Source organism: Eschrichtius robustus, chromosome 1 (assembly GCF_028021215.1).
Source record: "Eschrichtius robustus isolate mEscRob2 chromosome 1, mEscRob2.pri, whole genome shotgun sequence".
NCBI classification, from domain to species: Eukaryota; Metazoa; Chordata; class Mammalia; order Artiodactyla; family Eschrichtiidae; genus Eschrichtius; species Eschrichtius robustus.
In genome coordinates, this window is record NC_090824.1 from 180,424,448 (window position 1) to 180,487,481 (window position 63,034).

General features: G+C 44.5%; 1 protein-coding gene across 1 annotated transcript; it reads left to right on the forward strand.

Annotated features, from left to right (window-relative positions):
• The first annotated feature begins 12,014 nt into the window (after positions 1-12,014).
• Positions 12,015-51,774, forward strand: PROSER2 (proline and serine rich 2). The gene is made up of 4 exons (XM_068538405.1): positions 12,015-12,080; positions 30,171-30,390; positions 47,973-48,225; positions 49,939-51,774. The coding sequence occupies exons 2-4, from the start codon at positions 30,253-30,255 to the stop codon at positions 50,910-50,912; spliced, it is 1,365 nt and encodes a 454-aa protein (XP_068394506.1). The 5' UTR covers positions 12,015-12,080; positions 30,171-30,252; the 3' UTR covers positions 50,913-51,774.
• Positions 51,775-63,034: the final 11,260 nt, after the last annotated feature.

The following is a 63,034-nucleotide window of genomic DNA, read 5'->3' on the forward strand; positions in this document are numbered from 1 at the left end:
AGCAGACAGTGCCCAGGAGATAGTGATCAGACCCCAGGGCGGTGGTCAGCCCACAGCTGGCACTGACATGCCACACAGCCTTGGCACCCGCAGATGCTACAGTTCCAGTTACTAGATACTTTTTCACTTATTTAAAGATGTCCGGCCAATGCCACCCTACAGGTATGTCTTCGCTGGGCCAGAGGACAAAGGCTATATATTTTAAAAATATATTTAAATAGCTTTTTATTTCCCTAATCCAATGTTTATGGCTTTCTTCAATTGTCTGAAAACTATTTCGCCAAAAATTACAGTGTGTTATTCTATTACCACTTTATTGTAATAATACCCTCCTTTTATAACCACTCCACCTGTTGGGCAGTGTCCCTGAATTTGCAAAGGCCTTTTCCTGAAGAAGGCCACAGATGGGGGAGCGAGAACTATGTCCTTCTGCAGGTTCTCTTAGGGCCTCAGTTTCTCCTCCTGAAAATGGGATATATAATGTCATCTAGTTAATGAATTAGTATCTGAAAAATATTTTGAGATTGAGGTGTGAAAACTGTTATAGGACCAGAGCTATAGATGTAGCTTTTAAGCCACAGAAGTGGTCTTGTGTGTAATCTGAATATTCTTAACGCACAAAAGGAGCTTACAATTTAAAGATATCTTTTAGTAAATCCATTTATGAAATGAAAAATTGTGTAGCCCTCTTAGAAATGTCTCAAACATTTGGAATTTCTTAATACAACAATTTTAAGGCAATGTTAAGTCAGAGTGGCTTGTTATTTGTTCTGCCCTCTGCTGATTAGATCAGATGAATTTAGCTCTAGAGTCAGACCTCAGTGGCTTCAACTATTCAATTTATGAATCTAAGCAGGCCTGTTCCTCTTCAGTGCTCATAAGCACTTCTTCCCAGGAAAGGAAGGGGAAGGGAAAGCCAATGAAAATTAATTAATTTTGCTATTTTTAGTAAATGTGGGAAATGGGCTGATGGGAGAGAAAACTCAAAACCTATTATGGAGCTGTTTGGATATCAATTACCCCTGTTCCCCTCAAATAGATGCTGGAAAATGGGCATATTTAGATACCCTGTTGGGCATAATTATTCTCCCACCATAATACAGGTTTGGCAGGGATGGGCCATCTGTCCTGCCCGGGAGAGTCAGCGTGAAGCAGACTGCGTCCCTTCCCCGGCCAGCTCTGCCCCTTACCTGCAGGGTCTTGAATCTATTTTTGTCACCTCTGTCAGCCTGGCTAAGGGCTTCCAAATAAAACCGAAGGAAGACGTGAAGATGGCAAAAAAAAATGAAGTCTGGACAGCATGAGCCTGTAGCCTTACCTTTTTGTAGCTTCTGTGGTCTTGCCTGAATGAAGGGCTTTACTCTGTGCTGGAGGAGGTGATGCCTTAGGTAGGTTAGCCTTACTCGTGGAATTATTGTTTTGGATTTCTTTGGTACATGGAAGCACAGAATCTTTTCACAAGTTTATAATAGTACTTTGTATTTGGCATTCAGTAATTCTTTATGGAACACTTCGGGAAAATGTTGTGGCGCGTTCCATCGAAATAATGGATTTTTATGTCGTTCTCAACCTTTAGCTGAGACACAGCTTCTATTTTGTTGTCGTCCCTGTAGCCTTCCCTCTCAGTGTCTCCTCAGCTGACTCCACTCAGATGAATATTTTATAAGACAAGATTTCCACATTTCTCATGTTTATGACTATTCCTAAAACTCTCGTAAAGTTTGTACTTTCCCCCAATACTAATTCAATAAACTTGAAAATAGTCAACAGTATGAGCACAAATTCCTTAATTGGCTTTACAGAGAGAAAATGCATGAAATAGTACTGCTACACCCGGTCAACACAGACTCAGGAACGGCAGCTCTGGTGAAAAGCAGAGAGCAGTGGATTAGAACAGCCACTTTGTCACTTACTACACAAGTGAGATTGAGCAAAGTCACTGAACCCTTCTGAGCCTCAGTTTCATCTGTAAAATGGGAATAATCACTGTCAAGAGGATCAAATGTGTGTGAATATGTTTTGTCAACCATGAAATGGGATAAAGATGTAAGGGTTCTTATTATTTATACCCCTGAAATGTGAGCAAGAGGGGCTCCAGGCCTTTTTTTTTTTTTGGCCGTGCCATGCAGCTTGCGGGATCTTAGTTCCCCGGGCCCCTGGCAGTGGAAGCACAGAGTCTTAACCACTGGAAATTCCCTCCAGGCCTTGAAAAGAGCTTAAGAAAGAAGGTCGGGATCTGAGAGAGAAGATTATGAGCCCAAAAGATGAGGGCCAAACACATAGCGTGAAAAACACACGTCACTGGTCCCATAAGGATGCTAACATGTATGAAGAACAGGCACCTCGTGCCCCAGGTCAAGTGTTGTTTGTGAAGATTCTATAATCCAGGCAACTCCCTGGCCTCCAACTTCCTGAGGTCACTCTTTCACTTAATATCAAAATGAAATGCAGTTGGGGCTTTCCTGGTGGCACAGTGGCTGAGAATCTGCCTGCCAATGCAGGGGACACGGGTTCGAGCCCTGGTCTGGGAAGATCCCACATGCCGCGGAGCAACTGGGCCTGTGAGCCACAATTACTGAGCCTGCGCGTCTGGAGCCTGTGCTCCGCAACAAGAGAGGCCACGATAGTGAGAGGCCCGCGCACCGCGATGAAGAGTGGCCCCCACTTGCCGCAACTAGAGAAAGCCCTCGCACAGAAACGAAGACCCAACACAGCCATAAATAAATAAATAAATAAAAATGAAATGCAGTCATTAACAGCTGAAACTAGAATACTCTCATCTATTTCTCTAACATATCCAAGAGCACATGGGTTTGCCTTCTCACCCACACTGTCACCGATTTCCCTGCTTTCCTCTGACTCCAAACCATTAACTCCCAGCCCCGCTTTAACCGTCCTTTCATTCCTGAAATCATGGGATATGACCCTTTCCGTTCCCCCAAAGCACTGCCGGCGTTACATGGTTTGGGAGCAGCAGAGAGAATTACCACACGGTGTGCAAACACTTCAAATCCAATGTCAGACATCGCTGCGCTCTCCAAGTCCCATCACTTTCGACATAATGTTTTATATCCACATCTCTCCACAGGCCCTGGTTTTCTTCCATGTTTCTAGCTAGCCCTCCCCACCCCCATTCCTCTAGACTCTTCCATTTCCTTCTTCAGGATCCCGACCCCCTTCTTGAGATACCAGTGGATTACTCCTATTTCTGTATCAGGCAGAATGATTTAACTTTTTTGTGTGTGTGTCTATACTTCTCCCAACTCAAGCATCCTAAGCAGAGAGCCTCACCTTTCACAACACAATAGGGATGATGGATGGATGAATGAATTTAAATTTAATGAGATGCCCAGCAGACAATTCCAAACAAGGTTCCTGACCACAGTGAGAGGAGGCACTCAGTTTGTTAAATGAAATAAATAATGCCCAGAGGTGAAGATTGTTCAGGTCATGGTCATAGAAGCCATATTTGAGACCAGGGTGATGAATGTCTTTGCCCAAGGAGAGCAGAGTGAACTCTGCTAAAGACTCAACTTTGGGAACTAAATACTTCTATTTAATGGACAGTCCAAGCTCCTAGATGCCTGTAAGCTGGGACGAGAACTCAGAGAAGACAGCTTCAGAACAGTCGTGGGAATAGAACCCGGACAGCCAGGGTTTAGGAAGTGAATGGAGGTGGAATGAAGAAGGCAGTAAATGTATTTAGGCTGCTGCACTCTTACGTGAATCATTTTCAAAGCTAGTAAGCATTTTAAGAAAAAGAACTCTATTCCTGTAACTGGTTTACAGAGGATTTTCACCTTGTTGGGGACGTAAGCACGGAATGGTTTCATTGCTGTCAGCAGCTGCTCTCTGCTGAATCCCCATTTCCCACCAGCGATCAGACTGGCCAGATTTAATAATCTGCCTAAGATTTCGGGTTATTAGACCAGTCTCACTTTTGTATTTAAGATTCAATTCTAATTATTAAACGACGACGACAAAGAAAATAGCAAGTGTTGATGAAGATGTGGAGAAATTGGAACCCACATACAGGCGTTGCAGGTGGGGTGCAGCCACTGTGGAAAGCAGTATGGTGGGTCCTCAAAAAGGTAAACATGGAATCACCATACGATTCAGCAATTCTACTTCTGGGTATGCACCCAAAATCACTGAAAGCAGGGACTTGAACAGATTTTTGTGCACCCACATTCACTGCAGCATTATTCACAATAGCCAAAACATGGAAACAACATAAGGGTCCAGCCACAGAAGAATGGATTTAAAAAGCATGGTCTATACATAAAAAGGATTATTACTGAACTATAAAAATGAAGGAAATTCTACTACATATTATGACGTGGATGAACCTGAAAACATACTAAGTGAAAGACGTCGTCACAAAAGGACAGACACTGTGTGATTCCATTTATATGAGGTCCATAGAGTCGTCGAAATCGTAGAGACAGAAAGTAGAACGGTGGTGCCAGGGGTGTGGGCTGGGGGATGGGAGTGAGGATTTAATGGGGACAGAGGTTCAGTTTGGGATAATGGAAAAGTACTGCAGATGGATAATGCCGATGGTTGTACAACATTGTGAGTGCACTTAATAGCACTGAACCGTACACTTAAAAATGGTTAAAATGGTAAATTTTATGCTATGTATATTTTACCACAATTTAAAAAAACTTTTTTTAAAGGTTCAGTCCTAGGCATTCCATCTCAAACTCAGTCACCTGGCCCATCGGCCCCCCAGCAGCTTCCTGGTTCTGCCCTTGGGGTAATGTATGTTCCCGCACATAGAGCCCCAAGAACTGGAGGGTCCCCTTCCACACGCTTGGATGGACTTGGAGAGTGGGGTGGGTGGAGCTGCCCCATCTTCCCTCCAGGCTCACTGAGCTTGCAGCCCTTCAAGCCCGAGGGAAGGGACCGCTCTGAAATCTCCAGCCTGGCAGGTCACAAGCCTTTCAAGTCTGTCCCCAAACCTCAGTGGGAAGGACACACGGTGCCATGCTCCTTGGCTCCCAGAATTCTCACTGTGACCTTCTTACCCCGCTCAGCTCCTCGTGGCCTGGGGGTAACTACGAGGTCACCCAAGCAAGAGTCTAATTCCCCGTTTTGCTGAACCCCAATCTTTATGAGTGATTGTCTTAGGACTCTCACCCTGACTTGGCTGTGGGGATTAAAGGAACCCCTTCCCCTCTGTGGCAGGCAGAATTCTAAGCTGGCCCCCAAGATTCCAGCCTCCTAAGCGTGAGTGGAGCCTGCAGATATGATGGGATGTCACCTCTGTGATTATGTCACATTATGTGGCAAAAGGGATTCTGTGGATGTAAAGTCCCTAATCAGGGACTTACCCGATGGTCCAGCGGTTAAGACTCTGCGCTCCCAATGCAGGGGGCCCGGGCTTCGATCCCTGGTCAGGGAACTAGATCCCACGTGCCACAAGGAAGATCCCGCGTGCCGCAACTAAGACACGGTGCAGCCAAAATAAATAAATAAATATTTTTGAACAATAAAATAAAGTCCCTAATCAGTTGACTTGGAGATGGTTAGAAAGGAGATTGTCCTGGGTGGATAGAAAGGGAACACAGCCCCGCTCCAGTCTCCTGTTACAGCCTCCCACCGTGAATACTAACTGCATCTCCACAAAGCTTAGGACCTGCAAGCCTCTTAGTTTGGAAATGGGGCTGGGGGTGTAGCTGGCAGTAGGGCCAGCTCAGAAGTGTTGACCGTCAGGAAGTCCTGAGAAGCTGGTTAGTTCCTGGTGACTTCCTGAATGGGGAATGTAAGAGGTAGGTATTTTGGTCCTCAGGGCAATTTTAGGACAAGAGGGAAAAAAATCCCACATTTTATTACCCCCAGTGAACGGTAGCATTCGGTGTGATTTCCCTTTTCTTTTCCTATTGTGATTCTCTGTAGGAAGAGGGTTTTTTTTTTTCTTTAATCCTATTTAACAATCGAGAAATTGAAATAAAACATTTTAAGCTTATGAAAGAATTGCCGGTTTGATTTTCCCCATCCTTTCCTCCACCAGTATTGCAACTTGGAAATACAATTGAGACCCACTGTCTGAGCACCTGGTGGCATCCAGGTGGCACTGAACAGAGTTATTGAATCTGTAAGCTGGGGACAGACCTGGGCTCCACGGTCCCACTAAGTGGTTAACGACCCTGCTCAGAGATTCCTCCGTCGCTCTGACTGAAACACTAGGCACATTTTGCTCCCTCAAAATCAGGGAATTAACATCCTTAAGTTCAGGGTCACCTCAAAGAAGAAGTTATGTCTTGGGTCACAACAGAATTGTATAAAAAAAAAAAGTCAGCCCTCAAACGTAGAAATCTGGCGTAATGAAATCTTTTAACTGAAATGGGTTTAGAAGAATTCAACTTAGCAGAAGGTAACACAAACTACAAACGTTAAGTATTCCAACGCACTGTACTCATCTCTCCTTCCAAACGTCTGTGACACAAACAGGACTGGTTCTCACTGGGTCCCGGCTCTTACCTAAGACCCACCTGAGGCCAGTTTCAGCCCATATTCAAATCTCCTGAGAATAAGGTTCACTCCAAAAGCACTCGTGAGGAGTGGAGGCCTTAGTGAAGTTTGTGGGAAGACGGACAGGGTTAAAATACACTTGCACAGAAAACTTCCCAAGGCTCTCCTGTCCCCCGGCTCCCCAGACGCCGCAGGTGCCTGGAGCCATTTCCAAGACCCTGTCAGCTTTGCATACTCCATCTGTAAACCGAGAGCTAGCCAGAGATCAGCGAAAGCGAAGCCAGTTATCCTCAGCCAAATTTCAACCACCCCTGAGTCCTCAGGCTTATCTCTGGGGGGGATACGGTTCACTTACCGTTGTTTTATTTACAGAATCACTTCTGTTTCATCTGGGGATTAACAGATGGTTGGTGACTAACCAGTTTATCATTTGAGTCTTGTCTGCATCCTGCCAAGCCCTCCTGGACCATAGATTCCCTGTAGACAGGGAACTTATCCATACTGTTCACTGTTGCATCTCCTGGATTTTACCCCTAGTAACACCTGGCACAGAAGAAACCACAAGTAATTTCTGGATGAAAACTGAATGGGCTCCATACGTTCTCTCTTCCTGTTTGGACCTCAGTCACTTGGCAGGTCCTAAAGCGTGAATGAACAGCACTTCTTCACCAGGGATCTTTCTAGAACCTAGCTTCTCTTTCAGACTCTTACCATTGAGTTCAGATAAAATTATTTACCATTTTCCTCCACATTTGTTTCTTCCACATGTATTTCTCCTTCAGAATATCGACCTGGAATACAGACAAGGTAGCATGTTATCTACTTGCTTTCAGGAAGTATGGAACCACTGTATTATCTTTTAAAGTTTTTCTTGAAGTTTGTCACCAAAAAACCTCCAGGTTGTAATTTCCTCATTTGTAGAATAATTATTTCTTTTTTAAAATCAATAAATTTCACTAGCAAGTCATCCTTGAAGTCCATCAATCTCCTTCTCTTCCCTCCTTCTATTATCTACCAAATATTTATTGAATGTTTGACATAAGCCAGACTCTATGCTCTGCACATTGGCATTTATTGTCTCAAAAAATTTGTAGTAGTCTGTATTGATTTATAACAGTAAATATAGAACCACAACAGAAAATTTGGGACATATACAATACTATAAATAAGAATCACATAATCACAGCCAGAAAGAGTAACTGTCATCCTTTTGATATATTTCCTTCTAGTTTTTGAATATATACATGCATTTTTCCAGAGCTGAAACAATAGTTTACACACAATTTTGTAATGTTCTTTTCTCCCCTTTAACAATATATTTAGGTATTTTCTTATGTTCATGAAAAATACCTCATTTTTAAGAGCTGCATAGTAGTTCACTTAAACTTCCCCCTAATTTTGGATTTTTTGGTTGTTTCTAATTTTCTGACATTACAAAAAAAGAGACAGTGCACAAATCTTTGTGCTCATTTCTGATTATTTCTGTAGAATCCCTAGATATGGAATTATAGGCCAAAGTATATAAACATTTTTAAGGGTCTTGAAATATTTCACAAAATCACTTTCTGGTAAAATTATATCAACTTCTGCTCCCACTATAATATATAAAATTGCCCATTTCATTGCACTCCTGCCAGTACTGAATGTTAGAATTTTTAAATCTTTTTCTAATTTAATAGATGCAAATATTGCTTACTATTTTAATTTTTTCAATTACTGGGTAATCCAAACACTTTAAAATATAATTACATATACACACTAATTGTTTTTATTTTTTCTTTGAGGAAATTTTGTCATTGAGTTATTAGAGTTTTCTTATCAATGTGTGTGTACTCTTGTATTGAGGATAAAATGAACTGTCAGGGCTTCCCTGGTGGCGCAGTGGTTAAGAATCCGCCTGCCAATGCAGGGGACATGGGTTCAAGTCCTGGTGCGGGAAGATCCCACATGCCGCGGAGCAACTAAGCCCGTGCACCACAACTACTGAGCCTGCGCTCTAGAGCCCGCGAGCCACAACTACTGAGTCCACGTGCCACAACTACTGAAGCCCGCGTGCCTAGAGCCCGTGGTCCGCAATGAGAAGCCCACGCACCAACGAAGAGTAGCTCCCGCTCGCCGCAACTAGAGAAAGCCCGCACACAGCAACGAAGACCCAAGGCAGCCAAAAATGAATAAATAAATAAATAAAATTAAAAAAAAAAAAGAACTGTCAGATTTGTTCTGTTTTCTATTTTCACAATATTTTTGGTTGTCACAATTTTAAAATTCTTATGTAATCTAGTCTACTGGTGATTTCCTTTATGATTTTTCTATTTCTTTTCTTCCTCCATCTTGAGATTACATAAATATTTGCCTAAATTTTCTCCTAGTTTTGAAGTTCTTTAATGTAGCTGAAATTTCTTTTAGCACATAATGAAATGTATGAGCTCAACATGATTTTTTTTTCAAATTACTAGCTTTCTCAAGTCCATTTATTGAGAATCTGTCCCTTTTTCATTTATTTTAGATGACTCCATCACATATTAAAATCTACAGTATATCAACACTGGCTTTTTCTGGCTTATCTATTCTTTTTTACTACCTATATCATTCAATATCTACTAATATTCTATTTTGATACTTTAAATTATTATTTTATACTGTTTAACAAACAGGGAAATTTCCCATCTGTTTCTTCATTTTCATAATCTTCTTAACCCTTCTCATCTGCTACTTGTTCAAGTAAACTTTAAAATAATTTTGTCTTAGCCTCCCAAGGTAGGTGTTAATAGCTTCATTGTACAGTTGAGGAACTGAGTCTCAAAAAGTATAAATAGCTCAAGGTTACACATATTCTAAGTGGAAGAGGCATAAAGCAAAATCATGTCTTTTGACATCTCCTCTTTCAGCTCTAAAATGCTGTAATTTTTAGTAAACTCAGGAAGCTTACTCGCTAACTATTCTTTCTCCTTTCCTGTCTACCTCCCTCTAGTGGTCATTATAAATATTGCAGTTTCTCAAGCCAATTTTACACAGTAATTATTTTTATACAATAATAATTATACGTTTAGCTTAAATATTTAAAGTTTACTTTAAAAATTTTAACTTAAACAAAGTAAATAAGAATAATTGTCTAATATTCTGAGCCATGTATCACCGGCATTTTCTTAGCAAAGACCAGCCTCAGAAGAATTTAGTAACAAGTCGAGTGAATAGAAAGTAAAATTTTGTCAATTTCATGGATTTTTAAAGTAGTAACAACAGCAGGTCCAAAGACCCTCCAGATGTTTCTTCGTTCTTTTCTCCATTGACGTTATCGAAGTACTTTTAGGAATAACAATCTTTAAATTCCCCCTCTAAGCCGTTTCTTGTTTTCTTACCTCACTTTATGTCCCTTCTCACCTTCTAGTGCCTTTGGGTAGGTTCAGTTGGCACAGAGTAGGGCAGGGGTGCAGGAGGTACTGGAAGGCAGCCTGAGCTCAGGTACTCACGCTGCGCCCTGGCCAGGTCTGCACCGGCCCCACGGAAGGGCCACCTGTTCGCAATTCCCACAAAGATCGGGTACGAGCTAGCAGGGCTGGCCTCCTCCCCCTACCGCCTTGGTTGAAACCTCAGTCTCATTTTCTTCCCTGTTCATTTCCTGTCCGCCACACACCCCCACCCTTTTTTTCTTTTTGTGCCTTTTTCTTTTCCCTTTCTTCCTTCCTAATCCCATCATCCTTCAATTTCTTCCTCCCTATCTCTTCACCTGGAAGAAAAGATACCGTGTAAAATTTAATTTGTACACACAAGATAATGTGTACATTAAAAATTTTAAAGCTAAAGAACTAAGCTACACATATGTTTATACATCATAAAAACTTAACCAAGCGAAAAGAACACTACTAAAAAGGAAAAGTAATTCTGGGAAGCACTTATAATGTCTTTTTTTCTTTATCTGAATTTGTGAAAAACAGGGGCTGCCTATATTACCTCTCACCTGTGGCTATTTAATACTATTTAACTTTTACTAAGCCAATTCATGATACATGCATTAGTGTTTAGCTATATGCAACAAAATTTAAGAGAAAAAAGAACATGAACAGAAAGCTTAGGTCCATTATTCAATGAGGATTAAGGACTGACAGAATTGATTCTCTCCTGGATTTGGTTCAGAAAGAGGGGGATAATAATGCTTGCCTAATTAACTAGTAAGTGCGGTAGATTAAAGTGCTTTGTAAACAATAATTAAAGATGCAGGGAGGGGCTTCCCTGGTGGCGCAGTGGTTGCGAGTCCGCCTGCCAATGCAGGGCACACGGGTTCGAGCCCTGGTCTGGGAAGATCCCACATGCCGCGGAGCAACTAGGCCCGTGAGCCACAATTACTGAGCCTGCGCATCTGGAGCCTGTGCTCCGCAACGAGACCACGACAGTGAGAGGCCCGCGCACCGCGATGAAGAGTGGCCCCCGCTTGCCACAACTGGAGAAAGCCCTCGCACAGAAACGAAGACCCAACACAGCCAAAAATAAAATAAATAAATAAATAATTTAAAAATATTTAAAAAAAAATACACATACCTTTTAAAAAAAAAAAGATGCAGGGAGTTAGATGAGGCCAATGTGTTATTAGTGAAAAAGTTTTCTTCCCTTTAATCAGGTATCTCCTCCTGGGAGAGCAAAAAAATGATATAAGGACTAAAGAACTGGGGCTCAGCCCCGAGTGCCACCAGTGACTCAGTCATCCTGTGCCACCAACCACTTCCTTAGTTTTCTGTAAAATGGGGATAAGCACAAACAGCACTTTGCAATACGGGTTTTATAATGTCTGCCATCTGAGTATATATCAAACACTATAATTAACAAAACCCTATAACTCTTGTTTTCTCCTTTCCTACAGAGTTGTCCCACCCCATGGAAACACCGGTAACATTAACTTCCACCAACTTACAGAAGCCTTCCACAACCAGCTATTAACCTCAGTGGATATTTCCACGGTGATAAAGAAGAAATGGCACCAAGGAATGGGGTCAAAACCTCTTGGACGAGTTTCTTCTCCTTTCTGAACCTCAGTTTTCCTCCTCTGTAAAATGGGGATAAGAAATTGGGCGTTGTTCTAAGGACTGAATGAAATAATGTGTGTGTTAAAATGCCTTGTCCAAGGGTAATAAGAATTCGATACGTGGTAGTCATGATTGTCATTAAATGTAAAATAACCTCTCAAAACGGACTAAGGAGGGGAAAAAAATGTCCCGTCTTATTCAGAGCTTCAAAAGCAAATCCCTGTTTTTCCTCCGAGTGTTTAACTCAGAGATGGGGCTGGAGTTTCCTCAGATCGTCCGCAATTCAAACCTCGCACCGACACCGAGAGGCGGCTGCGGGGCGGCGCCGGTGCGGGGGCCTGTCCCTTTAAATGCCCCGGGCGCGCGCCGCGTGAGTTTGGGGAGGGAGCAGCCGAGACCCCGTCGGGCGCGCGCACGGGCGCGCGCGGCGGGGCGGCGCAGAGCGCGGGGGCGCGCGTGAGCGAGCGCGCGGTGGGGCGGCCCGGGAAGGTCTGCGAGGCGCGCGCGGGCGGACAGGCGAACGGGCGGCGCTAGGGCTCGGCTCCCGCTTGCGGTCCGGGTGGGCGCTTGCTGGGCTCCTGCGAGGTGAGTGCGGGCTTCTCGATCCCGGACAGGGTCGGAGGGCGGGAGGGCGTCCTGGCAGCCGATCCCCTCGTCCAGCACGTCGATGAGCCGGGCGACGTTTGCAGCCGGTCGGAGGAGATCGGGGCTCTGGTGGGGTCCAGGGCGGGAAGGGCGATCCCCTTTCCTAGCGAGCCGGCTGCCTGCGCTTCCCGCGCGTCCCTGCGGGTGCCCTCCCGGCGGGGATCTCTTCTGCGCGCTCTCCCGCTCCTCCGCATCGCGTCCCTTGGAAGTTAGGAAGGGCTCTGGCGCCGTCTGAGGGGCCGTCGTCGACCCGGTGGCCTCCCACCCGGGAAACCCGGGGCCTCATTCGGGATCACGGGGGTCCGCGTGCGTCCGGCTCGGGGGCGGTGGGGAGGACGCGAGGCTTTCCGACTCCGAGGCTGTCCTGCCGGCGGGCGAAGGTGGTCCGTGGCACGGTTCTTGCTTTACGCGCAGAGAGGTCCGGGTTGTCCCAACACCCCTGCCCTGTCCCCACCGCTCTCCCCGGAGCCCCACTTGCCGCCGCAGCCGTCGAACTCCCAGGGCGCTGTGTCCTTTCCCCCGCGGAGAGGAGGGCGGGAGCCTCATATTGGCAGCAGGTGGCCGAAGCCACCTGTTAAACTTGGGTCCTGCGCAAAGTGACCAGTAGATTTTCGTCCCCACCCCCGCTCCCCAACCCCTGACCCCCAACAGGTAACTGAATCACGCGGGAACATGTAGGATTAGCCGGTGAGCAGGGGCGGGAGGGATTAAAAAAAGAGAAGGCCATGTGGCCGATGTGATGCAAATAAAACAAACTCCAGAATTTCTCCAAAGCTTTGAAAGTTTCCCAGTATTGTTTTACGGAGTCTAAATTTAAGCACCTAGCCTTTTATTTTTTATTTTTTTCTTAAACCGCAGGAACTAACATCAGAAAACATTCAACTCTTTGCCAGGACCTACTTGGTGCAAAGCGAAAACTTAGAGTAAAGGAAAATGATTTTTGTGTCTTTTCCCCCTAAACACAGTAGAACATTGAGGTCTGTTGCTGGAGACTATAGAAAGAAGGTTCCTCTGGCTCCAATTTTCATGCAGAACAATTTTTAAAAAATCTATATTTCTGAAAGATATAGAAACACCAAATCAGATATAAGTGTAAACGTGAGGAAAATGCTCAGAGGAGAGCCTAAGTTTATTAAAGATGCTTTTCTACTTTTTTTTTTAAGCACTACATTCTTACTGCTCTAGCATGCACTGAAAAGTCTGCCCTCAAAGCTCAGTGTCTGAATGTTACAGATTGTTTTTCTAGGTGGAGGAGGTATTTTGGTTCATGAGGCCAATGTGGAAATACAAACAAATGCCCTGTTTACTTGGGATTGGGCGGGAAGGGTGGAAGTTGTCTAAAATCTCTCTTGCCAAACTTGACAGCGTATGTATGGAATCTTGTGTATTTTCTTGCTCAGACCAGTAATAGCCATTTTTAAGGAACTGGGTATATGCCTTGGTAACAGCACTTCAGAGCTTTTTTTACATTTGGCGGGGGGGGGAGTTTTGGATACTGATAATTTAAAAGTAACACATTTTCTCCATTACTAGAAATCAGAAAGCCAAAATCAGATAATTTAGAGAAGGCTGGAAAGAGGAAAGATGCTTTTAAGAAAACGTGCGGGTGTCTGACACCACGATGGCTCCCTTTGTGGCGGAGGGCGGGATTTGCTTGTTTTCGGGCAGGCCCTGCGTGTTCATTAATTCATTCAGCAGTATTTTCAGGCCTGTGTGACCACCTACAATGTGCTGAGTGCTGAACTAGTCAAGGGACATACAGACACATCTAGATAACAGCCACACGGCCCAAACAGATTAAAACCAGATCGAGTAAGCCTTCATCAGGAGCTGAAGATACACCTGGCCCTGGTTCCAAAGTTCTCAGACACCTTAGGAGCCTGTGGTTGGCACCCTGTGTTGATTGTCAAGATCATCTCAAGTAACTACAGGAGACAGAGCTGAGCCTTGAAGCCTGGGGGGAGAGAGGGGAAAGGCTTGGATGGAGCAGAACTGAGAACAGGGCATCCTCTGGAACAAGAGTTCAAGTGCGTCTTATCCGCTTGGTTGTGGATGGCCGCCAGTAGTGCCGTGGCATCCTAGAAGCATCCCAGAACCTGAGCCGCTGCCATCACTGGTGGAAGGCGGCTTTTCGTTTCAGTTTCCACTGCCCTCTCTGGTGGCAGTGTTGTTGGCTTCCCTACTGCCTGTGTGTTCTCAGGAGGATGGGCTGGGCAGCTCTACCCCTGGGACGCTGCAGCCTTCCCCTCTTGAATCTGAGTGGGTCCAGCTTCTGTTCACATTGACACAGTGGCGTCAGTACAGTGCAGTCACTGTAGCCACCTCTGTAGAGAACCACCCTGAAGCTGCACTTCTCAGTAACTCCGTTGTCCCACTCCCAGACCCGCAGCATTAATCTTGAATCCTGTTTTGAGAAAGTAGGTGCTGGGTTTAAAATCCGTGCAGTCAGGATCGGTAGCAGAGGAATGTGTAGGGCAGAACATTCCGCCTTATTGGTTAGGGATGTGATTGCTCCTTATGAACTCGTATCTTCAGACTGGATATTTCCAAAGACCCTACCACTGGAAACACTTGGTTCTCTCTCTTTTTTTTTTTTTTTTGGTAGTAAAATACATATAACATTGAATTTATCATTTTAGAGTGTACAAATCAGTGGCATTAAGTATATTCACATTATATGTGTTTGAGAAGAATGTGTTTCGTTCATTTTGTTCTGTAGAGGTCTACAGATATCCGTTAAATGAACCTTATTAATTGCATCATTCCTCACTAACTTTGTGTCTGCTTAACATGTCAGTAATTGAGAGAGGTATATGAAAGATCCCACTAGAATGGGATCTTTGTCGATATCTCCTTGTACTTGAGTTAAAAAATATTCTGAGACTATTTGTATAAACAGCTTTCTATTTTAATATCTAACAGTATGCATTTGTAAATTTATATTGTTAGACATGCAGTGTCTAATAGGAATTGAATTTTTATCATAACATAGTTACTTTTATCACTAGTGAGGATTTTTGCCCTAAAGTCTATTTTGTCTGATGTAGTATAGCCAGAAGTGATCTTTTAATTGTTGCTGTTGTTAATATTTGCTTGATGTGTCTTTTCCCATTTTTAAAAATTTTCTTTCAAATATCTTTACTAAGGTATAATTGACATTCAGTAAACTGCACATATTTGAAGTGTAAAAAGGTACATTCACAATGTTTTGCAACCATCACTACTATCCAGTTCCAGAGCTTTTTCATCACCCCAAAAGGAAACTCCATACCCATTAAACAGTCACTCCCTATTTCCCCCCTGCTCCAGCCTTGGCAACCACTAATCTGCTTTCTGTCTCTATGGATTTGCCTTTCTGGATATTTCATGTTAATAGAATCATACAGCATATGTCTGGCTTCTTTCACTTATGATGCTCTCAGGATTTATCCATGTTGTAGCATGAATCAGTACTTCATTCCTTTTCATGGCTGAGTAATATTCCATTGTAGGAATGTATCACAGTTTGCTTATTCATTCATCAGCTCATGGACATTGGGTCATTTCCACCTTTTGGTTATTGTGAGTAGTGAAGTTATGAGGAACCACCAAACTGTTTTCCACGGTAGCTGCACCATTTAACGTTCCCACTAGCAATGTTGGAGGTTTCCAGTTTCTCCACATCCTCAGCAACACTTATTATTTTCCATGTTTTTGTTTTTATTGCCACCCAAGTGGGCATGAAGTGGTGTCGATTTGCATTTCCCTAATGACTAATAATGATGAGCATCTCTTCATGAGCTTGTTGGCCACTTCCAGATTTTCTCTGGAGACAGGTCTATTCAAGGACTTGATTCTCTTTTGTATTAGCTTTTATATCACCAGCATCTTGCATGTAAGTAGAGTTATTTTTATAGGACTTGGTTTGTATAGTATGTACCTTCTCAAACCCTCATTCTATTGTTTTGGTTTTGATTCTTTCTCTGCTTTCTCTTTCCAGCTTCTGCTGCTCCTTCCAGGAGACCAGTTGTCTGACTAGTGCTTTTTTAATATTTAATATTCTACCTATTTTAGTTATTGGTCCGAAGGCCTGGGCCATTCGTCTCTTCATTCAGCAGTAGTTGTAGGCTGTTGGGCCACCTACCATGTGCTGATCACTGAGTCGTCATTGGAGATATAAACCTACTACTCCTCATACGCTTCTCTTTTGGATGTTTGCAGATTACATTTTATTTTTTAAAATAACTGATTCATAGAGCCTGGCATAGGGAAAAAGAGCAGTACTTAACTCTCTCCACCAGAAGTTTCAATACCAAATAGCCGTGTAACCATCGGGTTCACCACTTTACCTTTGTGGACCTCGGTTTCCTGGTCTGTAAAACTGGGGGCAGGACTAAATGACTTCTCAGGCCCTCTCAGACCTTGAAACTGAAGATTATACATTCACGATTCACCACAGCTCTCCCTTACAAATGAGTGTATGTAAAATAGTTTATTTTGTAAAACTTAAAGGAATTATCTTGTGTGGGGAAAAAAAAAGATGCCTGTGCTCCTTTATACTAGACAGGTGAGTTTGGTCAGTTGCTGTTTTCCAGAATGGCACATTTGACATTTTTTGTGAAGATTCAGAGGGTCTGAAGAGCTTTTGTGAACATTTAAGTTCCTTCCATGCTGGGCACAACTGGGAACATAGAGGTCAATGAGTGTGGTCCCCGCCTTCGAGAATCTTGTGATCTAGTAACAGAGATATAGGTGTCAAGTGGGAGTCTATCTCAGAGGCCCACAGGTCTTCAGGGAGCGGAGGACAGAGGTACCCTTTCTTTCAGGAGGATGTAACGGAACCGGGCCCAGAAGGGCAGGATAGTGGGATGTCAGAATGGTAGAACCGTGGCTTTGCTCATCATGCCAAGAAGTTTAGCCTTGAGTTTGGGGGCATGAACCGCTGATGGCGTCGCGAGTGGCCTGTGTTCTGCTGTGGACGAGACGTTTGTCCACTGAGGCAATAATTTGAGTTGAGCTGGGGGTTGAGGGTTGAGGAAGGGAGGATAGAATGATGAAGGAGATAAGACAGTACAGACAAGGGGATGGCGCTGAAAATGTCCGATGTTGAATAGAAGTTCTGGTGCAGAAAAAGTCCGAAAAAGCATTCTTCTGGAGTGGAAACCTAAAGCCTAAATCCAACTCTTTCTGACCTCAGTTTCCTCACGTAACTTGTCCTCCACACGTATTAGAGAACCAATGAATTTGTGGTCTGAGCTCCTGCTGATACAGGCAGCTTCACTTCATCAGTCAAATTGTCTGTAAAGTGTGTGTGAGGTGAACCTGTTGTGTATTTTTCCCCCATTCATTCCTTTGTGATTTCAGAGGTATCATCTGAGGAAAAGCATTTTAGTATCAATGTGTAATAAAGCCATACTGCAACCAAAATTGCATTTCAAGGAATACTTCGCTCTTTTACAATGTTAATTATCAATTCAGTTCCAAAACTGTTAGGTTAACCATAGAAATCTACCTATATTCAACTATTTTTGACCTACGCCAATGGCAGCTTCATACAATTCAATTTACTAACTGCGGGCCAGGGGTCTGACCCTTCCCTTCTCAACCGCTAGAAGAATGTTGCCGGGAACTTGAAAATTCACATAAAAATACAGTGTGTTAAATACTGTATTTCCTACCGGATTCTCATGTCAGTCTTGTTTTTGTTTTCCAAAGTGGTGAGGAGCCGGACAGCTTCAATAGCCAAGAGGTCTTTGTCAAATTTTGAGTAATTTGAGTAATGATCAAATTCCACTGTTGATTCATTTAAGGTGCTGAGCTTTCAGAGAGGCTGATAGGGGGGCCTTGAAATGCTGACATCAGTATCATCTTAACTGTTGGTTAGAGTCATCCAGTTTTTTCAACAAACATTCGGTTGTCCACATTTCTTTTCTTTTTTTTTCCAGTTTTTTAAATTGAAATATAGTTGATTTACAAAGTTGTGTTAGTTTCAGGTGTACAGCAAAGTGATTCAGATATATATATATATATATATATTTTTTTTTAAGATTCTTTTCCTTTATAGGTTATTATATAATACTGAGTAGAGATCCCTGTGCTATACAGCAGGTGCTTGCTGATTATCTGTTTTATACTGGTTGTCCCCATTTTTTTTTTTTTCTGGCCACGCCCCACACTTGTGGGATCTTAGTTCCCTGACCTGCATCCCCTGCATTGGAAGCACGGAGTCTTAACCACTGGACCGCCAGGGAAGTCCCCCATTTCTTGAAAAAGTTCTGAAAGGCCCTTGTCTCTTCCCCTCTATTAAAACTGGGTAGGAGTTTGCACCCAAGGGCCTGGATTTGCAGGGAGGGAGTTGAGTGCTTTGTTCCTGGGTTGCAGGAGGTGTCCAGGAAGAGGGAGGAGAGAGTCTCTGGAGATGCACACACAGGGCTGGCAAAGAGATTGGGGAAGAGGGGGTTCAAAGTCTGACGCAGTGGACTGACCCAGCAGGAGGTCTTGCGGGAGGTTTGCCCCCCTCGGGTTTGGATTTAAATCTGTTCAGCCTGAGATAAGAAATGTAAATCAGATTTTGGCTTCCAGTCTAACCAGGTGTTGTAAATACCAGTGCAGGATGAACATGCTCTCGGTCAGCTTTATTTTTGCTGTGAGGAGGAATGAAAAACTCAGCTAAGAATTTTTTTGAGCTTCTCAGAAGAAAGAAAAAGCATTATAAAACAATAAGGTATAATTGTTATGACAAGTAAGAAGGTCTACATTTTAGCTCCCCGGAGCAGGGCATAGTGCGTGCTCTGGTGATGTTTGCTGAATAAATAAAGAGAAAGCACACAAGCTTGTTTAACGAAACAAGAGCAACTTAAGCTGGGATTTTTCCTTTGATTTTTTTTTTAATTTGTTAAACAATCCAGAAATGCAGTAGGTATATAGAATGTAAATTTTTTTAAATGAGCCAAAAATCAAAATTTGAAGTGTCTACCTTTGCAAACATTTCATCAGATGTAACTAGATTTTCCTCCTGTTGATGCTTTTCTGTTTGCTTCTTCCTGGGTCATTACTTTTTGTTATTAGTAACAAAACTCAAATCTGGTCAAGGTTTTTTCAGGTGAGGATTTATGTTGGGAAAATCTGATTTCCGAATCTTCTGTTCAGTGGTAGTACACTGGTGGTGGGAGGCTTCTTCCCTTGGGGCCTGTTAACCAGCCTACCTGGCTGAGGCCTCTGCTGTGAAAGTGTTTGCTTACCAGTAGGCGAATCAGTTACTTTCATGTGGCATATGGCCTTAAGTAAATTAATTACTGCTTCCTATTAATAGTTGAAACTATTCACAATTGAGAAGATCTGAAACCAACCTTGTTTTTTACATTGTTCAGTAAGAGCTTTTCCAAAAATAACCTCTAAATGAAAGCATGCTAATTCTTCTGGAGAAGTAGAACTACCAGCCTTTGAAGTGTTTGTCTTTAATACCCTTGAGTGCCAGTTAAGAGTTTAAGGTCCTAAGTTCTTACAGCAGACATTTTCAGAAGTAAGGGAAAAAACCATTCAGAGAAAAAAGCGAAGGAAAAGGAATGCTAAACCATTGACCATGTCAACCGTTTAAAACGCCAGACAAAATTAAGCCTCCGCCCCCAGCTCTCCCAGCAACAACCAGCCTCTACCTGAAAAAGATTTCCCTTTGATGTTCTGTGCTGGGATCCAGTTCTAGTTTGCTAGTTTGCTGACTGAGTAGTTTTTGGAAGCATTCTTTTCTTTCCAAGGCTTTTGTTTTCTGGACACGGAGAAAGAGCCCATACTAAAGAATAGTTACTACTTATTTATTTTACTTCAGCTGTTTATTTGTGTAGAGGCCCATTTTAGAAGTTAATGTTGGTCATGGTTACACCTGTCCATGTACACGTGTGTGCATTCATCCTGATACTTATCACATGTTAATATCGGGAAGCATTACTGGCTTAGTGTGTCCGATGTTATTGGTGCCAAGTTTGTAACAGATCATTATTCGTGTTTAAAGTTACTCCCCTCCTGCTCCACATTTGCCCTTGATTGGAATATAAAGGTTGACTGAGAGTAATTTCTCATAAATTTCAAGGCTTTGGTCTCTGAATATGATAGAAGGATAAAGGACAGTTACTGCAACACGGTTAACATGTCTGAAACGACTCCTACGTGTTCAAACTTTTCTTCTACATCAAAGGTCTGTTTTAAGGATACTCTCATGGTTTTAGAGTTTTAAAATATAAATTTTGTGTTCATAGCAGCACTATTTACAATAGCCAAGACATGGAAGCAACCCAAGTGCCCATCAACAGATGACTGGATTAAAAAAATATGGTATATATGCAATGGAATATTACCCAGCCATAAGAAAGAATGAAATACTGCCATTTGACGCAGTGTGGATGGACATAGAGAGCATTTGCTTAGTGAAATAAGACAGAGAAAAACTAATACTATATGATATCACTTATACATGGAATCTAAAAAATAATACCAATGCATGTATATACAAAACAGAAACAGACTCACAGACATAGAAAACAAACATGATTACCAAAGGGGAGAGGGGGGAAGGCAGGGACAAATTAGAGGTATGGGATAAACAGATACAAACTACTATACATAAAATAGATAAGCAACTAGGATATACTGTATAGCACAGGGAATTATAGCCATTATCTTACAATAACCTATAATGGAATATAATCTGCGAAAAATACTGAATCACTATGCTGTACACCTGAAGCTAACACAATATTGTAAAGCAACTGTACTTCCATACAAATTTTTTTTAAAAATAAATAAAACATAAATTTTGGTTAAGTAACAAATACTAAGTCAATATTTTGGGATAAATATTTTCCAAAATCCTGTGGCTATAGTTTTAGAAAAAGAGAGAGAGCGCTTTGCCTGCAAGACTAGTCTAACTGAGGAAAAGGAATTGCGAGCATAATGAAATCTGACGTGATGAGTTGTATCAGAGGGACAAAGGTGGCATCATGTGGTTACCACGTGGTGGAGAGTAAGCAGTAGGTACTGGACGAGCCAGGCGAAGGGCAGCATCCCGAAGGAAGGCTAGATGGGGTTTGCCATCGTTCATGAGCCAGGCTTTGAGGATGGGGAGGAGAGGGACAGGGAAGCAGTCCAAACATGGCTCACACCCGAGCAGAGCATGAAGGAGACCCGGCTGGATAAAAGGGTTCCTACTGTGGGAATAAGTGTGAAGAGACAAGGTGAGGCCAGATTCCAGACACACTTTAAAGCCCTAAGTTCTTACAGCTCCTTGGCAGGATTGGTTAGGAAAACGAAAACGGTGCCCACTTTGATAGGCCTGTGGTCCCAAAAGGAATCCAGAATTTCAGAAAGGTTAATTAGGTCTTTGCAATTCACTGGTGAATGTTGCACTGAATCTTTTTTTTTAATTATTATTATTTTTTTTAATTTTATTTATTTATTTTTGGCTGCATTGGGTCTTAGTTGCTGCACGCGGGCTTTCTCTAGTTGAGGTGAGTGGGGGCTACTCTTCATTGCAGTGCGCGGGCTTCTCATTGCGGTGGCTTCTCTTGTTGCGGAGCATGGGCTCTAGGCTCGAGGGCTTCAGTAGGTATGGCACGCGGGCTCAGTAGTTGTGGCTCATGGGCTCTAGAGCGCAGGCTCAGCAGTTGTGGTGCACGGGCTTAGTTGCTCGGCGGCATATAGGATCTTCCTGGACCAGGGCTCAAACCCCTGCATCGGTGGCAGGTGGATTCTTAACCACTGCGCCACCAGGGAAGCCCTGTTTTATTTTTAACAAAGTTTTTGAGGGCAGAAAACTTGGAAGAAAATGAACTACAGGACCCCAAACGACTTTTACCTGCCTACCAGGTCAGCTCTGTACATTTGTGTCTAAATGTGCATCTTTGGTACTGAGAGGGATGGGAGGGGCCAGAGACTGTCCTTTATGTGTGAAATGGGAGGTGGGACTGAGAGTTGTGTTGCATTATCAGGTGTGTTGTCATAACTAGAGCACAATCATTTCTATGGAGTTCATCTATAAATTATTTTTAGGGGGAGAAATGAAATGATTAATTTAGTCTAAGAATTTTATTCAAGCCGTAATTAAGTTGAATAGTAGAAAAGAAAGACTATCAGGACTCCGTTTCCTTTTAACTTATGGATTAGGTTAATAAAACAATATAAAAGAGTCTTGGCGTCAATTACAGCTTCATCTTCTAGGTAATTTCTCATTATAAAACTCATTTTTGTTAATGCACATCACTCCCATAAAAACAGGAATGAGCAGAGAACCAGACAGAAAACTATAGAAGCTATAGAAAACTATAAAAGTAGGACCCCTGTCTTCTTTGTTTGTGTAAATCAGAGCAAAGTACATCAGTACATGTTCAGACAAACAAAGGTTGTCAAGAACTGCCAGCATTAAGGCCAACAATGGCTATTTTGTGTTTTCTGATTATTTCATCTAAGAGTGTGTACGTTCCATGAAAAATGGCTCTTTCTTTACTTTCGCCCACTGCTTAACCATAGGAAAAGCCCATGAGTGGTAATGAGCTGTGATGACTCAGAAACAGTTCCCACTGGGAAGCTCCTTCATTTTTAATGTCCTTGAAGGTCAAGAAGAACATATCTTTTTGAAAGCGGCTTGGCTGTTAAATCATCACATTGGGATTTCTCAGGATATAGTCTTCAAGGTAATTTCTGTCCTAAGATTCTTTTTCTAGGTTTGGGAACAAATCTTCCCAACATTCCTGTGAATGGAGAGTGAGATGATGAAAGACTGGGATGTAGATTTGCACATGGGTCTGGCCCTTGTGGATGGCCCAATATGGGAAGGGGGTGTTTTTAAAAAGCTCATTTCTCCTCCTTTCCCAGCTAAGCTGTGCTTCTGCTGACTGTACCGTAGCTGTGGTGGTTCATAGTGGTGTCTAGACAGGAGTCGGGGTCTCTAAGCCTGGATCATAGCCCGCGGGGTTCAGAACCCTAAGACCCAACCTTTCTTTCCTTTTGTGAAGCGTTTGCCTTGGCTGTGAGTTGGAGCAGTTCTCTTTTTAAAGTGTAACGCAGACATGCTAAGCAAAATTAGTTCCGCATCACTTGGTTAAGGAGGATCATTTTCCCCTTCGTTTTCAGAACTGCAAAGACAATAATCACCCTTGTGATTTTGTTTAGCATGTCTGCAGGGAATCTAAGTCTCAGAAGACGTGATTCCCTTCCCCCCACCAAGTGGGACAAAGCTTAGTAGTTGAATGTAAGGGAACTTATCTATTTGTTCCAGTTTAGATTCTTAGGTAAATTGGATCTGGTCAACCTTTCCCTGGCTAATTTTGAGCTAAATTATGATCCAAGAAAAGTTTAAATTCAGGGTTTCTCCTTCCTAGTTAAGCCAGACCGCCTTCAGCGGTTCCCTCCTAAATTGCCCCAGGGTTTCTAGATTATGGGTGTCTCCTCTGCTTCTCTCATTAAATCCAAACTCATCTGTCCTGTGTCATCTCCTGAGATCTGGACTTTTCACAGTTTCCCAGGTGATAAAATGATCTGATAAATCATTATTATTCAAACCTGCAGGAAATCTTCCTTATTGTTTTTGGGGCAGTAAGAGGTGTGTAAGAAAACAGTGTCGTGGAGCAGACCAGGTGTAGACTATAGTACAGTCGATGTGTGCCCCACCCCCCATCCACCCATCCCCACCACTGGGATGTGTCCCTGGTTATGGATGTAAAATACAGTGCTGTGTGTGCTTTAAATGTATACACATGGATTGTGCTACACTCCATACATTTCAAGATCCATCCACGCCATCGTCCAATTGATTGCTTCTGACTGATGAACAGTATTCCATTGTAAAAGATTTACCTTGTTTTTGCTTATTCTTGGAGTTCATCTTTTGTTAAATCTTTTCCCAAGTAATATAATGTATATATACATATATGCATCTTTATTTTATGCTATTTTTAATTAATTAATTAATTAACTATGGCTGCGTTGGGTCTTTGTTGCTGCACGTGGGCTTTCTCTAGTTAGGGTGAGCAGGGGCTACTCTTCGTTGCGGTGCGTGGGCTTCTCATTGCCGCGGCTTCTCTTGCTGCTGAGCACCGGCTTTAGGCGTGCGGGCTTCAGTAGTTGTGGCATGTGGGCTCAGTAGTTGTGGCTCCTGGGCTGTAGAGCACAGGCTCGGTAGTTGTGGCGCACGGGCTTAGTTGCTCTGCGGCATGTGGGATCTTCCTGGACCAGGGATCAAACCTGTGTCCCCTGCATTGGCAGGAGGATTCTTAACCACTGCGCCACCATGGAAGTACAATTTTATGCTATTTTTAGTGGTATCTTTTTAGTTGTTGTTTATGGCTAGTATATAGAAATTGATTTTTTTTTTTTTGTATATTGGTTTATCCCCAGTGACTTTGTTAAACTCTTACTGATTCTAATAATTTGACAGAATTTTGGAGTTTTCTACAATGACCGTAATTATCTGTGAATAATAACATCTTCCTTTTCAATCCCTATACATTTTTTTTCTTGCCTTATATGTGGGTTATGACTTAAGATACAATATAGAATAGAGGATGGGATGGTAGTAATGGGAGTGGTTTTAATGTTTTGCCATCAAATATGATGTTTGCTATAACTTTTATGGATATCTTTTATTGGGTTAAAAAAGTTCTCCATAATTTGTGAAGTTTATTTTTAAATTATGCATAATATTAAATTCATCCAATGCTTTTTGTCATCTATTGAGATGACTGTATGATTTTTCTCCTTTAATCAATTAATGTTGTACTGTATGTTGGAAAATCAACGTATTCCAACCTTGCATTCTTGGGATTAAGTCATCTTGGTCATTATTTGCTTTCTAGATCCAGCTTACTAATAATTTGTTTAGGACTTTTTGTATCTATGTTCATGAATGACAGCAGCCTATAATTTTTTCTTCTTTATACATTCTTGGGTTTTGGCATCAAGGTTTCAATAGCCTCAAAATGAGATGAGTTTGTTTCTACTTCTTCTCTTCTCTGCAAAAGTTTGTGTAAACTTACAGTTATTTGTTTCTTGAATGTTTCATAAAACTCTCTAGTAAAACTTTCTGGATGTGCTGTTTTCTTTGTTGTAAGATTTTTATATAATGATTCATTTTCTTTAATGATTATATGACTCTTCAGATTTTTTCTTTTATTCTTGGTTTTAGTTTTAAGGAGATCTTCTCTTAGGAATTTGTTCATTTCATCTATCTTTTCAAATTTACTGGCATAAAATTGTTTATAATACCCCCTTTTCAATACCTGTGGCATCTATAGTTATGTTTCCCTTTTCATTCTGATATTGTTTGTCTATTTGTTCTTGATTAGTTCTGCCAGAAGTTTGTCAATTTTATTAGCATTTTCAAAACAATAAATTTTGAAATTTAGTTCTCTATTGTATGTTTTTCTATTTATCTAATTTCACATTCTTTTTTTCCCCTGTCTATTCTGTGTTTATTCTTTTGGTTTTTTTCTAATTTAAACATTACTTGCTTGGTTCATTAAATTCCAGCCTTCTTTTCTAACACTGTAAGCAGTTAAGTGATGTTTTAGCTACATCCCACAGGTTTCGATATGCAGTATTTTTATTATCATGTAGTTTTAAATACTTTCTACTTTCTAATAATATTTCTAAGAGTTACTTAGAAATATAAATTCCTAATGACATGGATTCTTATGATTATCTTTAGGTCACTGATTTCTAATTTAATTGCTTTGTAGTAAAATAATGTGTTTTCTGATACCACCAGTCTTCTGAAATTTGCTGAGACTTGATTTCTGGCCCAGGATGCCATCAGTTTCCATAAGTATTCTATGTGAACATGAAAAAATATGTATTAAGAAGTTGCTTCACTTAGTATGTTGTAAATGTCGCTTAGATCAAACTTGTTAATTGTGTTGTTTAAATCTTCTTTGTTCCCAGTCTGTTGGATTTATCTATTGTTAAGAGTGGTGTGCAGAAATCTCCCACTATAATGGTGGGTTTATTACCTCATGTTATTTATCTTTGAGGTACATGCAGGTAAATCGAAATTTTTATCATTTTGAAGTAATCCTCTTTGTTTCTAGTAATTCACTTTTGCCTTCATTTCCTCTGTCTGATCTTACTGTAATGATTCCAGCTATTTCCTGTCTGTCCATTTCTCCCTCCCCACAGGCAGCCTTTGTTGGAATTTTTCTCGTGTATCCTTCCAGAAGGATTCTATGCACATCAAAGCATAAACATAGATATTTTTCATTTATTTCCCTATACACATGGAAGTATACTAGACTCTGATCTGTCCTTTAGCTCTTTCCACACTCCAGAATGTGTCCTGGAGAATATTGAGCGGCCTCCTCCTTCTTTTAAATCGCTTGTCCTGATTGCTTTTAGGTTCTCCCCTCTGGTGCTGTCGCCCTCCCAACTGTTGCCAGAGTCATCTTTCTAACCTGTAAATGTGAAGCTGCCTCTCTCCAGGGCTCCCCATCACCTGTGGGTGAAGTTCAAGATTCAAGTCCCTCCTCGCTCGGGTCCACTTCTCCGTGTGCCTCTATTTGCACTTTCTCCCTTTTCCAGCTCATTCTGTGTTGTGCTTTAGCTCATTTCAGGGCTTCACCCCAGCCACTCACGACTCTTCAATAAGGCCATGTGTTGCTTACTCTCTCTTTCTGTGTTTGGAATGCCCAGCACGGTTTGTTTAAACCTGAAATCTCAAACATCTCTTATTGCTGGCCTTTCTGAAAGTCTCTGACCCCTCCGGGGAGTATGGGCACCTTCCCCCTGCTCCCATGTGCCCTATCTTGGCGCTGAACACGGTGATGCATCCGTCCTCCATTAGAGTTGGCGCCATGTGGCAGAATTCCTTGTGGAACTTGATAAAAATGCACATGCTCAGCTGTTACCCCCACAGATGTATTCAGTAGATCTGGTTCTGACCCGTTGCTGGATTAAGTTCCTCTGGGGAGGAGATGCCTCTTACCCATCGGTCTTTCTCTAGTACCTGGAATCTGCCCCATGTGAAGTAGGAGAACAGTAAACATCAGAAGAACATGCTAAGACTAGAAAGGAATATAGGGTTCTAAGTGAAGCAAGGATTGATTGATAGGACGAACTTTGATTCTGCAGCCTGTGGGGAGTGGGTTGAAGGTGATTGCTTTTAGGAGAGTGGTGACATCACAGTGGTGTTTCAAGATTAATCCAGCAGAAGAATACAGCAAAAGGATGGCCAAGAGTGGAAAAAGCAAGTACAGTCAGATGTGGTAAAAATGGTCCTGAACTTGGGAGGGGGACCAGAAAGGAAGTGGATCCAACTGACATTGGGCAGGAAAATCCAACAGGGCTGGGCAGCTGGTTGGTTGTGAGTGGCAGGGACAGGGAGGGGTCAAAGATGTCCCCAAAGCTGTTTGTGTGACGAGGCTGAAAGCCACTGTGCCTGAGGACGGGTCTTTGACAGGATGACTCATCTCTGGGGTTTGGTGAATAGTGGAAGGACCTAGCTCCTTGGGCTGCTCTGCAGACCTGACTGTGGCCATCTGGGACTTTGACGGATTGGGGTGATAGTGGGAGGAGGGCTGGATGTCTTCCATCCAGGCCATTCTAGGTCTTTCTGGAATGTACAGGGGAGGATGAAGAGGAGGAGCTGCCTTCCTCTCTGGCTCCAGTGCACTCACTTTGGAGGTTCCCTTGCCCCACCAGCTCCACCAGTTCCACCAGCACCATCAACTCAGATGGCTGCTGTGCCCTGACCGGCCATGCTCGGCAGACAGAGATTTACCAAGACTGTAGATCACTTGTGACCTTCAACCTTACCAGAAAAGGATGTTGCTAGTAAATACCGAGCAACAAACACAGGAAGCCGAAGAGAATAAACAGAAACACGCACACGCGGCTCTAGCTTCCCTTCGTGGCGCTAGCTTGTGGCGCCCCCTTAGTGAGCCTGCTCTGCGCCCTCTAGGAGAAGTCGGTTTCTTTATCTATGGAGCCCTCTTAGTCTGACCCTGGCCTCCCTTTTCTAAAGTGCACTGTTAGCAAGCACAAAAAGTGAGCCCTTGTTTGGGCAAGGAGACTAGATACTGTGAGGTGGTCATGACCTCACAGACTCACGGCTCTGGCCGCTCTATCAGACGGATCTGCTCCTGCTTCTTCATCTCACGCTCTCCCCTTTCCAGTGCAGACCTTGCCCCTGCTCAGAAATCCACTCCCCATAGTGGCTCACCCATGCAATTCTATATTTTTGGCTCCTGGGGAACTAGGACCAGGGAGCCCCTGGTTCTCAATTCCTTAAGAGATGAAAGAAGATTGACAGCTTGAGCCTGTGAAGGATATTGAACCAAGGTTTCCACTTTCTCCTCAACAGACTCTGCCTTCTGGAGAATTCTGATTAGCTTCCTCATCTACTTTCAAGGGAATAATTTGTAGAAGTCTAAACACTACAGTTTTACAGCATCAGAATAGCTTTTAAAATGCTAGTAGCACAGGAGAAAGGCGTGCTCTCGGATGGTGTAGTCAGTTACCACCCTCCGCCCCACGGAGGGACCCATGTGCTGTCTCATTGCACAGATCCGGAGCCAAGTTCCAGGTCCTGCCCCACCGAGCACACGGTCCCCCGGGTCCCTCACTGGAGGTGAATCAGTACCTCACTTCCCATGTTTCCTCTCACCGTTGTCAGGGGAAGACTCACTGCCCGCCCCCCCGCCCCCCAGATGGCACCTATGGTGGTTTTAGCTCACGTGCCCCTCAGGATTCTTTAGGGGCTCATAAGGCCACCTGGTGGTGCTTTCAGTCTAGGGAGGGGTGAGCATCTATTTCCTCACTTGCCGTAACATCAGGTCATATGTAATGGACAGGAGGTATATTCCCTTATTCCCTACTAGCCTTCTTTGGTCTTCTGGAAGGTTTTGTTGAACTTAGTTGTCTGTTGTTCAGGGACTGAGCTGAATTTCCTGCTGGAACAGTCAGAGGACTGTATGAGACTAGGGCTCGGGGGTGGGGGGGCAGTTTCAGTGTCCTTGTTCCTGAAAGTGGGAACATGAACTTCCCGATGGTATTAACTGATGGGACCTTAGCATTTTATGTAGAAACTGCAGTAGCATCACGGCCTCCAAAGAGTCTGGAATTTCAGAGATGACAACCAAACTTCCATTAGTAATTTGTTAGCTCTTGTCACTTTACCTCAACTCTGAACTGTAACGAGGCTGGAAAGGGAACCATAATGTTGTGGTGTCTGAGGCAGAAAAGAATAGAATTTATAAGCAGTACAGGGAAAGCCTGAGTCTGAGTGTGACGGAGCGTGAAAGTACAGACCCGAAGAGCAGAGGACGGCGCCAGAACATTAGTTCATCAAATTTTCAGCACCAAAGAAATTTTTAGTACACCCATCTTTCCTTAAAAATAATTCTTACTACTACTCAACCATAAAAAAGAATGAAATAATGCCATTTGCAGCAACATGGATGGACCTAGAAATTATCATACAGTCAGACAAAGACAAATATCATATGATATCACCTATATGTGGAATCTAATATATGAACTTATCTACAAAACAGAAATAGACTCACAGACATAGAGAACAGACTTGTGGTTGCCAAGGAGGAGAAGGGTGGGGGAGGGATGGATTGGGAGTTTGGGGTTAGCAGATGGAAACTATTATATATAGGAGGGATAAACAACAAGGTCCTACTGTACAGCACAGGAAAATATTGATATATTCAATATCCTGTGATAAACCATAATGGAAACGAATATAAAAAGAAATATACATGTATGTATAACTGAATCACTTTGCTTGTACAGCAGAACTTAACACAACATTGTAAATCAACTATACTTCAATAAAAAATGAAATAAAAATAATTCTTACGTCTTCATAATGGAGAAGGAGATAAAGGAGAAATGGAAATGAGCATCACCAAACAAGTTGACTTCAGGGGTCCTAATTATCTTAGTCCTAATGGTCGAGGCTGTGGACCAGCCGACTGTATCTCGTGACGCCTGTTCGTCCTGGGGGAATGAGGCCTTCGCTGTCTGAGCTCACTAACCCTTGTCACCTTGTGCTTACTCCTCCAGAGGTGACTCACTACTTAGGCATGGGACACCGGCCCCTTCCCCACTTCCTGTGATTGAGCCAGCGGCTGGGGTTACTGTGGGGATGCCTGTCCATCACCAGAAGTCAGACTCTTGGGAGATGGACCCTGACTTGTTGCCCAGCTGCAGGCTCGGTGACCTGAGCAGAGGGAGCAGTCTGGAGAGTCGGACCAGCAGCTCTCGTTCCAGAAGTCTCACTCTGGTGAGTCCCTGTTTCTCTGGTGCTCTGTGTGCTTGAATGTTGGCTGATTTCGCCCCCCTGTCAGGAGTATCTTACAACATCCTTTTGGGGTAACTAGCTTGACGTCTTGGAATACTCGCTCTCTGAAGCGGCATTTCAGTGTGAATCGTATTAAGTTTTGCACCAAATCCAGAGCAGTGATAACTTGGCTGCTAAGACCCAGAGCACGCCGTGCCTGAAGGTGGCCACCAGCCCAGGCCAGGGCACCTGCCTTTCAGGTCCAATGACTGGAAGAAGGGAAACACCTCACAGGATAACATCAAATTCACTTTAAAACAGATGTTTAAGTCCTTCACAAATATAAATGCTTTCCTATCCCTTTCTCTCGGCATCCAGACCTTTACATAAGTGTCAACAAGCTTTGGGAACTTTCACAAAAAGTCTTTAAAGTTAAGAGATGATCTTTTGGCCCTCCCCACCCCTCAGGGTATTCACCTTTCCGGATGGATACCTTCATATTCATAGAGGGAAGGACAGGAGAGAGTCCACCTTGGATCTCAATAATAATGGTCCATTGTTCATCTCAGCCCATCTTCAATGGGAGCACAAATTTTCTAAAGATACACCGATCCCTAAAATTAACCCCAGCTATGCTGAACATAAGAAAGAAGTGTACAGAGGGCAGTTAATAGTAACAATAGAATTTTATAGGCTCCTACTTGCATATTTTCTTTTTTTCAATCACCATGGTAAGTATGTAATAGATATTATTTGATTCGCCAAAGGAAAAATATATTATAAATTACTCTCTGAATATCTGAGAATCTATAAATCCTTAAGAATAGAGAATTTGGGACTAATTTTTTAATTTAAAAACTGTATTTAAAGAAAATGTTAGGGGCTTCCCTGGTGGCGCAGTGGTTGAGAATCTGCCTGCCAATGCAGGGGACACGGGTTCGAGCCCTGGTCTGGGAAGATCCCACATGCCACGGAGCAACTGGGCCCGTGAGCCACAGTTACTGAGCCTGCGCGTCTGGAGCCTGTGCTCCGCAACAAGAGAGGCCGCGACAGTGAGAGGCCCACGCACCGCGATGAAGAGTGGCCCCCGCTTGCCACAACTAGAGAAAGCCCTCGCACAGAAACGAAGACCCAACACAGCCGTAAATAAAATAAATATAAATAAAATTAAAAAAAAAAAAAAAGAAAAGAAAATGTTAAAAGAATAGGTAGAAAGACATACAGATTAATACTCCAGTCATTAGTGGGGTCTGTTCTCCAAAGCACAGTTAGGAAGCAGCTCTGCTCTGATGTAGAGGGTGTTTCTAAAACATGGCGTGGATAACTTAGGAACCATACTCTAAAGGGCTGCCCTGTGTGCATGGGGAGGGAATAAAGTCGAGAATGGTCGTCAGATGACCTCGGTCTCTGAGGAAATGGGTATAGTGCATTATGAGTCAGTGCTCGAATTATTTTCTTGCCTTTCACATTCATTTTCTTATTGAACTTGAGGCAAATCTCTTAACATCCTTTGTACCATGGTCTCTTTTGATAGAAAGTTGAAGTAATACCTGTTCTGTCTCTTCCTGGGAGAGACCATAACCCCAGGTGTGTCAAGTGTGCTGAATTTGAGGCAGGAAAGTTGCTACTTTTCTATCTCCATTGTAGTCATATAGGGTCCATTCTTCACATGAACCAACTCGTACCCACTCTCACCACATCCTCTGTGGTGGGTCAAACTTATATACTCCAAAGACAGAAAGGACTTGATTGAGCTCTGCAAACCCGTCCATGGAGGACTGCCTTCCATCTGTTCTATGTAGGTGATTTATCCCTTTGCTCAAATACTGAAGCACTGTTCTTGGAGGTGAGGACAGAGGCAGAGCTTGCATTCTAGTGGCTGTGGTCCACCCTGACAGAATAGGCTGCAGATTTGCTTCCCCAGGCAGCAGACTCTGAGATGGACAACGTTACAGCACAGGAGGCTTATTAGGGCTGTTCCTGGGCTCAACATCTGGAAGGAAGAGGAAGCAGGATTTGGGCAGAGAGAGAAGCTGGGCTGTGAGGCAGACCCGACAGAGGCCTTAGCTGTTCCTCAGGAGGCCCTGGCGCTGCTGGGCTGAGAGTGGAGCCTGGATACCCACTCCGCCATCAGCCCTGGGATGAGGACATCCCTGGAGGGAGGCACGACCTTGACAAGACAGTTCCTTTCAGTTGGAGACAGTCCCCAAAGGGGACTGAGGGCCGCCTGCCAGCAGCATTCCCAACAGATGGGGGACCAGGTCCTTCATCCCCAGGGTGACCTGGGGGGCGCACCACACTCCCTACCATGAAGGTGTAGGAGAAAAGGAACAGAGCCTTTTAGAGGGACCGAAGGCACCAGAGCAGCTATAAGATGTCTGAACTAGAAGAAGCGAGACTGTGAAATGAATTCGGGGAGTTTACAAGAGACCACCATATAAATACAACTCTTCACAGAGTGTCCGTCTAGGCAGGTGGGGTGTTCATTCCATCACCTGGCAGATTTGGAGAATATGCATCATTTTGACTCTTTGTCAGAACGTCAGACCCAGGAATTCATCTTCAGAGGCAAAAGCTCTTCTTTGAAAGGAGGTCTACTAAGTTTCAGCTCCAGAGTCACAAGGAGAAATGGTTTATTATAAAACTTTTTTATCATGGATGTATTTTTTGGTAAGATACGAGAATTATCTTTAGGTTCAAAGACAGAAAAGACTATAAATCTCTTACACATGTAAATCTCAGGAGGTCAGGATGGGCGAGGTGAGCAGTGTTATGCCTGTGAGCCGCCTGTGCTGGAAGGGCTTTGTGAACCTTAGTGCTGGGCTAAGTAGGTTCCACAGTGGAGTCGAGTACAGATCAGAAGGACGTTCCCCAAGATATTTATAATTTCTCTTAAGTCCTTCCAGAAATCCGTATGCATTTTTCAAGTTGCTTTCTTTACTGATACTAATCAGTATCCTGAAAATCGGCTCAGAATAGTAATAAACACAGGATACTGGAGACATGCCCGGGTTCAAATCCAATCGTGCCTCCCTCTGGAACCTGGGAAAAGTAACTTAATCACTTTCTTCATTAGTTATTTTCTTCATTAGTTTAAAAGGGTGGGGAGTGAGTGGGATAATAATTCTTCCTCAAGGGTTACCCGTAGAGATGAAATGCCCAGCATCTAATCAGTGCTTCCTAATTACTGGTACAAGCTCCTGTGAGTGCCCTGTTAGCCCCAGGTAGAGAATAACTCCACTTCATCCTGCCCCGTCATCTTGTTTGGATCTATGCTTTCCCATCTGTCCATCTCTTATCAGTAGCCTTCTGAATTTCCTTCTTTGACCAGTAAAGATGGGATGGTAAAAGGCAGTCTAAATTTGGGGAGGGTCTATATGTTTTTATTCTAAATCCTCAGTCTTTTTATGACTTGTCTTTTTAGAACGACAGTCAACTGTAGTAGTTTCCCCACTCCCTGTTCTTTATTCCCTGACCTCATAAAAGATTTGTCAGTAACAGTGTTTTTAGGCCTCCAGATTGTATGGGATTAAATGCACCCCTTGGAGGGCTCTTTAAGTAAAAGATAGTTCCAATTTATAGAAGTGTGTATTTCTTTTAAGCAACGGTTATTTTTAAAAAGAAGATAAAACATTAATGCCTAAAGTTAAATGAGAGTATTGTAAAGTTTTTAAACACTAGTTGAAGTGTGGCCTGGAAGATGACAGATCTTTGCTTCTTAGAAACCTTTCTCCTGAGCCAGTACAAGTTAAAAATTAAAATAGCTGCTTAGGTAGTTTTGTTGTGGCTATCCACATGGCCACCGTCATGACCCAGGCTGTTCTAGGAGGGTGAAGTATGTGAACTTTTTATCGCTCAAGAGGCTAGTTGTGGTTGTGTACGTGTATTGTTTTTCTTGTAAGGAATTCTTCCTCTGAACATTTTCTAGCAAAATGTATAGCTAGAACTAGAACAAACTGTCCAGAACTTCCCTGGTGGTGCAGTGGTTAAGAATCCGCCTGCCAATGTAGGGGACACGGGTTCGATCCCTGGTCCGGGAAGATCCCACATGCCGTGAAGCAACTAAGCCCGTGCGCCACAACTACTGAGCCTGTGCTCTAGAGCCCGCGAGCCACAACTACTGAGCCCACGAGCCACAAGTACTGAGCCCACATGCCACAACTACTGAGCCCATGTGCCTAGAGCCCATGCCCCGCAACAAGTGATGCCACCGCAATGAGAAGCCTGCGCGCTGCAACGAAGAGTAGCCCCTGCTCACCGAAGTTAGAGAAAGCCCACACGCAGCAATGAAGACCCAACACAGCCATAAATAAATAAATAAATAATTTTTTTTAAAAAAGAGCAAACGCAAAATCCTTGTATACTTGACTAAGAGGGTCTCTTTTTCCTTTGAACTGTAAGAGGGACACCTTCAGTACAGTACAGTTGGTAGTGTAGTTCTGGAACTTACCACCTCGAGAGGTGATGGGGATTCAAAATAAAAGGTTCAGGAAGGATTTAGAGACATTCATAAATGATAGCTCTTTAAGGTGACAAAGGAAGCTTTGGGTATAAGGTGACATATTCTTAAGCTCTTAAGGCCAATATCTCAGACACACATCTCATCAAACATCCGGGGTGCACTGCCAGGGACCAGTACTGCCTCATGCCAGGATCCTTAGGTTCTTCTTCTGCACATGGTCTGAAGCCTGCTCTGCCCTGCAGGCACCCTGAAGCTTCCTCCAGAAAAGAATATGATTTAACTAGCTGAAAAGAGGGGATGCTCTTAATACCCATAGGAATTAAGGAATTTCATAATGTGTGTGCCACTTTGAGGGTGGATTGGAAACAGCCCAAATCCCCAAGCGTACTTCCTATTCATTTTTATCTCTAACTTGGGCAAAACCAATGATCCAAATTCATTGCTGAGTTTTTGGAGATTTGATATTCAGTGAACTGTCTTGAAACCCTGCCTGGTCCCTTAGCAGACAAATCTTATAGCCCTCAAGTCACATAATAAGCCTGTGATCAGACAGCGGTCATCAGCTCCTGATCACCCCTTCCTTCTCCAAACCCTCTGAGGTCGTTTGGCCTCACCCATAGGTCGTGGAAGAAGAAGGTAAAGCAAGCGGGGGCGAAGCCGTCTCCATGGCTGGCTCCGCCTGAAGTCTAAGCAGGACACTAGGAATCAGACATGCTTGTCACCAGACAGTTTCAAGGAGAAGACACAGAACAGAGGCGTGGGAAGGAGAAGCAGACTGGCCAGTAGTAACCACATTGTCCTTTCGGCTCTGGCTTCTTCCCCAGATTGAACCCAAAACTTCCTGGACAGAGCAGCTATTTTAAAACAAAGCTAAACTGCTTTGAGGAGAGTTCAATTCAGTAAACATGCAGTAAATGGCTGCTACATACCAGATTGGATAGGTGATGGAATAAAACTCGGTTTTAATCTTTTTGGGAACTCACAGTTTAGTGACACGACAGCCACGCCGAGCTCAGGGACGTGTGACAAGCTTATGTGGGGTCTCACGCACGACACCACGCGCTTAAGGCGTTTCCGTCTCAGTCGGGACCGCTTTATGACCTTGCCAGTTCAGAGAAGTTTAAGGCGGCCAGGGAGCCCAGCGTTGTCCTTCAAAGCCGTGATTCTTTCCATCTGTAATCAAAACTGCACACATATCTCATCCCCCGCGGGCTTGTCTGTGTCTCTTTCCGGCCACAAGTAGAGGTTTACGTTAACCATAGTGAAAAATTACAACAGGGACTAGTTAGAAATAACCCTAATTAAGCCCTTGTAATGAAACCGTGGGAAAGGCCACATGCACACTTATGGTCTTTCTTATGAGGTTGCCAAAGTAAAGCGTGGCATTCACAGGGGGGTCGGAAGCACAGAAGACGCTGATTCCTATTTTCTTCTTGCTGCCCCTATGTTGTGTTTCAGCTCCTGGGGGGCATCTCTCATCACCTTGGGTTTTTAAGTCAGTAAAGCCTTGCTCAAGTGTCAGGGAGATCATTTCGGTGTTTGTAGAAAGAGAATGTAACCATCAACTCACATTCTGCCCGAACAAATACCCAAGGCCGCCTACCTGGGAGAGTTGGGGGTTAAGACATCTTGACTCATCTCTAGAAATTTTTTTAGCCATCATAATCTTTCTTAAATTTTCTTTCTGGGCTTCCCTGGTGCACAGTGGTTGAGAATCCGCCTGCCAATGCAGGGGACATGGGTTTGAGCCCTGGTCCGGGAAGATCCCACATGTCACGGAGCAACTAAGCCCATGCGCCACAACTACTGAGCCTGTGCTCTAGAGCCACGAGCCACAACTGCTGAGCCTGCGTGCTGCAACTACTGAAGCCCGTGTGCCTGGAGCCCGTGCTCTGCAACAAGAGAAGCCACCGCAATGAGAAGCCCGCGCACTGCAATGAAGAGTAGCCCCCGCCTGCCACAATTAGAGAAAGCCTGTGAGCAGCGATGAAGATGCAACACAGCCAGAAATAAATAAATGAAATAAACTTATTAAAAAAATTTTTTCTTTCTTTCTTTCTTTTATTTTTTGGTCGAAGATACAGATAAGTTCTGCTGGTTCTTTTTTTTTTTTTTCCTCCACAAGGAGTTACCACTGTTACCACTGTCTTAATCTGCCGTTAAATCCAATTTCTTTGTTTAAAAGAAAAGCAAAACAAAAGGAAAAAAACCTAAGAACTGAATTAATTCAGTGGCTTTTTTAGGCGGGGGTTATTTTAGTATGAGTGTTTTAAGCCTTCTCGACTTTTTTGTTCAGCCAAACAAACAAAGGTTTTTTCCTCTCTGCCATTTGCCTAAAAACAAATCTCCTGTCCCACATTTGTCCTCCCATAGGTATGTCTAGGATTGCTGACTTTTATCACTGCTGGTCACATTTGTTGTAAGAGTTGGTCATCCAGCCAGGACCGTGTTCCTCTCAGAGCTCCACCGGGACTAGAGGGACAATTTTGCTGTCATCTTTGCAGGACAGGATGGATGGCACCAGGCCGGGACTCTGTCCTCCTCCTCGTGGGAGACTTGTTCAGCGTGTGTTCCAGTTACGGCAGTAGATTTGGCGTTTTGAATTTCCTGGTTTGAATACATTAGAAATTATTTCTTCACCATCATAATACATAGATTAGGGTAGAAATGCAGTAGATTTGGCGTTTTGAACTTTCTGGTTTGAATACATTAGAAATTATTTCTTCACCATCATAATACGTAGATTAGGGTAGAAATGCAGTAGATTTGGCGTTTTGAACTTTCTGGTTTGAATACATTAGAAATTATTTCTTCACCATCATAATACATAGATTAGGGTAGAAATGTATGTATTCCCAAGTTCTTGAAGCAAAACAGTGTTTCCCTGAGAGGCTTGTAGACATCACCTGCAGTCAGCATGGTAGGTTGGGTAGCACAGGTGAGGGATGGTTTTCTAGACCGTTCTTTTAGCATCAGGAGATTTGTAGCCTTAAAGAACTTCCCTTTATTCCACATCCCAAATTGGCGCATTAAAAACTTCATTGATAGAAAGGGAATTAAAAAAAATTTTTCTGCTGTCAGCCTACTACCTTCCAAATAATAGGGACAAATGTTCGTTCTCTTCCATTTACCCCTTTCCAAGAAAGCTGCTATGTTTTCTTATCTTCATTTCCTCTCTGCTTAGTTCTTTGGGAACTGAGTTAGCAAATCTCTCGTCCAATAGCTCCAGTGGTCAAGCAGGGCCCACCCTGGCCAGGGCACCAGCTCTCTTCCCTCCTCACATGGGGCCACTGGGCCACTGCCTTGCTTTTTTTTCTTAAATGTATTGTAATAGCTTTATTGAGGTGTAATTCACATACCCTGTGGCTCACCCATTACAGTATGCCATTCAGTGGTTTTTAGTAGATTCACAGAGATGTGCAACCATCATCACAACCAAATTTAGAATATCTTCATCACCCAAAAGAAACCCCATGCCCACTAGCAGTCACTCCCCGCTTCCCTCCAACTGCCCTAGGCCCTGGGCAACCTCTCATCTGCTTCCTGGCTCCACAGATGTGCCTGTGCTCGCTGCCTTGCCCTTCAGGCTCTGCCTCTTCCCCGAGGCCCACGTCTTCCTCTTTAACGTCCCTGCCTGAGAGAGGCAGCGGCAGCATGTCCTGGGAATAGAGGTGTAGACAGGAACTCTCTCAGCCAAGGGCCACGTGCCCCTTTTCTGACCCTGAATTCCTGGCTCACCAGCCCTTGGCACTGCAGCTTTTCTCTGTTTCTGCTTCCTTCCCTCTCCTAGGTACAGGCAGAGTTGGGGTTCATTTGGAGGGCAGCTTCTTGTTTGGGGAATTAGGCAACAGAGTCCACGGCGTGTTTGGCCCCGCCCCTTAGGTCAAGACTCAAGGCCAGGCTGATCACGAACAAGTCACCCAGCCTGTCCTCCAGCCTCTAATGCTCGAGAGACACCTTGGATAGTTGACGATGCAAGAATCTGAGTCTGCCAGGACCTGGGGCTCTGATCGCTGACCGGCCTGGTTAAAACTGATCTATGGGGACTTCCCTGGTGGAGCAGTGGTTGAGAATCTGCCTGCCAATGCAGGGGACACGGGTTCAAGCCCTGGTCCGGAAAGATCCCACATGCCGTGGAGCAACTAAGCCCGTGCACCACAACTACTGAGCCTGCGCTCTAGAGCCTGCGAGCCACAACTACTGAAGCCCGTGTGCCTAGAGCCTGTGCTCCGCAACAAGAGAAGCCACCGCAATGAGTAGCCAGCACACCGCAACGAAGAGTAGAAGCCCCCGCTCGCCGCAACTAGAGAAAGCCCACGCACAGCAATGAAGACCCAATGCAGCCAAAAATAAATAAATAAATTTATAAAAAGAAAGGGAAATAAGTAGAACAGAACAGAAAGCAAGCAGAGAACTGGTTCTGGCCTTGGCCGCTCTACAAAATAGTTGTGCGACCCTTGGAAAGTCATTACATTGCCTCTGCACCCGGTTTTCACACCTTCAGGTGAGGGAGCTGGACTGATTGATCTCGGTGTTGCATCTGTCAGCCCGTGAGTCCTGTAGTTTGTCGCACAACATAAAATGGTTGAATAGGAGCTTCCCTTTCTCAGCTTATTTTCCAAATGAAATCTTATGTTGGGACTCCTTGCTTTGAGGTTGGATTGGACGTGTGGGGTTTATATACCCCATTCTCACTTTTGCCGCTCACTTAACTGGGAAATGGGCGTGTGTCTTAAGCTGATGGCGTGTTACAGGTCAGTTGCCTATTTAATTCTACTGTCTGTCTAACCAAAGAGAAATCATTATACCCAGCCAAAGTATCAATAGATTATCTAAAATCTTGGGAATAACCCTAGTGAAACACTGAGTTGGGAAGGTCAAAGTAGGAGGAAAAGGGTAGAGAGCATGAATTTATTTCCCCAAGATGTTTAATTCAACAAATAGTTGGGGCTAAGACTTTTTTGGTTCTGGTTGTTACCATTATCACATCACCCTAACAACATCCATAGTGGATGTAATTATTAACTAGAGGGATCTTTGTCATGCTAAGAGCCCTACTCATTTTAGACTTGCAGGGTTTTTTGTCGTGGTGGTGGTTGAATCACCAAGCTGAACTTCTCTGCATGGAGAGAAGAAAAATGCAAAATGTCTTAGGGTGACTCTGGGAGGAGCAGGGTTGGTGTGGTGTGTACTGAATGATGGGCGCGGGGTAATCTAGCGAGACTCAGGCTAGATTAAGAGGAAAGAGGAGGAAAGAGGAGGCAGGATGCTCTGTGCCACCCGCCAACCCGCAATACGTCTAGAAAAATCACAAAACGAGTAGCGTCACTGGATTTTTTATGAAAGTTTCGTGTTCTGGTGGCCAGAGGGCCAAGACAGACCTACATGGTGAGGAGGCAGCTGACACTGCAGTTACAGTGACTGCATCCTGGACACGAGACAAACTCTCAGCTCTGTGCAGAGTTCACAGATGCCTCAGACATGGCTCTTTCCTCTACATATAAAGTCCAGCAAAGGTGAAATGCATGCGTGATGAACAACTACAGTAAAAAATAGAATTTTATACAAAGAGTCGATTCTTCCGGTTAAATAACCCTCAACTCCATCTGCTTCTCTCTTCCCATCACCATGGCTCTACTTTAGGTGACTTTTAACTTTTGTCTAAATTGTTTCCATATTCAGTTGTCCATACTGTTTCCTATTTTCCACACTATAGCCAATGTGATCTCTCCAAAATACGTATCTAACTACCCCTGGTCCCTTTTTGTTTAACTCTCGCCCACTTCTTTTAGATTACTGACAATCATTACATCTCCAGAGTTTTTCCATATCATACCCCCTGCCCCAAAAGTGTGAATTGACACCCATACTATGTTTTCCTAACTCGCCACAGTCACCTTGTCATAGCCATTTTGTCTACTTTCTTGTCTGAAGCCCTCATTAGACGGGCTAAACCAGACAGCAAGAACATTATTTACACCCTCGTATATACATTGCCCGATGCTTACTAGATGCTCAAATATTTGAATGCATGATTCAGTGGGTGCTATGGGAGTAGGCTGGAGGTGTGGTGACATTTAAATTGGACCAGGAAGGACAGGTGAGATGTGGCTGTGCAGTCACGGGCATTGCTGACAGAGAAACGGGTCTAGGAAATAGCAAGTGATTTGATTTGATTATAGGGCAAGAATTAGCAAACCGCACTCTGTGGACTAAATGTGGCCCCCCGCCTGTTTTTGTAAATAAAGTTTTATTGTAACAAAGCTAATAAGCTCATTCATTTACATATCACCTGTAACTTTCACACTGCGTTGACAGAGTTGAATAGTTGCCACCACTAAGACTACAAAGCCCCAAATATTTACTATCTGGCCATTTACAGAAAAAGTTTACCAGCCCTGCTATAGAGTATAAAGGGAAGAGGAGTAGGAGTGACATTTAAAAGGTAGGTAGGGGCTTCCCTGGTGGCGCAGTGGTTGAGAATCTGCCTGCTAACGCAGGGGACACGGGTTCGAGCCCTGGTCTGGGAAGATCCCACATGCCATGGAGCAACTAGGCCCGTGAGCCACAACTACTGAGCCTGCGCGTCTGGAGCCTGTGCTTCGCAACAAGAGAGGCCACGATAGTGAGAGGCCCGCGCACCGCGATGAAGAGTGGCCCCCACTTGCCGCAACTAGAGAAAGCCCTAGCACAGAAACGAAGACCCAACATAGCAACCAATCAATCAATCAATAAAATAAATAAATAAATCTTAAAAGCAGAAACCTACCATTAAAAAAAAAAAAAAAAAAAGGTAGGTAGGGTGGCCACCACTTGCCGCAACTAGAGAAAGCCTATGCGCAGCAACGAAGACCCAACACAGCCAAAAGTAAGTAAATAAATAAATAAATTTAAAAGGTAGGTAGGGCCAGATCCTGGAGTTCTCAGAATGAAGTGTAAACCCATTAGTCATATATTCTGTAGACATGAAGGACTTATAAGATTTTAACCCTGGTTCTTTTGTTAAAACCTATTCCTCTCTTCTTTGGCTCATTGCTCAATAAAAAGTATTAAATAAGGAATGCCTTGTGCCCATTTTCCCCTGTAGTATCCTGCTACTCTTCTAATGTCCCTTCACACGGATCCTCTTATTAGAGGGAAAAATTGAAGTTCTTAAGGGCTACACAACTGCTAGATATGTAAACTGATAAACTTACAGAGATCTAGTTAATACGAAACTGTTATAATTTGAACTGGAGAAAAATTTTCCTTAAAATCACTCTGTTCCCTCCCTCCCAGCCCCACCCAATCTCAAAAGAAGTGGAACAGAAAGATATGCCACGAACTAAAATCTAAGGGCACACTGTTTCCTAAGTTCAAACTTAAGAAAGGAAATCCATACAAAATCTGATTATAATGAAAGGAAAATTATAATCTGTCTTGGGGATATATATGCAAAAATTCTAAACAAAATGTTAGCAAATCAGATTCAGTGTTGTATAAAAAGGCTAATAACATCACAACCAAGTTGGACTTATTCCAAGAATGCAAGGTTGGTTTAAGAGTTGAAAATCAATCACCATACTTCAGTACATTAACAGAATAAGGGAGAAAATTGTGACAACTAAAATTGTCTCCAGACATTGCCAAATGCCCCAGGGAGGGTAAAATCATCCCCAGCTGAGAACCACTGCAATAAATGAAGAAAAAGCCTTTGACAGAGTTCAAAACCCATTCATTATTTTAAAGACAAACACACTTAGCAAACTAGGAATAGAAGAGCGCTTTCTTAATCTGATGAAGATCATCTTTTAAAAACCCACAGCAAACACTGTGCTTAATGGTGGAATACTGAAAGCTTTCTCCCCAACATTGGGAACGAGACGAAGATGCCACTTCTGTTCAGCTAACTGGAGGACGCTGGTGGTACGATAAGGCAGAATGAAGAAAACGAAAGGCATGAGGAATGGAAAGGAGGACATAAAAACCTCTCATTTATAGACACCACTGTTTATGTAGAAGACCGAAAAGCACCTTCAGATAAACTATTAGTACTGTGCAGCAAATTTGTTAAATTTGCTTATTTCAAGGTCAGTATATCTTGTATTTCTATAGACCAGAAACACTTAGAAAATGTTAAAAGTGATGCCATTTCTAATAGCATCACAAAACATCAAATACCTTAAGAGGAGAGATAACAAAATCTGTAAAATCTCTACACTGGAAACTACAAGATATTATTGAGAGAAAATAAAGAACCGGATCAAGGCATATCAAACGTTAGTTCATCAGTATTACCCAGAGGGTCTGTTGAAAGAGATTGAAGGCCCAACCCCTTAAAGTTTCTGATTCAGTAGATCTGAGATGGGGCCCAAGAATTTGTATTTCTAACAAGTTCGCGGGTGCTGCTGCCACTGCTGGGTGAAGGACCACACTTTAAGAGCCCCTAATCTAAATAAGTATACCATACGGATAGAAAAAATATTGTAAGACATCAGTTCTACTCAACTTGAAGAACTTCCATGGAGTCCAATCAAAATCCCAGCATGGGTGTGTGTGTATATTTATGTGTATATGGAAACTGACCAGCTGATACTGGAAATAAAAAGGGCCAGCACAGACGTAAAGAAGAACAGCAAAACAGGAGGGCTTCAAACTTGGGACATACTATAATGTTATAATTAAAATGGTGTTTTATCATTGTACAAACAGACAAGTACACAAATGAACAGAAAAGAGAATCTAGAAACAGATGGACTCATGCACTGTCACCTGATTTACAACCAAGGGGACCTGCAGTGGGGAAACGATAGTCTTTTTTTTTTTAATTTATTTATTTGGCTGCATTGGGTCTTCGTTGCTGCGCACAGGCTTTTCTCTAGTTGTGGCGAGCAGGAGCTACTCTTCATTGCCGTGTGCAGGCTTCTTATTGTGGTGGCTTCTCTTATTGCAGAGCATGGGCTCTAGGCACGTGGGCTTCAGTAGTTGTGGCACACAGGCTCAGCAGTTGTGGTTCGTGGGCTCTAGAGCGCAAGCTCAGTAGTTGTGGCGCACAGGCTTAGTTGCTCCGAGGCATGTGGGATCTTCCTGGACAAGGGCTCGAACCTGTGTCCCCTGCATTGACAGGTGGATTCTTAACCACTGCGCCACCAGGGAAGTCCCAAAACGATATTGTTTTCAAGCAGTTTTGCTGGAACAGTTGGGTATCATTGTAGGAAACAGCGAATTGTGACCTCACACCATACACAAAAGTTCATTCCGATGAATTGTAGAACTAAATATGGAAGTTTAAAAACAACCGTGCTTTTAGAATAAATAAAAGCAGGTGGATATCTTCATGACCATGGAGTAGGTAGTGGTGTCTTAAAATAGGACACAAAAAGCTCTAAAGAAAAGACTGATACATTGTACTACACTAAAATTAAGGACTAGTCTCCAGAAGACCCCCATTAACAGAAGAGAAAAAGCAAGCCACTGGGTAGGAAAAAATATTTGCAATAAATACACCCACAAAGGATTTGTATCAAGTATGCATAAAAGAACTCCTACAGATTATTTCTTTAAAGACAGCTTGATAGAAAAATAGGCAAAAGACTTGAACAGGCACTTCATAAGAGGATCTCCAAACAGCCAGTTAAGTATTATGAGGAAAAGACTCTCAACACTGCTGTCTTCTTGGGAATGTACTGAATATCAGAAGGAGATGCTACCACACGCAGGGCCATGCACCAACCAGTGTGTGTTGGTCCAGCCGCTTGCGAGAACTGTTAGGCTATGTCTACCAAAGCAGACACGTATCTTACGACCCAGCAGTTGTATATAGGTATATACTGCTTCTCTTCCCAGCAGTGTTCTGTTCTGCTACCTAAGCCATGCTGTAGTATCTCTCCCCAGCAATATTCTGTTATTCCTGTTTACTGAACCCGTGCCATAGACAGTCCCCTTTTCCTGAGTGGACTTCCTTCAGGATTCAGCTAACATGGCCAAGCTAGTTTGAGAAATTTGCATGTGTTCTTGTGCTAATCATCCCCCAGACAAGTATATACTGTGCCTGAAACTAAAGAGAAGTCTCTAAACCTCTGGACACTGCAGGCTCTGTGATGGGCCTGGATAGGTGGGCATTTGAAGACCTCTCAGATCACGGTATGAAGTGCATTATTCTATACCACATGGACCAACTCTTAGTCACCTTTGCTTCCACTGTATTTTTTCCTGTTGTTTTACCAAAATTTATTTTCATCGTAGAGACTCAAATACTTTTATAAGGTTTATAAAAAGCATTAGTCTTACTTGTACCCCTCCCCCCATTTCCGACTCACTGGAGGCAATGACTTTTAACTCTATCCTGTTTGTTATTTACCTTCATTTTCCCCCACTATTGACATTTTATCCTTTCAGTACTTTTTGTATTTGTGGATATATGAAGTATGCATATATTGATATTTAAATCGAGGCAACTCTTGCTTATCTGCATTTTTTTTCACTTAACATTATATTCTTTTGAAAACACCATTTAAAATGGCTGTATAATATTCCATCTGTGAATGTGCCCTGATTTGTTCAACCATACCTTTATTGTTGGACATTTTAGGTGGTTTCTCATTTTCTTGCTACCATAAATACTGATATAATTAGTATACCTGTGTCTGTGTGTGTATGTGTTGCTATAGAGGAATTGACTCACAGATACATGCTTTGTCTCATAACTTTAGTTTTTCCTGTGGTTGATAATTGCTTTGGTTTTATTTGCTTGCTTTGTTCATGTTCTGTGTGGCCCCATGGCTTGCTCTGAACTAGGCTGGTTGTTCACTGCACAGCTGACATCCTGGGGACAGCACCGTTATCCTGGGGTTCCCTCGCTTTCTCTCATTCTCTCCTATATTCTGGCTCCCAGGTTTTTCTTCTTGGTTCCTCCCTTGTCTAGGGGAACAGCCCTACCTCCACCCCCCTGCAGTAGCTTCCTGAGAAAGGCATGCATGGGAGATCTGCTGGTTAGACCTTGTGTGTCTTAAAAACACCATTATTGGGACTTGCCTGGTGGTGCAGTGGTTAAGAATCCACCTGCCAATGCAGGGGACACAAGTTCGAGCCCTGGTCCAGGAAGATCCCAATGCCGCGGAGCAACTGAGCCCGTGCGCCACAACTACTGAAGCCCGCGCGCCTAGAGCCCGTGCTCCGCAACAAGAGAAACCACCGTAATGAGAAGACCGCACACTGCGACGAAGAGTAGGCCCCTCTCACCACAACTAGAGAAAGCAGCAACGAAGACCCAACGCAGACAAAAATAAATAAATTAAATAAATAAATTTAAAAAAAACCCAACACACCATTATTCTACTCTAACTTTAACTTGATTATGTACGAATTCTAGTTCTGAATTCATCTGGAATTTTAAAGGAATCACAACATTGTCTTCTGGCTTCCAAAGCTGCTGCTGAGAAGTCTGTTGCTGTTCTGACTCCTGATGTTTTGTTATGTGACCCGTTTTCCACTCTGGGAAGCTTTTAGGATCTCGCCTCATCTCCCATGGCTGAAGTTTCAAGGGATGGGCCTTGGCATAGGTCTGTTTTATTCCTGTTCATCAGGTTATTCTCACGACCCTTTGATCTGGAAACTCACATCCTTCTGTTCAAGGACATTTCCTTGAATAATTTTACTTGTTTACTTTGATCATTTCTTCCCCTCTATTTTTCCTCATTCCTCTTTCTGGAACACATTATTCAGATGTTGGCCCTCCCACTCGTATTCTCTAGTTTTCCGCTTAAAACAATTTTTTTTGACTTTTTATTGTACTTTTCCGGTTTCTCTACTTTATCTCTAGGCTTCTATTTCATTTTTTTTCTGTCATAGTTTTAATTTCTAAGAGCTCTTTTCTGTCTTCTAGTTTTTAAAAAGAGCATCAGATTCTTGTTTATGGTTTCAGTCTCTCCTCTGATCCCTCTGATGATGTCCATGATCATCTTTTTGGAATTTTCACCATCCTGCATAGTTTGTTTCTTGTAAGTTGCCCTTTTTTCCTTCTTATCTTGTTTTGATGTGTCTTTCATGTTAAAGGTTTTTCTCAGCTGCTTGGTGATCATTAGCTATATGAACACACTTAAGAGTAGAATGTTAAGAAACTGATTAAGAATTCTGTGCTGGGGTTTGTTGACTGACGCTCATGTCACTGGTAGAGTGGTCTTGCTGAGCTGTTTCCCTGGGGAGCCCAAGGTGTCCACCTCTTGGCTCTTGGACCATTCACTTCCCCAGAGAAGACCCTTCCAATCCTCTGTCCAGAGGGTCAGTTTGATTCCCTGACTCCCAGTTTTCAGTACGGTTCTTTACCACGAACTTGGCTTGATGCCCCCCGGCTTTACCTTCTTTAAGAATAAACATCTGGTTTTCTGCCTGGGTGACCTGATGGCTTCTGAAAGAGACTCTCATCCAGTTCTGCTCTTTCAAATGTCATCTTAGCCAGACTTCCAGAACTGCCCAGCACCTCCCCGACGCTGTGCTGAGCCTTGTGAGGGCTCTCCATGCCACAGCAGGTTGATTCCGGCCCCACCCCCAGCTGCTGACTAAAATTCACCTTTCTTGGATCCTCTGAGTCAGTCACCACCTGTCCTTCTGCTGTCTACCTTCCCAAATGTTGTTGCTATCACCTCATTTCCTATTCTATTTGTTTTTGTGACTTGTATCTTTAAAAAAAGATAAAGCCCATTTTTGTTTTAGTGAGGTTTCTGGAGGGAGAGGAGATAAATATGTGAGTTCACTCCACTGTCTTTAACTAAAGATTCCCCCCATTGCTATTACGGGGAAACCAAGCATATCTGTTAGCAGTAAGTTGAAAAGACCTCTTCCAAGGAGATACTGAAGAATTGCTTTCTTGTCATTGGCTCACGAGGAACAAAAGTGTCTAAGATCCGTAATCTGCTACACCTTTTGGACAACCTTCTTTCTCATGCAGGTCGAATGGTGAGGGACACACAGGCAGAGGTGCGCCAGCGGGGTTGCCTGGGTGGTGCACTCTCCCCAGACGGGAAATTGGAGGGTGCCGTGAATTCCACCCCAGGCTCTGTATTGATCCCTACATTGTTGTGGGTTTTTTTTCCCTTCAGTGAAACCACTGTTGCTTTTATTCCTCATGTCCAAACCTTTTGTACAGGATGACGAGAGCCTGAAGTACCTCACACATGAGGAAAAGGACGTCCTCCTGTTTTTTGAAGAGACGATTGATTCCCTGGAAGACGACTTTGAGGAGCAGGTGCTGTGTGATGGTGATGCTCAGGGCCACTCTCCGCGGTCTCTGGAAGAGAGCGCTTCTGGTCCCTCCGAGCCAGAGGATGTCGTGGACTTAGTGCAGCTGGGCCCTGGAGCCGGGGAACCCGAGAGCCCTCGGGATGTGACGGAGGCAGCAGGTGAGGACCAGAGAACAGGTCCCCCACCTCTGACGTGGCTTGTCGTGTGGTACCAGACACAGAGGCCCTCCTTTCTGTCGTGTTCTCTGTGTTTCCAGCCAGTATAGCAGCTCGTGGGGCTGATCAGATTTTTGTAGGGTAGAAGCATCCTCTTGGTAGTCTGATTGTCCAACCAAGTAGGTGCTTTCATGGCATATTAGGATGAAAACACATGGAAGGGAAATTTCAAAAGGGCGAGAATAAAGAATGAGACCAATTGGGCAAACAAACATTGCATACATGGATAAAAGAAAAAAGAAAACTGGAAATGGCTTCAGGAAACAATCCCATTCTACAAAGAAAATATATAAAGGATTTGTACTTTAGCCTTTGAGGTTGAATCTCAATTCTTGTGCAAGATTATACCCCTATTCCAAGGTGGGAGTGTTTGAACTGCAAAGTCAGTTGGTTCAGGAAAACAAAAATGACCAGAACAAAAATTCAGCTCAGCATCTGCTTTGTAAAGTTTGCTTGATTCAGGTTGGCATCAGAGGAGAGGTATGCTTTTTGCCCCTTGAGTTCTGTGATAGAACCAGAGGGACATGGACAAGGAGAAAACGTTCTTCCAATTTTTTTTTTTTTTTTTCCTGGTTGGAAAAGATATTGGAAATGTGGACAAGGGGATAAGGATTGGAAAAGATGAAGGAAAAATAGGAGGGAAAATATCTTTGCTCTGTTGACTACAAAATACTTCCATTTGTCACAAGCCTCTAGAAATATATCCCCACCTCTTTATTTTTTGTAAGCAAGGCTGTGTATTACACAGAATTTCATGTACTATTGGTTATATGTTTCAAATATGGGGCTGAGTTTGCAGCCAGCTCTTCAAAGAAGAGACTTAATATGAACTTCCCCTTTTTATCTCTTCTTCTTTGAAGTTTAGTTCCTAAAATTAATTTGAACCACTGATCCCTTAAAAATGTCAGATCATATAATTGTGCCACGGAAAACATTTTTTTGAAAGTAAGCCACTTGCCCATCAATTCTCTAACATGATGTTTTCATAACAATTTTAAGTGCCCACTCTGTGGCAGGCGTCGTGTGAGATTCTGAGGATACAAAGATACATATAATACATAGCTCCCAATTTTGCAGCAGACACGGGTGTATAAATACTAGTGCAGAAAAGTGTTAGGTGATCTGTGATCACGTATGTTAGGATATAGTAAAGAATCATACGCTGGTGTATTAAACTGTACTGGAGGCTGTCAGGAAACATTTCTATTTCTAGAGGAAAGTGACACATCCAATTATCCTTCATCTAGAAAGACCTGAGGGAGGGGTTGGTGGGTACCACAAACTTCCCAGCCTCCATTTCCCTTTGTAAAATCCCCCGTAAGGTAAGCTGTGGTTTCCTCCTGTTACATGTCTCAGGATGATGGCTCCTTAGAAACTTGCCTTTACCATATGCTTCCCAGGTACTGACTGTTTCTGGCTTGCACATCTTTCACCACTGCTAATTCATTCTTTCTCGTCAGGTGATTATGAGAATCATATACTATGTTCTCTTTCGCTAGTCCAGGGAATAGGGTGGAGGGAGTTTAGCTTACAAGAGGTACTGTTGAAATTGGTATTGAATCCCTTTGAGACTTTTGTAAATTCAGTGAAAAGGAAACGTGATGCATTTATTTCTGCATATGGTGGTAGCTTATGAGGATACTTGCTACTTTTCAGGGGCTGGCGCTGTTGGAAAGGAAGACACCCCTGTCCTCAGGAAAGAGGATGCTGAGAAGTCTCCCCCCCCAGACCCCCCAGGTCCCGAGGCCCTGCCCCTGCCGCCTCCCCGCCCTGTCCCCGCAGCAGCCCCGGCCCACCCCGGGAGAGAGCCCCCTCCTCCTCCAGCAGAGCACCCCAAACTGGCCCGCTCGGTCCCCACTCCGCTCGTCATCGCCCAGAAGATGTCTGAGAAGCTGGCAGGGAACGAAGGGCTCTCGCCCACATCCCCGACCAAAGAGGGCAGGCCTGCAGGATGGAGGACGCTGACTTCCGTGGCCCCTCGACACGGAGAACACTCGCTGTGGCACAGACACGCCGCACAGCCGGCGCCCAAGATCCACCGCTTCCCAAGCAACATCAGCGTGACCAACAGCGCGGGGAAGGCCTTCAATAAGACCATCTCCAAGGCCGCGGTCAACGTGCAGGAGCGCAAAGCCCAGGTCCTGGCCAACATCAATGGGGTCTCCTTCCTCTCCGTGGGGGAAACGGAGGACCAGGCCCAGAGGGGCGAGCCCGCCAAGCAGAGGAGAAGCGTCTCCCCGGAGCAGAGCCAGCCGGGCCCAGCCCGGGAGGCTGTTCCCGCGCGGGCAGGGGCGCACGGCGGCCAGCAGTCCAGAGGCGTGCAGACAGAACAGCCCCTGCCGATGGCCAACGGCTTCCAGAGCCTCCACGACATCCTCAAGAGCCATCCCGGGCCCTTTGTCTCTGCAGGGAAGACGGTCACCTTCCGTCCGGACCCGGCCCTCGCCAGCAAACTTGCGCCCCGGCAGCCGGACTGCGGCCAGGACGCCAGGAAGCGGTCGGGCTCGCTCCCCCGGGCGGTGGGGTTCAGACCCCAGGGCATCACTGTCCAGTTCTCGGGCCGCGGCTCCACGGAGGAGGCCCGTCGGGAGGCCCTGCGGAAGCTCGGCCTCCTGAAGGAGAACTTGTGACGGAGAGTGGGCCGCGCTGGGGGAGTTAAGGTGACCAGGTACTTGTGGCCCCAACATGGATGTGCGCATGCGCACAGCGCAGTAGCAAAGCCCGGACTGCGGAACCCCGTGGAGGACCAGGGATGGGGGTCCGGCAGTCAGCGGACTGGCTGCCCCGCTCTGGCCCGCATCCGAGCTGGGACATACTTCCGAACGAGAGTGTTCCGCACATCTTCCCGTTTCCAAGAGCGCGGAGAATAACCTTGAACACTTACAGGTTTCAATGTTTTGTAAATGCCATATGTTTTTTGGATCTAGGAGGAGGGGGATTGGGTCTGATTTTTTTGTTATTGAGTCTCTAATCTAACCTTTTATCCGAAGTGCATGACACGAAAGCCACTTTAGATCTCTCATGCTTGTTTCTCTAAGAAAGGGACCGTCCCCTCCTTTCCAACAAAATAAAGAAGTGCTTGTTCAATTTTCATAGTGTCTTAAAATACTGTTTTGGTTTTTTGTTTGTTTTTGAAAGGTGAAAGACAGTATGTTAGCCTAAATATGCCTTTGTTTCTTGGTCTAATTTGGTTTGCCCAGGTTTTTTTTTAATTGAAAATTGAAGCCTTTAGAGTATGATTTACTGTAACGTTGAGTTATGGGAGTGGAATGGAAAGGTTGAGTTTGGAAAAGGTGGTAGTTTTAAGAAAGTAAGTCTCATCAGACTACAGAGTCTGTGTTACTGGGAGATACATATATGAGCGTGTACTGTGTATATACATGTACATAATATGTGTTTATAGGTACATATATGTTATATACAGATATAGATGGTGTGCACACACACATTCATTATTACATATAAACTTCTTAAAACCCTATTACATAACTACAGGATGCAAGCACTTCCTATTCTTTTGATACACAAGCCATCTCAGTATTGAGATAATGACACAGAAATTGTTACTTCCTAATAAGGAAGTCTTTTAAGGACACATCTCCATAACTTTTCGGGGAACCAAAGTGCTTTTTCCTCAACGTGTTCTGTTCCCAGTTAAAGTAATAGTCCAAATAAGCTTCCAACTAAGCAAGAGAGTTCCTTTGTTAGTGAAGTATGCTTTTAAAGATGTCATTTATCACCTAATTTTAATTTATCACTTAATTTTAGTTTTGCATGTTCCAAGGTGGCTGTTAAACAGAAGAAACAAAAGATTCTTAACATCCCCCATGTTCTGTGAGCAAGATCTCAGGATTAATTTAAAAGGGAAAAAACAGCGAACTAAGTTACACAGCATGAAAAGAACTGGTTTTGTCCCAGACAATGTCTTACATGCTGAGTTGTAACCACAAGCATTATTATCAAAACTATTTTAGGCTGGAGTCTAAAACCTCTTAAAATAGACCCGGAAGGACCACACTTGAAAGTCACACCCTTTTGTTGTATGTCTCAGCCACTGTCACAGAATCTGTTTCTTTCCTGTTGAGTATTATTTAAACTCAAACTTCTAAATATGCTGTGAAGGACGTTTTTCATAGTATTAATTTGCCTTGTAAGTTACATAAAATGATTGTAATGTTTTCCTTAGAACGACAGTATTTAGTGTCTCGCCCAGGCCTTGTCCTGTTGAAATAATCTCATAGATTCTTGATGGTCTTAATTTAAATAGGTGCTTTGATCTTACAGGTTCTTAAAAATAGTCTTTATTTTACTCCTGTTTATGTTGGATTTGTTTAAAGGATTCTTGGGCCCTGTTATTTCCTTTTTATATAGCGAGATGCCATGTTACACAGTGTTTAAAAATAGAGGGTCTTGATATGGCTAACATTTTAAATATCCCTTATATTTGAGGATTCTTTCTTTCTTTCTTATCCTATGACTTCGTTGTGATTAAGGTGAACTTGACTATATGTTAGTATATTTGTTCTCATAATGGCATTTTTGAAAAATAAATTTAGAGATCTATCTTAAGTATAAGCAACTTTGTTTTTGCATTTTGTACTTATTCTCAGGTATTTTCTTTTAAATGGTTATATCCTTTCCTTCTGTTTGTTCATAATCTTTTCTACCTACTTATTCATAATTATACTGACTGTTACTCTGGCCATTTCTTGTGCCCAAAACCCTAGTAATTAAAGCCATATATTTTGTACAAGGTTCAAATTATAGCTGCTAATGAACTAACCTATATTCGTATGTATCACCTTAACAAAAACAATTCGTTTTCTGAGGGGCATTTGTTTCCTTGCAATAACTCTGTGATAGGACGTTCTTAAAGGGTCATCTTCAAGGGAATCTTAAGGACCATATTTCAGAGCAAACTTGTAACGAAAAGGAAAGATGACTCTTAAGTGCTCAGTTTGTTTTCTTTTTTTCAAGTGATGCTTGTAAATCAGTCCATTTTAGTCTCCATTAAGATAAAGATGAAACTCTTTACCTTAATACTTAAAATCAGGAAAAAAAAATTCTCCTCTGCTTTTAGGCAGGTATGTTCAAATGGCCAAACCAGAGTCTCATCTGCAAAGGGTAATGCCCTGCAGTTACCAGGGTAACAGAGTCTGGTCCAGTGCCCTCCTCCTCCTCCTCCTCTATTTGGCTAGCGTGCGTGCTTATCTTCACAAAATCGGTAGAAATGTTGGTCTTCGCTTTTCTCTCCCCAGGGTCATTCTCCTCTTATAAGGCTTGTGGGGGAGAAAAGGCAGAGGTGCGGGTGTCCCTCCAGTGTCTCTGAGTCTCTCAAGATGCAGAGGGCTCCCCCAGAGCTGCGTTCTTGCTCTCCTCCCCCCACCCCCTGACTTCAACAATACAGGATTCTTTACTCAGAGTTCCTAATGGGTAGCTCCCAATGTAGGCTCCCCATTTGAAACAAGTTTTCGCGAAGAGCTTCATGGAGTTGATAAGTCAGGCCTTATGGAACCCTGAGGATTGATTGACCTTTTTATTTGTAAAAAAAAAAAAAAAAAAATCAGAACTGTATTCTCTGAAATAATGCCATTTGCAGCAACATGGATGGACCTAGAGATTATGATACTAAGTGAAGTAAGTCAGAAAGAGAAAGACAAATACCACATGATATCACTTATATGTGGAATCTAAAATATGAAACAAATGAACTTATCTATGAAATAGAAACAGACTCACAGACACAGAGAACAGATTTGTGGTTGCCCAGGGAGAGGAGGGGTAGGGGAGGGATGAATTGGGAGTTTGCAATTAGCAGATGCAAACTAGTATATACGGAATGGATAAACACCAAGATCCTACTGTACAGCACAGGGAACTATATTCAATATCCTGTAGTAAACCATAATGGAAAAGAAAAATACAAAGAATGGTATTCTTTTACTGAATTCCCACAGCTCTGGCTGTGAGGAATTTGACCTTTCAGAGGATTTGATGGTTATGTTTTTTATGCAGATGATCTAAGAAATCAGTTCTTTCTGTTTATTCAAGAGGAATGAAGAGAGAAGAACCAAGATAAATATGAAAACAATTTACTCTTATCAAGAAACTTTTTCTGAAACGTTGGTCACCAAGTCACCACGTCCTCTGAAGGAGCAGAGGTGGTTTTTCGGTGTTTTCTTCCCCACCCCCCCCGCCCCCGACCTGTGATCCAGGAGGAAGGGGAGGCGCGTGGGGAATGCTCACCTGTGTGAGGTTTGTGTCTTCATTGAAATGACAAGTCACCAAACAGGTTTTGTTTCTTCTCTTCACAACAAGGCTCTTTTTCCCTGCTTCAAAGTATGGGGAACAAGTTCCCATATCCTTTCCTAATCTACTCACTGGACAGGCCCCGCTTTCAATATCTGAGAAAAGAGAAGGCAGGGCTGTCAGCTGCCGAGGCCTGGGAAAGTCGGAGCCCTGCTTGGACCCTGCCAGGGAGCGCCCCGTGCCTCCTGCTCGCTGACCACGTCCTCTCCTGCGCCTGCTGGCCCTCCCCGGCCAGAAGCACCCTCTTCTCTAGAAGAAAAAAACGCTGTTGGGGAACAAATCCACCTGTTTGCATGAAAAGAGGCTGGGCCACAGGATGGTGGCCAAAGGGCACCTCCCATCCCGCTCTTTTCAGCATAAAAACCTTTGTGAGTGATGGCTGCAGTCCTTCTAAAATGTCTCTTGACTCAAAAAAATATAATAAAACTCTTTCCTACACATTCCAAATTTGTAAGACTTCAGAGATGCCAGTCACTGCCGTCACCAGCAGGCTCCCTCTCCCTCCTGCTTACTGTCCTTCTAGCGGGGGCACGGATGACCCCCGGAGCCCAGTGAGGCTGCCCCACCAGGTACAAGCCTGGCTCTTAATGATGTACTTCAGCCTCGCTTCTTATCACCTAAACTGCATGAACATCCTCTTCAACAACAAGGTAAGAGGGGGTAACGTGGTGGTTTCCAGAAATAACCTAAGAGCCTGAACGCCAGACAAACCCAGTATTCTCTGACCTAGGTGGGCAGAACCATAAATCGCCCTAAGGAGCGGGGGGTGCCCAGGGAATCCTGTGATCCTGGGATGCCCTCTGCCTCCTGATTCCTTGGCAACCCCCTGGATCTGTCTGCCATAGGCCGCCACCAGCCCTCTTGCTTTGGGGGGCGCACTAGGGTCTAGGAAGCCGCCCTGTCTCCCGGTTGAGTTCAGGGTAGGCGTTACTGATTCTCACTGCTTCTTCAGGATCCTTGAGGCCAGCTCTTTCCCCAGCTGAGCAGGACTTCTGAAGTTCAGGGAACGTTTTGTAAACCCATCCTCGTTTTGAGGAGGCCCCGGGTTTACTTTCTGGGTGTGGGAGCCCCTAGCTTGGTGGCTTAGGCTCAGGATTCTGTGATGCACCCCCCCACCACGTCCGCCCCACTGCCCGCCCCCAGTAAAGGCGGCCACTGCGATGGCCCGACCAGGGCCAGAGGTAAGAATTCACATTTGGAAGCTGAGGTTAATGGAACTTAGTCATTGATAAACAGGTCACATTTCGTAAACTTCAACCTCCAAGTATTTGTGCATGAAGCAGAGCTGCCAAGGGCAGTAGTAACCTAAGTTCTGGAAATGCCTTTAAGGGGTGGGGCTGAGTCAACAGGGACTCCATGTGTCCAGGGAGCTGGCAGCTCGAGCACGTGTGTGCCCGAGGGCTTCTCAGTGGCTGGCTGGCTTCTGCCCTTGGCATACTCTGCCGCTTTTGTGCAGCTAGACTCCCTTTGAGTATTGAGACATGCCTAAGAGGCTTGCCCTTGTTACTAAAGATGCTTTCGGGCCTCTGTGGCCTTTAAAGATATTACATAATTCCTCATGGAACCATATCCCTGACAAGTCGCTGTGATGGCTGTGCTACAAGGGTCTCTTTGGCTTCTAACTAGTTCTATTGTGCAACCGTTTCCTGGACCATTTATTCAGTGTCTAAGCATTTTGAATTTGGGGAAAATAACCTCTGTCTTGTGAAGACAAGTTCAAACAGCAGGAAGGTGCAGGGAAGACTGTCCATGCAGGTAACGTGGTAGCAGCCGAGGTGCCTCACCTTCCCCGGGCTTGGTTTCCAAACCCAGAGCTCCGGCCACATGTGACCGTGCTCTTCCCAGTTCCCTGTCCATGTGTTTGTGAAACTCTGTAAAGCTCTTTGTTTTGTCAGTCCCATCTTAATGGCCAAATGAACTGAATGAAAGTGTTTATAAATGTGAAACAAGTTACCTGAAACTCGTTTTCTTTTTTTTGTGAAGCTTAGGAGGTGTCCCAAGTGGTACTGAATGTGACAGACACTGCAGGAGGTGCTAAACATCACTTAGTCCTCATGACCACGGGCCCCTCTCCTCTTCACAAGGGCCTCGTGGGGGCCACGGGGGCCGCCCTAGTTGTGCGGGCTGCAAACCCCCTGCTTCCCCCACCTTCTGTGAAGCCACCCACGCTGTGCCGGCCAATGCCGTCCACACGCCCACCCCCACCTTCCCTTCTCCCAAACACCTCCTCTTTCGCTCCTTCAGCGCTTCTCCCCTCCCTCCCTGGCCTGCCCTCGTGTGCCCGTCTCTCACGATGCTCATCCTGATTTGTACTCTCGTTATGTTTCAGCCCATAGGGCCGGGGCTTGTCTCTGGGGATGAGAGGAGAGATAGGTAAAGCCTGTGTTGTTTGGAAGTCAGGCTTGGTGGAAAGAGCATGCCAGTGGGCTGGGTGGGACTTGAAAGAGGAAAGTAAGGCAGGTGGCATCCCTGGGCCTCCCTGCCTCCCTGCCAGCCGGGCAGGGGTGCCTTGAATCACCACGTGTGACCTCTGCCTTGGGGGATCAAGTTCAAAGCAGGTCCTTTGGCTGCATCCCTCCTCCTTCCCCTCCCTCGGGACTTGGTTCTGGAGCCCAGAATTGCCAGGGGTGGTTTCCAACACCCCCCGGCGCAAGACTCCCACGCACGCGGCTGAGTGAGTTCACTGGCGTAACTGCCCATCTGCTCCCTGGCAGTCCTTTGAAGTCATGCTTGTTACTGGAAAGGCAACCAGGCTTCAGGGAAAGTCCAGGACCTGGCTCCACGGGGCTCTGGGCAGGGCGGCTGCCCACACCGGCCTTGGCCTCGCCCCCGCAACAGGCCACCAGCTCAGAGTGGGGAAGCCTCGGTGCCGCTGGGGTTGGACTATTTCACCACTGTAAATTCCCAGCCACACTGCAGTTGGGACACAGCTGCAGCACGAACTGGTGGTCTCTCTCCAATCGTGTCATAAGTTATGACACTTCTGCCAATACTTATAAATGGCATTCTTGAAGTTTTTGCCTACATTTTACTGGGATGTGCCTGCTCTCAGAGAACTGAGCGTCTCCTTGCCTTGGGAGGGTCTACACTTCATCTAATAATGTTGCTATTTTTTATTTTTTTGTAAATTTCTTCTAGGAATAAATCCTTTCAGTGACAGTTTGGGCCAGATTTTATAATTGCTCAATTCGATCTTTTAAACCAAAAGTTTTTCTCATCTCAATCATCCACCTCACAGAGTCTTGATTCCTAAAGACCATTGGCTGTTTCTAGAAATCAGATCCACCTTCAAAGGTATATTTTGCTCTAAGTGTACCATTCAGATTCCACACTGACTCTGGCCACGCTTTACAAGGGGCAGAGACAGCTGACAGGGCTGAGTGTGTCAAACCCGCAAACAGAAGAGACTAGAGAGCCCGTGAGAGTGACCCCAGAGGCTAAGAGCTGTCACAGTAGATAGTTCTGTGTGGCCACAGAGATCACACCACGAGAGATTTCCACTCAACACGGGGAATTCATAGCATTAAGAGCTGACTGAAAACGGAAAGAGTGGTTGGTTCACAGGAGCATGAGCGCCCACCTCCGTGGAGGTGTGCAGACACGGGGCAAGTGCCCTGCAGAGGAAAGCGACCAGAACTGCACTCAGCGGCACTCCTTCCAATTCTGAGATTTCATGATGGGTTCACATAGAGCAGGCTTTGTCATTATCCTGACCTGACCCAGCTCTGCAATTGCTGTAAGACTTAAACTCCCTCTTTGAGCCTCACTTTCTTCATCGGAGAAAATGGGGTGAACCGTAATCACCTCATAGGGTTGTTGTAAGGAGTGAATGAGACCACATATGTTAAGTACCACACACCACCATCATCATCATCACCGTCACCATCATCATCATCACCATCACTATCGTCATCACCATCATCACCATCACCATCATCATTATCATCATCATCACCATCACTATCACCATCACCATCATCACCATCACTATCGCTATCATCATCATCACCATCATCACATCACCATCATCACTATCATCATCATCACCATCACTATCACCATCACCATCATCACCATCACTATCGCTATCATCATCATCACCATCACCATCACTATCACCATCGCTATCATCATCACCATCACTATCATCATCACCATCATCACCATCAAAACCACCACCACAAAGGCGGAACGGGAATTCCTATAGAGCTTCCAGAATGGCTCTGATCAAGCCCAGCAGCATGGAGGGGTGAGCAGGTCCTGGCCTCACAGCCTGGTTCAGAATCTACCATTCACTATGGTCCCATTCCTACATGCAGCCCAGTGGTTACTTCAGTAAAGGAGTGAGTTTTAGATTTAAATTCCACTGCCTATTGAGAAACAGGGTTTTGCCACTTTCTAAAAATAGGTCTCCAGTTTATTTTCCTTCTCCAGGGCTGGGCAGGTCTGGCTTCCTGCTTAGATACACATGGGAGGACTCCCCATCCAAGCTCACACTTTTCCACGTCTTCTCTCCTCTCCCTGCAGAGCTCCTCTCAGAGCTGGGCTCCCCCAGCGCCCCCCGGGGCCTCCTCCCAGAGGAGGAAGTGCCCGGCCCAGCCCAGCACGCGAAAGGCTCCAGGGAATACTGGGGGATTGTGCAGCCAGGGTCCCTTGGCTGCCACAAGGCTGCCGAGGAGGAAGTGCTTTTTCTGAGTTGCCGGGCTGGCCGAGCCCTCGGACTTTCCGTCCTGCCCAGCACACTCCCAGCCAGTCCCCAAGGAGGGCAGTGGCCTCGCCAGCCAGAGCTTGCTTCCAGAGCAGCCCCCACAAGGTAGGTGGAATGATCCAGGCCCCAATTAAACCTGCCTCAGGTCAGGAGGCTCCCAGGGTGGCCCCCCTTCCTCTGCAGCACCACCTCCACCCTCCTCCACGTTCTAGGTGGATGGGCCCAGTAGCTCTTCCTCAGGCAGCTCTCAGCCCATATTGCTCCCAGTCAGTCTCCTTCCAGGATGGAATGGTAGGCCCTCTCTCCCTCCCAGAAATGTCCTCCTGGGGCCTTCCCCTGCAAACTCAGCCCCTGCTTCCTCCAGCCAGACCCATCACCACCTTCTCAGGACTCCTAAGGCGGTGGGGATCTTCGGACGCCACCTGGTACCTCTTAGGGAGGGCAGCGTTCCATAGGAAGACCTGGGCTTACGATTCGACTTCAGCTCTCACCAGCTGTATGCACTTAAGGTGCTCAGGTGAGAGATTTTGAAAGACTAAATGAGATAATGGGTGTGCAAAACTTCCAAAAACTGTTAAGAGCAATATAGTCTAGGGCAGTGGTTCTCAAAGTGTGGTCCTCTGACTGGCAGAATCAACATCACCAGGAAATATGTTAGAAAGGCAAATTAGCAGAGTCACCTCAGATCTACTGAACGAGGAACTCTGGAGGTGGGACCCAGGAGTCCGGTTTGAACAAGCCCTCCATGTGATTCAGAGGCCTGGGCTAGTACACAGAAAACAGGCTCCGTCTTCTAAGGTGCCCAGGTGGGGGAGTGAGCGGAGATGCAGAAGAGGTGCTGGACTGTGAAATCCTGGAGGGTAGGGACCATCCCCAGTGTCTAGTGTGGCATCTGGCACATGGTGGGTGTTCAGTTAACAGCTCTCACACTGAGTAAGTGTTTGAACATTAAAAGACCGGAGGAGCTCTGAAGTCTTCCAATGAGTATATGTTACTTTTAAATTTTAGAAAGCAGGTGATCCTGTTTGAGGGAGAGAGACAGAGACAGAGAGAGACAGAAAGAATAGTAGACTTGGGCCACTCTCTTGGTCCTGCCCAGGGCGGCCACGGGGGAGATGATCCACAGGAACCCTCACCTAGACGAGGGGCCAGGCCACGCTTCCTGCATCCTTGCCACGTGGCTTTGGGGTCTCCCTTGAGTGTATCAAGTAGTCACATGTTGGTCGTGATCACCATCCACTGATTCATCCTACGAGTATTTGAGCACCTACTACATGCTGTCCCAGGGGCTGAGGAGACAGCTGTGAGCAGGGCACACCCAGTGCCATCTTCCCCAGCTGGCAGTACAGGGAGGAGACAGACAAGTAAGCAAGGTAACTGCAAGAAGGCAATATTGTAAAGTGGAAATCCGGGGCCCAGGGACAGAGGAGAGGGCAGTGGTCAGGGAAGGTGGCCAAGCTGAGACTCGAAGGGCACGTAGGGCTCACGGGACTACAAGGGGAGCAGTGTTCTAGGCCGAGGGCACTGCCAGTGCAGACCCAGAGGCAAGTTGAGACTAAAGCAGTGAGGCAGGGAGGGCACCGTGAGGGGCTGTCGGTCTCCACAGTGACTGGGATGAAACCTCATGTGAGGCGGGGCCTCAGAGCAGAGGAGGCAGTCCCTGCCCATATGGCCTTGTGGTCTAGCAGTCATTCAACAAACACAGGGCACCTTTCCAGGCACTGGGGACACAACCGCACAGAAACAAAGCACAACACACACCCTGCTCTTGAGGAGACAGAAACCACACAAAGCCAAGGACAGTGCTTGGGAGAGAGGTAAGCACAAGGCATGGGCGGAATGCCTAACAAGGAGAATGGGTAGGGCGGAGGAATGTGAAGACGCTGTCATCACCAGGCAGGAGCGTGCTCAGCCCTCACATCATCCCAGCCACTCAGGGCTCTGTCTTCAACCGGATGGTTCCAGAATCCCACTTTGCAATCAAAGAAAGAGGAAATTGCCAAGCCCTCACAGGAGGAACAAGACAAAAAGAGTACTATGCTCTGCTATGCTACTACTCTCCTCTAGGGCACGTATTCTACTACACTATCTATACTATACTATACATAGGATGCTATGCTGTAATAATACCATACTAATACTAAACATATTCTATTATACTATACATGTTATATTATACACACTCACTCTACTATCTAAATAGCCTAATGCCTGACACACAATCCACACTTAATAAATGTTTGTGGGGACTTCCCTGGTGGTGAAGTGGTTAAGAATCCACCTGCCAATGCAGGGGACACGGGTTCGAGCCCTGGTCCGGGAAGATCCCACATGCCACAGAGCAACTAAGCCCGTGTGCCACAGCTACTGAGCCTGCGCTCTAGAGCCCGCGAGCCACAACTACTGAGCCCACATGCCACAACTACTGAAGTCCGTGCGCCTAGAGCCCGTGCTCCGCAGCAAGAGAGGCCACCGCAATGAGAAGCCCGCGCACCGCCATGAAGAGTGGCCCCCGCTTGCTGCAACTAGTGAAAGCCCGCACGCGGCAACGAAGACCCAACACAGCCAAAAATAAATAAATAAAATAAATAAATTTTAAAAAATAAAAAAATTAAAAATAAATAAATAAATAAATAAATGTTTGTGGAAGCTAACGCTTCTCCAGCTAACAACGGGGAGCCCTGTTTCTTCCGCTTGGCCTTCAGGGACTGTGAGGTAAGAAGAAATATATATATTGGTTTCTGCCCCCAATTCCTGGCACAGAGTTCCTAAAACGCTTGGGATTTCCTGGGTGATAGCAGTGTCCTTTGTTCCAATGAGGTGGCTCTGGGTGGGCTCCTGGATGGGGGCCGGTCACCAGAAGGACCCAGCCATGATTAGAAGCTTGGAATTTTCAGCCCCGCCCTGCAACCCACCACACCCCATTCTCCAGGGAGCGGAGAGGGGCTGGAAACGGAGTTAATAATCGATCATGCCTATGTGAGAAGCCACCATAAAATCCCACTGGGCGACTGGTGAGTTTCCAAGCAGATGAGCACAACCACATACTGGGAGGGTAACACACCCCAGCTCCACGGGGACAGAAGCTCCTGCGCTCGGGACCCTCCCAGACCTCGCCCTTCGTGCCTCCTTATCAGACTGTTCATCTGTATCCTTTAATCATAAAATAAACTGGTAGAGTAAGTGTTCCCCTGAGTTCTGTGAGCTGTTCTAGCAAATAATCTAATCCAAGGGGGAAGAGGTCATGGGAACCTCCAGTTTGTAGCCAAATCAGACAGAAGTCGTGGGTAACCTGGGGACCTACTACTTCTGATTGGCATCTATAGAAGAGAGGGGGGTCTCATGGGACTGAGCCCTTACCCTGTGGGATCTGACACCCTCTCCAGGTAGACAGTGTCAGAATTGAGTTAAATTGCAGGACACCCAGCTGGCGTCACAGAGAATTGCCTGGTGGCGGAACCCCCCTGCCACATCTGGTTTCAGAAGTGCTGAGTATGGTAGCAGTGTGCAAGTAAAGGGGGGAACATAGGACGAAAGAAATGAGGTTTTTCCCAATACAGCGCCCAAGTTCTATGCCCTGAGAAAGCCACTTTTAAAGCTGGTTCTCTCTCCATCCAAGTACCAGATCTGTCCAGATAATTCAGAGGGAAGTGGTAAATCACAGGCCGGGGACAGATACTTCGGGTGAAACGTCAGCCAGGCTAATGACAGTTAATGGAGACTGAAGCCCAGACA

Excerpts from the sequence above, each read along its gene's own strand:
- PROSER2 (XM_068538405.1), top strand. The coding sequence starts at position 30,253 with ATGCCTGTCCATCACCAGAAGTCAGACTCTTGGGAGATGGACCCTGAC. Across the intron at positions 30,391-47,972 it reads GTTCCAGAAGTCTCACTCTG|GATGACGAGAGCCTGAAGTA; the intron begins GTGAGTCCCTGT and ends CCTTTTGTACAG. Across the intron at positions 48,226-49,938 it reads GGATGTGACGGAGGCAGCAG|GGGCTGGCGCTGTTGGAAAG; the intron begins GTGAGGACCAGA and ends GCTACTTTTCAG.